We start from the raw sequence: 72089 nt of genomic DNA, 5'->3' as shown, positions 1-72089 counted from the left end.
TTGATTTCTATAAATATAGACCCTTTTGTAAGGCAAATACAGCACTTCAGGCTCTAAAATAGCCAGTTTAATCCCCAGCTGACAACTTTTTTAAAAAAAAAACTAACAATATGTTTGAAAAGCCTAAATCCAGCACAATAAATGTTGCGCTGATTCTCAGCATGAAGAACTGATGCGATGCATACATACTCTCGGGATGTGCCCCAACAGCTGGCCATCAAGGTAGGTGCCAGTACAATGTTCTCTTACACATCATTGGTTCACACAGCAGTGGAAACAAACTGTCTGGCTGCAAGCTTGTCCAAAAGAAAATTAATAGGAATTGGAAGAAGCACTTTACATTGCAAGTACTCCCTCTCTTTTATGCACTCTGCTTTTGAGCCATTGTGGACAAGATTAAGTATTGTCCTGTGATTTTCAGGCTGCGTGAACAGGAAAATGTAAACAAGAAGTTTGGAGCAGTAACTTTTTAGTAATCCCATTGACTTCTGCTAAACACATACCTAGCCCAAGCATAGCTCTGATCCCAGCATAGAATTCCAATGTGGCAAACCACTTTCCGTTCACTCCCATTCCATAAAATCTCCAATCCAAGCATAACAAACTTCAAAAAGTAATTCCCTGATCCAAGCAAAACTGCCATCCAATTACCTGTTTCTAAGCGTTCAGTGTGCTAAATATAGGCAACAACAACCCTGCACTCCCCCATCCTGGTCAAGTCTCACCTAATGACAGTAGCACATTTCAGCAATCTGATCGCATTGGGGTAAAATACTGTATTAATAAGTGTTTTTAGTGGTTTGGGCTTGGATTGAATTGCTGGCTGAATGATTGAATGGGCTGCAGTACAAAGACTTGGAAATTGCCTGTTTCTGCTGCTCACAGAGATCATGCTCCAAGCATAACACTCCTTGCCAAATCAGAGCCTGGCTGTAGTAAACATGCTGGTGACAGGTCAAATCCACTGCAACTTGCACAATAAACATTTGTCTGAGGCTTTGCCAACAGCAGCATAAACAACCAGATTTCATTAAGATCCTACTATTGTATTGCTTAAAAAAAAAACTCCTGACTGAAAAATGCTTGATCCGCTGCCACCAGTCTTCCAGGAATAAAATAGACCACACGGGCACATAACCTAGGCTGATACCCCAGTGCAGAACTGAGGGAGCGGCGGCACTATCAGAGGTGCCATCTTTTAGGTGAGGCATTTAAACCAAGGCCCCAGTCTGCCTTCTCAGGTTGCCATAAAAGATCCTACGGTCGCTATTTCAAAAAAGAGCTGGGGATGTCTCTCCAGTGTCCCGGCCAATGTTTATCTCCCAGCTGACATCGCTAAACAGGTTTTCTGGTCATTTCCACATTGCTGATTGAGAGAGCTTACTTTGTGCAATTGGCTGTCATGCCGCCTACATTACAACAGTGACTAGACATCAAAAAATGAATTAATTTGCTAACAAAAACTCGTTAGATGTCCCAAGGCTGTGAAAGGTGTTATATAAATTCAAACCCTTTCTTTGCTTTGATAGGCTGATGAGAAAGAGAAACAAAAAAGAATACAGTGTAGAAGTGAGATCTGAATTTATTGGCCATCCTTCTTTAATGATTAAAGAAAGAGGGGAATTGTTCGGTGGACACGCTTCATGGGGTATTTGGACAATTAACGAGGGGCATCAGCTCCCGAGTGCCAGCAGCATCCATCTTGGATCTATAAAACCTTTGGTGACTGGTGCTGTCAAATGAAGGAAAAGTAGCAAAGGATGGACGTAGCAATTCATGGGCTGAAAGTGAACTAAAAAATGAGCACACTTTTAATACTGCAGGTGATATCATTTGGTAAATGGAGCAGGCAGGAAACCCAATGCTCGCTGAACCAGAGATGCGTCTGATAGCAAATGCAAGTGCTGAGATAGTGCTGGTAAATTTATGACAGGGCAGAACCCTACCCAATCTCACAGGTCAGAGAGCAGCCTTGCGATTAAATAAGATAAGCACTTCAGTGCATTCTTCCAGAATAAGAAAAAGGTAGAGGAGATGGATTTAACAGCATCAACAAACGTTTTAAAGGGGGAACATCATGACTATTCAAGAGTGACCACAATAGATAATATTATTGAGCACATGGGGTAAATTTGACAAGGCTCTTTATTGTCAGCAAGTTTCACATGCAGCCGTCAAATATCAGCAATTTATTGGGACACGACCTTCAACGTTCCAATTTGTACTGCCTTGCCAGCTGTGTAGGACCTTGCTAAGTTCACCCTGTAAACTAAGCGCACACAAACACTGAATAATTTTTCTTTAAAATCTGACATTACCCTCATGCCATGTTGTATCTGTTTTCTGTTGGGTTGCTTGGGTTGTGTGGAGGTATCGTCAGTCTTGGCTGCACTGTTTACACCTATATCACTGAGGAACCGCCCATTTGAAATGTTTCCATCCCCAACACCTTTTTCTCTGTAAGTGGCTTGAGTAATTTCAACTAAGCAAACAGAGGTGTCCTAAAAACTTAAAAACTTTTTTCTCTGCTGTATTTGAGTTTAGCACAGCTCAGGTCTAACAATTAACCCTCATTATAGTATATTGCTTACTTATGAATACCTACAATGTCCACTACACCTCCTGCCAACCTGGATGGTATAAATGGAGTGAAATTCATCCCAGCAGTATTGTAAAATGAGGATAGTGAATTGACATCCTATTTTACATTCCATCTGACCTTTATTCCCATTGAGTGTAAAGTAAGCTGATAATCCACTATCACCCATTTTATTTTTCTGCCAAGATGAATTTCACTTGCAAAACATTTCATGGTTAGGCCACTTATTACAGGCAAATTACCTGATTCATGTAGGTAAGAGCTGGATGGAGAATGAGGGATATATGAGAATACTGGAATCAGTCCACAAGAGGCAGGGCTCATTTTTCTGTAAAGGTTTCACAATTTTCTGGAACACAATGTCCTTTAGGTGAGTCAGCTAAGCCTTCTTTCTCCTCAGTGCACAGCCCACACTCCGCAGTCCTGAAATGTGTCTTTCAGGATGAGATGTTACAATTGGAGCCCTCGGGCTTTCAATATGCAAGGACTCTTGTCTGAGTCCTTGCTGGATTGAAGGCTAACAGCTGGAATTGGGATGTTTGGTGTAAAGATGTATCTTATGAAACAACAAGCAAACAAGACATAAACAGTTTTCACAACTGGAAGGTGGCCTGCGACAGTGCCTTTTTCCCATGCGGACAGAACTTGAAATAAGACAACTGTCTCTCGAAGCTGGATCCATTGACATTTCAAACACACTCCACTGCCATCAAAGCAATTTTTTTTATCTTACCTGATACTTGATCAAAAGAAATTTTCTTCTCTCGCAACCTGGCTTCCCTCGACTTCCTTTCTATGAATAGTGGAGAGCCAGCACCTCACTTAAAATCCTAATTTGTCACACAGCCATCTATCCCCTCTCTCTACTTCAAAAGAACTGAGCCGCATTTGACTTTCTAGAAATGAAAGCATCATGCATACCTCATGGAAACCCAGAAGTATTTTCTGACAGAAGCTTCAAACCACTTGGTGTAACAGTATACAGCCTATGACGTTAAGCAGCTTGAGGATGCCACCAATTTGGAAAAGATTTTAACTACTGCTGTGGTGGGCAGTGTGTGAGGTACATAACTGGGGGCATGCTCAGATATTCCGTTCCCTTGTTAATGGAGCAGGGCACAGAGAAACCACCTGTCCTAAACACTCTGATGTCCACTGTGGAAGGGCCTTGTGGTATAAATATTGATTATTAGTTTCACACCAACACCCAGCCATGAGTGTCACTTTAAAAGGCCAATTGCCCCTAATAACATAAGGCAGGCAGAATTCTTCAGGGGTCCAGGCCAGGAATGGGTCACCCCTCTGCCCTGTGGTAGACCTCACAAGGTAAAGATTGGTATGCCCACTTTCTCCCAACATACCTGCCTCCCACAGGATCCCTGGCTAGGGCAAAGGAAGTGCCTGGATTGGGAGGTCCCTCCCTTCTGTGGTAGGAAGTCCGGTCTGGGGTGCTCAAAGATTACACCACAAATAGATTGGGACTTGGCCTTTCCAGGTCGTGGTGAAGTTTTTGGGCTTTCAACTCCACACTCAGTGGAATGCGCTAGGAAGGACCATTGCAGAGGGAGCTTTCATGTGTCTCTACCTGACTTGGAAGGCTGCTACACTGACAATAGCTGCTACAAACAGGAATGTATCCGCTTCCTTGGCACTGTCATCGTGGATCTTGATAAACACACAGGACCTGAAGATAAATAAGTGTTGGATCCTTGTCACTAGTTTAGTTGGACTAATGGATCCGAGTTGTAGGCTTGTTTCAGGGTGACCGAGTTGGTACCATAGACATAGCAGATCAGCAGACAGTTCTTATGTAGAACACATTCTATTTATTTACAAAGGAACTCAGCAGCTACACTTGTGTACTTACAACTCAAACCCTGTCTCTACATTACAGACTCTTACTCTAGACTACTCACTACTAACTACAGAATACTAAGGTAGCCTGCGCTGCTCTGTCATTGGATATTAAGATCATGTGATCTTCTATTATAACATTCTTCTTAAAGATATATTACACATCAGATTACCACAATAAGTGGGATGCTCCCAACTACAGCCACCAGCACTAACCCTGCTGAAGTTCGAGGGATGGCGGGGGGCCATGAAAAGTCTTTAGTAGGAGGATACACCTGGGGCAGTATTTTACATTCTCCTGTTGGCAGACTTGTAGGTGGGGGTGGGAAGGCGGAGGGTGGGGGGGGGGTGGCGGGAGTGGGGGGGGTGGGAGGTGGCTGTAAAATTCTTCAGATGACCTTCTTAAATTGGGCCCTCACCCACCTTGACCTCTCTGCAATTTTACACTGGGGCGGGCGAGGCCTAGGCCAGCTCCCACTGCCCCTCACCTCCTGCTCTTGCTCCAATTGAGGCTCTTAAGTGACCAATTAATGACCACTTAAGGGCCGTTTCCCAGCCAGCCTCAATTTTCAGGCTGGCGGGAGGGGTTCAGGGGTAGGGGAAGCACAGAAAATGACATACGACCATATGAATTAGGAGCAGGAGTAAGCCACTTGGCCCCTCGAGCTTTCTCCACCATTCAATAAGATCATGGCTGGTCTGAACGTAGCCACAACTCCACATTCCCGCCTACCCCTGATAACCTTTCACCCCCTTGCTTATTAAGAATCTATTTAACTCTACCTTAAAAATATTCAAAGACTCTGCTTCCACCACTCTGCTTTTGAGGAAGAGAGTTCCAAAGACTCACAACCCTCTGAGAGAAAAAATTTCTCCTCATCTCTGTCTAAAATGAGCGACCCCTTATTTTTAAACTATGACCCCTAGTTCTGGATTCTCCCACAAGAGGAAACATCGTCTCTACATCCACCCTGTCAAGACCCCTCAGGATCTTATATGTTTAAATCAAGTCGCCTCTTACTCCTCTAAACTCCAGGTGACACAAGCCAAGCCTGTCCAACCTTTCCTCATAAGAGAACCCGCCATTCCTGGTATTAGTCTAGTAAACCTCCTCTGAACTGCTTCCAACGCATTTACATCCTTCCTTAAATAAGGAGACCAATACTGCACACAGTATTCCAGATGTGGTCTCATCTGTGTAACCTTGTTAGCCTTGTGTAATTGAAGCATAACCTCCCTACTTTTGTATTCAATTCCCCTCGCAATAAATGATAACATTCTATTAGCTTTCCTAATTACTTGCTGTACCTGCATACTAGCCTTTTGTGATTCATACACCAGGACACCCAGATCCCTCTGCATCTCAGAGCTCTGCAACCTCGCTCAGGCCTCGGGTGGGAAGGGGTGGCACGTCCATCAGCAGCCTCCTTTCAACTTCACCGCTGCACCCCCCGCATCCCCCAAAAGGTCTGGCCCCTATGAGTGCTTCGTGCTTCCTCCCCGACCAGCCTCTCCCCCAACACTCTCCCACCTTTGACCACTATTCCCCCCACCCCCCCGCCAGGCCTTTAATTCTCCTCCCGACCCTGAGACTCCCTAAATTTACCTGGTCTTGGACTCCCGGGACATGGACAGTCCTGTTCACTGCAGTTCTTGGCACTGCTGGGACTGGGGCAGCCAGTATCAGTGGCAATGTGTTCACTGTGGACTCCTCAGATGGTGGGAAGAGAAACTCAGCTGTCCAAAAAATCCTGTTTGCCATGAGCAGTTGTGCAGTCCATGTATGGCCAACCTGAGAAAAGGGGAGTGGTGCTAGACCCCCAACACAAAACACAAGACACTACAGAGTCTTCTGTAGCCCCCTTTCTAAGGGGCTTCTTACCTCTTGCAGGCCCAGGACCCCAATCTCTGTGCGGACCCCCTCCCCACAACTCAAGTCCCCACCCCACTCCTTTATCGTCGGTGGGATGAGGCTGCACTGCCTCTTTTCTCTTTGCATACCTCCTTCTGATAATGGAAATTCCCTCCTGCCCCCCAAAATGTGTGCACAAGTAAGCCATGAATAATGGTTCCACCTTTCACTAGACCCTATAGGATTCCAGTGATGGAAATTCAGTGTAACTGACTTTTGGCTATTTTATTGAGTGAGGGTACGAGTTATTCCAGGAGACCAGCAGAACTCCTAAGGAACTCTGAGTGAGGCTCAATAAAAAAACTTACCAAACATATAAACTGAAGGAACAACTGTTGTATAATCTGGAGAAGCGTTTATTCCATCATTAACATTTTGTTCTCTGTTGCCTTCGGATTGTAGATGTGTTAGAATGGAACTTTCAACGATCCTAGCAAAGATGCTAAAGTTGCTAGAAAAGCATGTTGGGTTTTTTTATTTCCTACGATAGTGAGACGGTCTCTGACATTGTTAAGGAGCATCTTAACACACCAACTGCGCTGTAAATGAGATATACAGCACGTACAAAATTATTGAATATTAAGGTCTAGTTTTACTCTGGCGATGTCAAAAGCATAATGGAGCTCTTCTTACCTACAATATCCAATAAAAAGGTAATGCCAAAAACGAATCCCCCAAATGTACACTATGATGGTCCTCAACCCAAGGGCCAGATCCTATCTACACTGTCAGGTCTTCTCACTTGCATTATAATTAAAAGTCTAATACTGAACTGATGCAGCGTGTAATTGTTGTGGTCACTTTGACAAAGGGACCACAGGAGTCTCAGGTACAGGTCACGATCGTTTATTCAAGCAATTGCAAGGAGAGAACCATCTCAAGCTGCATGAGATGGTGCTCTCCTTGCAATTGCTCGAATAAACGATCGTGACCTTTACCTGAGACTCCTGTGGTCCCTTTGTCAAAGTGACCACAACAGTAAGCGTGTCAGTTTATGGGCTGAATCTATGTCGGGCGGACTGGACGGGAGGGGACGGCTGCAGAGCTGATCACCACCCTTTAATGCGGGTGGGCCAATTACGACGTGATACGCATTCCATAGCGCTCAGCGCTACCTGTGCGGGCGGGGGGAGGAGGGAGAGTCAGGGCCTGTGCTCATTCGTGCATGCGCGCAAAAGAATGCAGCGATCTCCCTGAGGCAGCTCCGTGCCTCAGGGAGATTAAGTTCATAATAAAACTTTTTAATAAAGGAAGTGAAAAATTATTTAAACTTGTCCTATCATGTGACAATATTCTGCCCAATGCAAAGGAAATAAGGGATTATTTCATCGCTTTGAGAGGCATAATTTCCAATCTTAGTTCCTTTGTTTTTCTTATGATGGCAAAGACTTGTTAAAGAAGGTATAGGTAGGCAGTTGGTCAAAAGCAAAATGCTGCAGAATTTTTGATGAAAGACCATCAACCTGAAATGCCAGCTTCTCTCTCTCCCTCAGCAGATGCTGCCTTGCCTGCTGAGTGTTCTTCCAACATTTTCTGTTTTTATTTTATCTACTTGGTCTTAGGGGTAAGGAAGGAAGGAAGGATGTGACACTTTAGACCTTGGCATAAAGTTAGTTGGCAGCCATGATGGATGGAAGGCTGCTGGTCTTCCCACAGAGCAACCTGATAGAGGACCTGGCAGTAAAAGCAAAATACTGCGGATGCTGGAAATCTGAAACAAAAACAGAAAATGCTGGAAAATCTCAGCAGGTCTGACAGCGTCTGTGGAGAGAAAAAAAAACAAAGTTAACGTTTCGAGTCCATATGACCCTTCTTCAGACTTGGTAGTCTGTTTCTAAACACTTAGGACTTCAGAAATTGTACAAATGTATTGAAGAAAGAAAACAAAATAAAATGGGAGTGATAAACATTTTAAATCCTTTTGCCCTTTTATAGAAGTTATGGCCTTCAATAAAATGGTGGACAGAAGAATTCCATCCTAACTCAATAAAGCGAACATTATTAATATTGTACAGCACAGCATCATTTCTTATGTGCCCAATGGTTTCACTTGTGTTTTTTTTTTGAATTTCAGCCCATGAGGTTGCCTTTTTTGGCTCATTCACAATTCGGTTGCTCAGGAATTTTGCAAGTCAACTTCACATCTTGTAGAATAAGAACGTTATAAGACTTTTGGACATGAAGCAGCCTTTATGTTGTCAATAAAAAAATTCAGTCTCTCTAAGTAGAGGGTTCATTTCTCACTAACCACTTGATAGTTAACAGCAAGCCACAGTTCTCATGTTTTCTTCCAACCCCTCCCTGCACGATTCCCCCCACCCCCCCTCCCCCCCTTGCATTTTGGACAATTTTGAACAAGATCTGTTGCCTAATGCACTAACTCTTTCGAAAGGAAGTAGATAACCTCTGCTTCTCTTCGCATTGCTTGGGGCTGAGTCATTGCATCATGATGTCTAAAAATAACAATTTAATAAATGTTTATGTACTGCCACTCCCGCAAGGCTAGGGCTGATGAGTGATTTTTGCTGCAAAGTGATTAAATCACAGCTCCAGGTTGCTCTCTGCTGGTGCCCTCCTAGTGCCTGAGTGTGACTGGGGAGCTCAAACCGACACACCCTCCCCCACCCCCCTCCCACAACCCGTGAAAAAGAAAGGAACTTCAAGGGTTGGTGTTTTGGCTCCATCTCCTGTAAGTCAAAAGAATTGTTGCAGATCCGTGCTTGGGAAAAACGGGACTTTTTTTTGAAAGGTTCTTTAACCTCCTGAAGGTGCACCATTAGTTAGTAAGTTGTCTCACGAGACTGTTTACCAGGTGATTGGTGATGCAGCGACATTGTCACTTCACCTCTTACTATCTTCATAATTTACATAAAGGTTTTAAGCTAAGCTAATGGAAAGGCCTTTGCGAAAGGTCACACTGCAGCAGATGTAGTGTCCAATAGGCTGCCTGACAGTTCCTTACTGCAGTGGCAGATCTCCTCAAAATGCTGGGCACGGTATTTGCTTTGTTAACTTCCCCATCTGTTTAAAGGCAAAGGAGGAATGTTAATACCATTATATCAGCTCTGAGTTTTAAACAATACTTCACACTGAAAATAAATGCAACCAAAAAGTAGAGTGGCAAAAGCTGAAACGCTTTTCAGAATGTTTTTATTTTCTAGTTATAATAACATTTATTTAGGCCCTACCTAGAGAATGTTAAAGATCGTTTGTTTATCATTTCTTTTGCCTTGGAAGAATAATTATCAATTTTGAGTTAAAAATTGCAGCCCGTAAGAAACAGAGCAATCTTGGATGCTACTGAATTATGTTCATTTCACTGGAGTGCTGCGATTGGCAGTGCTGCTGATGCCTGCTCAATATGAATGATGGGTCATCCCATCAGCTGACTGCCCCCAACATCGCTTCAAGAGGCTCCTTTCTATCCAGACATGGTGTGGGTTAGAGTGAAGCAGGGGAGTGGTGCTTAATGGGCAGTTTCAGTTGGGAAAAAAAATCAGATGGTTCGCTATCGACCATTTCGTGCTACTGCCGATTTTGCGCCCAAGACCAATTTTGCCAATGACATGTCTTCAGCAAGCTGCCTTTCTGTGATGAAATGTCCTTGCAGACAGGAGACATATAAACATATATTTTTACAGCTTTTACTAGGAGACACATTAGACTCTGACTACTGCCCTAAAGCAGTCTCAAATGGTAACAGGCTTAATTAAATTCCAGCAAAGAATCTTCCTCAGCTTCTCGTACATAAACTGCACATCGCTGGGTGTTAGCTCTTGCATGGGGTTTGTGTTGTTCTGGGTCCAACTGTGAAACAAAGGTAATCCTCTGTGTAATTATTTCTGACATCCCCTGCTTTTAGTACATATCAGAAGGGTAACTTGTTACTTATTTTCTTCCTCAGGACCTAGCTTATTAGAAATGTAATTTCCCTCCATGATATAAGCGAGTGTGGGTGGGGGGGGTGGGGGGGTGGGGGGGGAGAGAGGGTTGCGGTGTTGGGGACTGGGGGTGGTGGGGGGGTGTTGCTGGGGAGGGGTAGGACTCTAAGAAATGAGAGCACTTCACATGTAGGAGTTTTAGCACTGTGAAGAATAATGCGTGTAGACATGGAATAATTATGCATTAGCTCTTGATCCATTGTCATACACTGCCAACCTTTTCTCTCATCAAATAAAATTTAAAAAGCCTTGAAAAAAACTTTGCTCAAAATAATATGTAAATGATTAATTCTGCTGCCTCATGAGAGATAGCTGAGGTTTCTCGTCATTTCGTTCTATAGAAGGGCTTGTCAAAGGTTTGATAATCCGTTCGCCTCACCGTCCCGTTGTCAAAAGCACTGAACAAAAATAAGAATCCATGGTCCTGATCGGAAAGTAATTAATGTGATTGAATTGACTTTCAGCAGCAGTGACTGTCCCTCGATTCAAAGATGATATCTATACCCAAGGTCGCGGGTTTCTCTCATGGGTCGACTGAACAGGCCCCAATTCTCGCTCCACAGGTCTTTGGGCACATGGGGGCAAGGTTTCCCACGAGGTAGTGAGATCCAGACTACAAGAGTTGCTTCCTTTTCTTTACTTGGCTGCCGGTGCTCCGCCCCGACATGAAAACGTTGTGACTCAAAGTGTGATGCAGCTTGATGGACAGGTTATCGCCATTTTGAGTGATTGGTAGGTCCCAGTCAATAATGCAAATGCAGCCGCGCTTCAAGGAGAGCTTCAGAATTTTTCGGTCGGCGTGCGGGCGCCCGACCAGCTTGAGCGTGAAATAGCGCGTGATGACACTAGACGAGTGTCCCGCCGTCAGCGTGCACTCGCGCGATATTTCAGTCGGCAGGCACTCGCGAGAGTCGGAAGTGCGCCTGTCGACAATTAAGAGGCCTATTAAGGCCATTAAAGTCATAATTAATAGAGATTTTTCCATTGCCGGTCTATGTTACGGTCGGCGGGCAAGCGAATCGGCCAGGCGATCTTTGCATTTTTCAGGAAGCCTCATCCACGGGCGGGATGAGGTTTCCGTTATTAAATTTAAAAAAAACATATGGACAGAATTTTCATCTTGTATATGTTCAGGTGACTGATTCTGATCCACGGGCATTTTTTCCAGATTTTAAAATCTGTTTTCATTGCATTTAAATTTTTCAGCTCCCTGAGGCAGCTCTCTGCCTTCAGGGATCTTTCATTCCGTGCTCCCCTGTGACTGTGCTGACTTCAGCGCTCACCCTCCTCCCACCCCCACCCCGGCAGCACTGAGCATTTGAGCGCGCGATTCAAGCTGCCTGGTCGTTAATTGGCCGGCCAGTGTGAAACCACAGTCGGGGGCCATTCGCAGTTGGGGGTCTGTTCCCCGGCTCACCGATTGTGCACGCCGACTGAATTAACAATCCTGCCCAATGTCTTTGAAGCATTTTCTTTGTCCTTTCCTGGAACATTGGCTATTTGAAAGTTGAGAAAATAGAACCTGACGAAGGCAACGCTTTTCAACCACTGTTGATGAAGTTGATTTTCTTCAGGAGATTTGCCTGGATACTTTTTGAGCTGGCTTCAAGAAGGTCTCGAGCATTTGTCCAATGAGATTGCAGCAGGTGCATTGCTGATTGAATTTCTCTAGTGCTCTTAAGTGTCGCTGATACACAGTCCAGGTCTTAATGCAACATAGGGGTGTGGTGATGGCAACTGCTCTGTCGACTAGGACTTTTGTTGACTTGCAGATGCCTTTGTTGTCAAACGATCACTGCTGTACTTAGTAGAAGGCTGAGCTGGCACAGCTGATCTGGTGTTGGATCTCCTCGTCAATGGTGGCCATTTGAGAGAGGTGGCTGCCACCTCTGGGATATGGGAAGTGCTCAACATATTCTAGAGTCTCTCATTCAACATATATGGGCTGCTTTGTCCTAGATGGTGTCGAGCTTCTTGAGTGTTGTGGGAGCTGCACTCATCCAGACAAGTGGGATGTATTCCATCACACTCCTGACTTGTGCCTTGTAGATGGTGGACAGGCTTTGGGGAGTCAGGAGGTGGGTTACTTATCACAGGATTCCTAGCCTCTGACCTGCTATTGTAGCCACAGTATTTATATGGCTAGTCTAGTTCAGTCTCTAGTCAATGGTAACCCCCAGGATGTTGATAGTGGGGGATTCAGTGATGGTAATGACATTGAATGAAGAGTTTAACTGGTCCCTTGACAGGAGGACAACATAAAAAATTACGTTGGCCCAAATCTTCTGATCAGGATCAAAGCCTCTATTTCCAACCCTGCTCAGACAAAAAAATATCCACTTGCCTTCCTCCCGATTTTTCTGGGCAATTTTCTGATCCTTCCAAACTGACTCAGCACCAGAAATCTCGGAGACATCAGCAAAGGGAATCAGCACAGAAGCCACTCCCCCTTTTTACAGCATCAGCTGCCATATTCTGGCAAGCAAAGAGTCTAAATTTCCCAAGCTTCTTTGAAAAGCTATGGAGAAAAGGTAAGTGGGTAAGGGGGTAGGATGTGTGAGGGGGTAAAGGGGTAGGGTGGGTAAGGTAAGTGGGTAAGGGGGTAGGGTGGGTGAGGGGGTAAAGGGGTAATGTGGGTAAGGTAAGTGGGTAAGGGGGTATGGTGGGTGAGGGAGTGCGGCGGCAGCTGGGTAGGCTGGTGAGGTCAGTTCAGTTTGCATGGGGGTGAGTCTGATGGCGGGGCCAGGCGAGAATCAAAGGGTTGGGGGGTAGTTGGGTGGTGAAGGCAGGCCAGGTCGGGTCAGGGGTGGGCAGAGTATCTGGTGGAGCTGCTATTACATGCTACCTGGTCCAGACGCTCTACAAAGTAGTTCAGATAATAGTATGTGTATCTTTCAATTAAAAAATAAACTAGTTCACTAAAGCATGGTTCCCCATAGCATTATTGAAGACAGGTTGGCAATGATCCTTTTAACCTGGATGGCATCATTAGCCTTCACTCTGCAGGACTGTCGAAAATGTAGCTATTAAGGCAACCCTAGCTTCAAATTTCCACTGAGGCTGAGTGGGCCTTGCTGGAATCTATCTTCATGATTGTAGCAACTCTTTATTGAGATTGACCTGGCAAATGTATTTCAGGAATAGCCAGAGCCTGTAAAATTATTCACCGTTTTGTGACATCTTACATAAAAGATCACAAACTGTGTTGTATCTGGTGTGTTTGGATCTAGCATGCACCAACGTGTCCCATGGTAAGCTGCCTTATTACATGGTAGACAAATCATTGTTCTGTTCCTGCACAACACCCAAAAGTCCCAACCAAAGTCGGAAATGTCCTCTCCATCTGTGTCTGTGGTGCATTCTCTCTCCTTGTCCTCCTCAACTCCTCTAACAGACTTTTTTTCCCAGACAACCACACCATCCTTCTCCTATGACTTGCCTCAGTTTTTCAGCTCATTAGCTCTGCCTTCACTTGGTCCCACCATCTTCTAAACAATCCTAGCCAAAGTATCTCCAGCAATAGCTTCATTACAGTCTCAAAATCCCTTAATACCCTCTCTCCACCCAATCACAGTAATGCCCACCAGATGCCCACCATTGGTGGTTGCCCCTTCAGCTGACTGTGGCCCATGGTTTCTAATTTCTCCCTATGCCCCATCACTTCTCTTCCTATCTTCCCTCCTTTGAAAATCACCATTAAATGTACCAATTTGACCATGTATTGGATCACCCTTCCTAACAACCCCTTCTTTGACTTGACAACATTTAATTATCCTTCAGTGAGCCTCTTTGGGACATTTCTGTTATAGTAGTGGTGGTGCCTCTAGTAACATTTTTCATAGTAATTGCATGCAGCAGAAAGGTCCCTCTAATTTGTTGCTGTGGTGAGCTGCTTCCTTATGTGGAGAGAAACAATTTCCATTTTTGCTGATAACAGCAAATCCATTACAGTAAACATTATACTAGATCCATCAAATTACCATTTGCAAAAATTTAGTGGATTTTCATTGAATGTACAATGATGTCTCGCTAATCCAATATGCAAGAAGCAAATGCAACCATACAGGTTGCCAGGCTGGAATAACAGACTTTCTCTTTTTCCTGTGTAATTTCAACATGTCAAAGTTACAACCATCATGGTAAACAATATTCCACCATCTCATTCTTGTATAGCAAACTGCTCCCAGGAGTCCACATTGGGACCATAGTTCTTTAAGTGCCTTTTGGACATGCCTTTCCATGTGAATGTTTGCCTTATTTCAATTGAGAAAAGATATTGAGCAGCCTGCCACCAGATATCCTCAAGAGCTGCCCAAGTTATCCCAGCAGAACCTTAATCAATGTAACTTTGGTCCCCGACGAGCCAGAAGAACCAAGGCCTCAGTGTTTGGACACGTGCAAAGGACAAGCTAGGACTTAACCAAAATGCACATCCTCTCCCACATAAAGTCCCACCACCCCACCCTTACCAAGACCCACTGGCTATACACATTTCCATATAAGATCACTCTTTTGTTTAAATTTCTCCATGACCTCACACCGTCCTAGCTCTGTAATCAGTTCCAGACTTAGCTCTGCATAAATACTAACCACTCCTCAGATTCTTAGTCCCCCTGCCTCAGCTCCACCATCAGTAGCAATTCCTTCAGACAAAATGCTTCCATCCTCAAAAACCTGCTCGCAAAAGGCCTCTTTCTAACTACCTATTCTCTGTTTTCAAAAGGCTTCTTAAAATTCCCCTCCCTTTACCATGCTTAAGTAAACTTCCCCTTCACTCTACTGTTTAATGACTGCCTTTTAGTAAAATGCTCTGAGTCATGCTATAGAAATTCAAGGATATATGTATGTGTGTGTATAACATATATATATGTGTGTGTTTGTATATATATTTATGTATCTATATATATATGTGTGTGCTTCTGTATATATATATGTGTGTGTGTGTATATATCTTTAAGATATATTATATATATTGCACCCTATAACATAGAAACAATTAAAATCTGTTGCTAGATGATAAAGATCTAATGAGAGATGTTAATGAGGAATTCAGGGGCACAAAGGGTTATACAGCCCTCATCAGTGCTTAGAGGCTGAATGCAAAAGAGTTTTCCTTCCAATCATCATTTCATAGTTCTTAATCAAGTCTATGTATACTCATCAAATCACAGGCTATAAAACACAGATTGTGCAAGGATACCTCAAATAGTGAGGTAATGCACAAATCAAAATGGTGGAGATTTAATGAGGACCTGATACAAAGGTAAAATTCCAAGAGAAGAGAGTAAGGGGTTCAAGGTAGACAAAATTGTGGAAGTAATGTGAAGTTTGCTCAGGATTTGGCTGGGACCATTTCAACTCATTCCAAGGCGTGTGAAACAACCTCAACTGTCTGAAGTTCAAATCAGATTAAAAGATGCACTCACGGTACACCGTAGAGCAGGGAGTCTCAACCTTTTTGTTTCTGAGCCCCCCTCCCCTGTTATAGAAAGTCCACGTGCTTTCATAGGTGGGCCAGATCTTCTGGTATCGGGAGGGGTGATGCACTGAACTTAAGTTGCTGGAGCGCATTGGGACCTTGAAGCCGTCCTGGCTCATATACATGCACTGTAATTGCCCCGAAAGTTTAAACTTCAGATGAGATTTGTGCTGCCTGGCACCCTCCTCAAATGTCTTTTACACTGATCTCAGTGATAGAGACTTGGGCTAGATACAAGCTACTTACCCGGACGCTTATCCTAGAATTATTATATTGTTCAATCTCTGGTGTAACTCAGTGATTAACAGTGTAACCCTACCCTCCACACCCCCAATCACGCCCCCTGACCTGACTAGCCGCCCCCCGCAACCTCCCAAACTCGACTTCAAACATTCCATTAGACAGTACTTGTGGGGCTGAGATGTATCTCCTCTTCCAGTGCAAATAAGGCCAACTTTCAAATAGCTGTATTCATGCTTCCTTAATTTCACGGGGTTAATAGTTGGCTTTACGTTTTTTTTCACACGCATTTCCACCTCCTCAATGTTCTTCATCCCTTCAAGTTGAACTTGAGTAAGGAATCTCTGTGTCATCGCTCTGAGCATTTTTGCTGTTTTGAAGCTGATGATCAGCTTAAACATTTATCCTTATCATGTACTCATCCTGGTGCATTTACAATTATTTTTCCTGCTCTTTGTAATTTATCTTGCTCTCACTGACAAAGCTTCATTACGTGTTACATAAGGAGGGAAAATATTACATAACCTGAGAACATGTTCATTTCTGAGCTTTCAACATGTAATAAACGCGGACCGACTGAGACAGACATAAATGTCAGCTCTGCCCACGTGTATTGAAAATATCCCAGCCCTCACACAAATGGTGAAGCATGATACCCCAACCTCAAATGGGCAAACATAGGAACAGAGATGAGCAAAGCATAACCTACCTCAGGATGGTGAACAAAGGATCAGATGCCCCAATTCTTTCCAAAGAACACTGTCCATTTGCCTGGATGAGTGCAGCTCCAACAACACTCAAGAAGCTCAACACCATCCAGGACAAAGCAGTCCATTTAATTGGCACCCCATCCACCACCTTAAACATTCACTCCCTCTACCACTTTGAGCAGTGGCAGCAGTGTGTACCATATATATATAGGTTGCACTCCAGCAACTCACCAAGGCTTCTTTGACAGCACCTTGCAAACTCCAATCTCTACCACCTAGAAGGACAAGCGCGGCAGATGCATGGGAACACCACCAACTGCAAGTTCTCCACCAAGTCACACACCATCCTGACAATATCACTGTTCCTTCACTGTCGCTGAGTCAAAATCTTAGAACGCCCTTCCTAACAGCACTGTGGGTGTACCTGTACCTACACCAGATGGACTGCAGTGTTTCAAGAAGGCGGCTGACAACCACCTCCTCAAGGGCAATTAGGGATGGGCAACAAATGCTGGCTTAGCCAGCGATGCTCACATAACATGGAAGAATTTTTTTAAATGTTGCCTGTTGTTCCTCCTGTAGATGTTAATTGACTTGCTATGTGTGCTGTTGCAGTAATTTGCTTTATACCTCCCGATAAGGGTGGGTGCTTTGATATGTGTCGTTGTGAACCTTCATCACATTAATTCCCAGTTCTGGGCCTCTGCCTCCTGCCTCGGGTTAGTGGAGTGGCCAACTACAGATGACTAAATAACGATGCCAGCACATCTGGATTCTGGACAGGAGAAGGCAGAGCCTGTGGCCAATGCCAAACCTGCAGGGCGGGGAGGGGAAAGGCGCAACTCATCCAGTTAAACACCTGCATCAAACATCAACCCAAAGGGAAACTGGGACTTGCCTAGAAGGCGTGGCCTATCTCCAGGTGGGTTGTTAGGACTATGCCCATGTGCCAGTGTCTGTCTTCACTGTGTGTCCTTCACTTCCTTGCACAGCTTTAAACCTCTGTCAAGCAACATGCTGTTGCTGAAGCTTCCATTCACTACCCCACTATCCGTTTTTCAGGAACCTGACTATGCTACATGCACACTGTCTGGGTGTCTGGATTTAAGAATTGGTGTCGGAGGAAGTTGTGAGCAGGAGGGTCAGGGAAGGAGACAGTGAATGGGAGGGTCATTAGAATCAGCATGTGGAAGGGAAGTGCGTGCGGGAGAGTCGGGGGAATCAGCAAACTGGAGGGAAGCAGCAAAAAATAGTATTACCTTTACCTACAAATTGAAACCCTCTCCCACACCCGCAGAAGGTCACAGATTCCCGGTTGAGAATCCCTGCTGTAGCATGACACCGTCCCCACCCCCCCCCCCCCAACCCACCCCACCCCCTCACTCCCACCACCAACCCCCCAACCCCAACAGCAAACTCCAGTTCTTAAACATTGTGCATTGACATGTTGTTAAAAATCCGTTAAGAAGCTTCACATTGGCTGCCTCTTTATCCAACGTTAGTCAGTCTTGTATAGTTTCTGTGCAAAACCAGAACAGCAGTGTTTAAACCCCCCACCTGCCTTTGTCACATTGCCAAGACTCCAATACAAAATTATACGAAAAGGCAAAGAATAAAAAGAGCCTGGTGACTGTGTAAATTGCTTGAACCTTGTTGTTATAGTTTACAGCACCCTTCGAACCAGGCCATGTGTATTACACCTTGTGGCACACTTACATCCAGCATTCTTTCTCTGTCTTCTAACCTTCTACTAATAGGCTGATGCCATTTGGCTGTAGTGAAGACATTGCTGTAGTTTCTCGCTGTCTTAATGTAATTTTAATGATCCTTTGTCCTACCTTCATTTTATTAATGCGTAATGTGAGAAAGTATAGATAGTAGAGAGCTGTGCTGAGACTGTAATTCAGCAGATGCCCATAAAGCACTCAGGCATCACTTTCACAGTTTATGAAGCCCTCTGAGCCTCTCAATTAGATTCCAGGCTATTAACTCGCTCCCTAATTCTACATGTGATTTTTTTTTTTTTAGCGTTAAAAAGAATTAAGCAGTTTTAATTATTTCCAGCATTTTTACAAATCATAGTGGAATTTTATTCAGACCATAAAGAAAAATGAAAAGCTATTTCCCCCCAAAACTGTTGCAATTGTAGTAGATGATTTCCATATCGTTCCAGTTGTGCAACTAGGCAGATTTCCTGCAAATACTGACATTGTAGAATCAAGAAGCACAGCCACCATGGCAGTGTTGACTAGCGGAAACAGCCACTTAGTCCCATGTCCTTTCCCATGAATTCTTTCCTTCTGTGTCTTAACATCTGGCTGCTAACAAGAAAAGCCTCTTAAACTCTTTCTTTGTCCTTTTGTCCTTAAATTTGTGGGCCCCAAAAATCTGCGTTAGGTGGGAGTTGGGGGTTGGTGGACGCAACACTTGGCCTCAGTGCGAGGATAGACCCACCCATGGCCTCCGCTGCTGGCCCCAGCACAGTTCGACTCGCATATGGCAAAGACGGGGTGGTGCAAGTGTGGGTTTCTGTGCAGGACGTGGATAGTGGCATTCTGCACTCACATGCTTAGGGAAGGGGCCAGTAGGAGTAGCATTTTGGCAGAGTGGGAGTGAGGGGGGAACGTGTGGGGAACTGGGGAGGGTGGGGGGGGTAGCGATGCACCTGCAGTGCCGAAGAGGCAGGTAACACTGAGAGAAACTTGCCGAGCAGATCAAGTGCTCGGTTCCTCCTGACATACTTGAAGAAGTTTTCCGCAGTGTCAAGGAGATGTTCTCTACCGTTCATTTATCACCTGGTCCATCGGTCTTTGTAAAGCCCCTCCCCAACTCCCAATATCTTCAATATGCTGCTTGATTATTTTTGTATAATTTGCTCGCGTTGGTATAGCGATAATTTACTGCTTTATTTTTCAAACCCCCCCCAGAACAGTGTTCACAAAGGTAGAGGTACAGCGGATGTCCCTCGGGAGTACTTAAACTGTGTAATGATGAATTTTGTTTTAATACAGGTATCCCTTGTTTCTAATGTGTTCTAATAGCAAGTTTTTGTTTTAGCGCAGTTTGTAAGTTAGGGACGTTCCTCGAATAGCGCAGCCTCCATTTTGTTTTAACGCAGTTACTGCGAATGCTCAGTGTTTTTAAAAACAGCTGCCGCTTCGCCTCTTCCCTCCTCGACCCTCACACTCGCCTCTTCCCTCCTCGACCCTCACACTCGCCTCTTCCCTCCTCGACCCTCACACTCGCCTCTTCCCTCCTCGACCCTCACTCGCTGCTTCTCTCCTGCTCATCACCTCCTCGACCCTCCCACTCGCTGCTTCCCTCCTGTTCACCTCCTCGACCCTCACTCGCTGCTTCCCTCCTGTTCACCTCCTCGACCCTCACTCGCTGCTTCCCTCCTGTTCACCTCCTCGACCCTCACTCGCTGCTTCCCTCCTGTTCATCACCTCCTCGACCCTCACTCGCTGCTTCCCTCCTGTTCATCACCTCCTCGGCCCTCACTCGCTGCTTCCCTCCTGTTCATCACCTCCTCGACCCTCACTCGCTGCTTCCCTCCTGTTCATCACCTCTTCGACCCTCACTCGCTGCTTCCCTCCTGTTCATCACCTCCTCGACCCTCACTCGCTGCTTCCCTCCCGCTCATCACCTCCTCGACCCTCCCACTAGCTGCTTCCCTCCTCGACCCTCACTCGCTGCTTCCCTCCTGTTCACCACCTCCTCGACCCTCCCACTAGCTGCTTCCCTCCTCGACCCTCACTCGCTGCTTCCCTCCTGCTCATCACCTCCCCGACCCTCACTCGCTGCTTCCCTCCTCGACCCTCCCACTCGCTGCTTTCCTCCTCGACCCTCACTCGCTGCTTCCCTCCTCGACCCTCACTCGCTGCTTCCCTCCTGCTCATCACCTCCCTGACCCTCACTCACTGCTTCCCTCCTCGACCCTCACTCGCTGCTTCCCTCCTCGACCCTCACACTCGCTGCTTCCCTCCTCGACCCTCACTCGCTGCTTCCCTCCTGTTCACCACCTCCTCGACCCTCACTCGCTGCTTCCCTCCTGTTCATCACCTCCTCGACCCTCACTCGCTGCTTCCCTCCTCAACCCTCACTCGCTGCTTCCCTCCTGTTGACCACCTCCTCGACCCTCACTCGCTGCTTCCCTCCTCGACCCTCACTCGCTGCTTCCCTCCTCGACCCTCACTCGCTGCTTCCCTCCTGTTCATCACCTCCTCAACCCTCACTCACTGCTTCCCTCCTGTTCACCACCTCCTCGACCCTCACTCGCTGCTTTTCCCTCCTCGACCCTCACTCGCTGCTTCCCTCCTGTTGACCACCTCCTCGACCCTCACTCGCTGCTTCCCTCCTGTTCACCACCTCCTCGACCCTCACTCGCTGCTTCCCTCCTCGACCCTCACTCGCTGCTTCCCTCCTGTTCATCACCTCCTCGACCCTCACTCACTGCTTCCCTCCTGTTCACCACCTCCTCGACCCTCACTCGCTGCTTTTCCCTCCTCGACCCTCACTCGCTGCTTCCCTCCTGTTGACCACCTCCTCGACCCTCACTCGCTGCTTCCCTCCTGTTCACCACCTCCTTGACCCTCACTTGCTGCTTCCCTCCTCGACCCTCACTCGCTGCTTCCCTCCTCGAACCTCACTTGCTGCTTCCCTCCTGCTCACCTCCTCGACCCTCACTTGCTGCTTCCCTCCTGCTCACCTCCTCGACCCTCACTCGCTGCTTCCCTCCTGTTCACCTCCTCGACCCTCACTCGCTGCTTCCCTCCTGTTCACCTCCTCGACCCTCACTCGCTGCTTCCCTCCTGTTCACCACCTCCTCGACCCTCACTCGCTGCTTCCCTCCTGCTCACCACCTCCTCAACCCTCACTCGCTGCTTCCCTCCTGCTCACCTCCTCGACCCTCACTCGCTGCTTCCCTCCTGTTCACCACCTCCTCGACCCTCACTCGCTGCTTCCCTCCTGCTCATCACCTCCTCGACCCTCACTCGCTGCTTCCCTCCTGTTCATCACCTCCTCGACCCTCACTCGCTGCTTCCCTCCTCGACCCTCACTCGCTGCTTCCCTCCTCGACCCTCACTCGCTGCTTCCCTCCTGTTCACCTCCTCGACCCTCACTCGCTGCTTCCCTACTGCTCACCACCTCCTCAACCCTCACTCGCTGCTTCCCTCCTGCTCACCTCCTCGACCCTCACTCGCTGCTTCCCTCCTGTTCACCACCTCCTCGACCCTCACTCGCTGCTTCCCTCCTGTTCACCACCTCCTCGACCCTCACTCGCTGCTTCCCTCCTGTTCATCACCTCCTCGACCCTCACTCGCTACTTCCCTCCTCGACCCTCACTCGCTGCTTCCCTCCTCGACCCTCACTCGCTGCTTCCCTCCTGTTCACCTCCTCGACCCTCACTCGCTGCTTCCCTCCTGTTCATCACCTCCTCGACCCTCACTCGCTGCTTCCCTCCTGCTCATCACCTCCTCGACCCTCACTCGCTGATTCCCTCCCTGACCCTCACTCGCTGCTTCCCTCCTGTTCACCACCTCCTCGACCCTCACTCGCTGCTTCCCTCCTCGACCCTCCCAGTCGCTGCTTCCCTCCTGTTCACCTCCTCGACCCTCACTCGCTGCTTCCCTCCTGTTCACCTCCTCAACCCTCACACTCGCTGCTTCCCTCCTCGACCCTCACACTCGCTGCTTCCCTCCTCGACCCTCACACTCGCTGCTTCCCTCCTCGACCCTCACACTCGTTGCTTCCCTCCTGCTCATCACCTCCTCAACCCTCACATTCGCTGCTTCCCTCCTCGACCCTCACACTCGCTGCTTCCCTCCCTCCTGCTCATCACCTCCTCAACGCTCCCACTTGCTGCTTCCCTCCTCAACCCTTACACTCGCTGCTTCCCTCCTCGACCCTCACACTCCCTGCTTCCCTCCTGATCATCACCTCCTCAACCCTCACACTCGCTGCTTCCCTCCTGCTCACCATCTCTCTGACTCTCTAACTCGCTCCTTCCCTTTCACTTTCCATCCCATCCTGACCCTCCCACTCCCTTCCACTCGCCGCCCTTATCCCAACACTTCCACTCTTTTTCACTCAGCGCTTCCCTCTCTTGAAGCCTCACTGCTTCCCACTCGCTGCATCTCTTCCGAGCCCTCATCGTGAGGGAGGCAACAAGAAGGATTGCAAGAGAGAGGGAGCGAGCGAGGGAGGGGCGAGACAGGCTGTGAGTGGGAAGGAGGGATCAGGGAGGGAGACAGCAAGCGGGAGAGACAGGGAAGGGAAGTAGTGAGTGGGAGGGTTGGGAGGTGGCAAGCAGGAGGGTCAAGGGAGTCGGTGACGCAAGTGTCGGGGAAAGTTGCGAGCAGGAGGGCTAAGGGAGGAACGTGCCGAGCAGGGGGGTCAGGGAGGGAGACGGTGAGTGGGAGGGTCATTAGAAGCGGCATGCGGAAGGGAAGTGTGAGCGGGAGAGTCAGGGGAACCGCTGAGCTGGAGGGAAGCGGCAAGCGGGAGGATTGGAAAAGCGGTGAGCGGCGGGTCAGGGAGGGGGGCGGTGACTGGGAGACAGGCAGCAGCAAGCAGGAGGTAAGTAGAGTTAATAAGTTACTAAGAGTTCTAAGGTTAGTCAGTGTTAGTAAGAGGATTTTCGGCACTCACTGGAATGAAATCATAGTGTCATGACTGTCTGAGTGTTGAGAACAGTTTGAGATTGAAACTGTCACCCATTCCTCCCAACTTTACAAGCCTATGCTCCAACAAACAAGCTCATCCATCACATTGACGGTTAGTAAAAAAAATTATTATTATTATTATTCTTGTTATAGACATATGTCGATCTGTAATGTGTAATTTCAATGATTTACAAATAAAATGTGTGGTCATTAAAGAGGAAGCTAAAAAAGAAACTTCCTGTAGGTGTACACAAAAGTTAGTAAATCGGAAAAAGGGTATGCGACAAAACAAGTTTGGGAGCCACTGCTTTAGAAGATTCCATCAAAAAAATAACAAACAAAAGCGATAGAAGAGATATTGTTACAAAATCCTTATTGTCATCAGGGTGCCATCTAGTGCTTGGTTAACAGTTTGCAAGTACCATACCTGTCAGGCAGAATCTTAGCAAAAACAGAATTACCTGGAAAAACTCAGCAGGTCTGGCAGCATCGGCGGAGAACAAAAGAGTTGACGTTTCGAGTCCTCATGACCCTTCAACAGAACTGAGTAATATTAGGAGAGGGGTGAAATATAGCAGAGCAGTACTTCTTCAAGGTAGACATTTCTTGAAGGGTCATGAGGACTCGAAACGTCAACTCTTTTCTTCTCCGCCGATGCTGCCAGACCTGCTGAGTTTTTCCAGGTAATTCTGTTTTTGTTTTGGATTTCCAGCATCCGCAGTAGAATCTTATCAGCCGCGTGGAGGCAGCTTTGGAGGTGGGAGGGTGTGGATTTTCAGAAAACCTTGTGTAGAGGCAGCTCCTCGACACATTGCTGCCTCTGAAGGAAGCAGGGTCTGAACAATGCCGGCTATCCACCGGCAGTGGTAACTAACTATCAGCAATTAATTGGCTGCTTAAGGGTAAATGGGCGATACGGCCGGTATCTTACCAATGGTGGGAGGTCTCCAAGCTGAGGCCAAAACCGACAGGCTCCTGAAGCTGGCCGCCTGGCATTAGGCCTGGGGACCAGCGAGGCCTTCTTTAATTTCTCCCCACCCCCCACCCCTCACCAGGACTGCGGGTGCCAGAGGGCCATAGCTGAGGTCACAGGACATCCTATGGAGCGATTCCCTTTCCACACCGATGGTCTGGCTGCCGTAGCTACATATATTTATGCTGATTTTTGAAGCGTTCATCTTCCTTTCTACATCGGTAGCATCTACCTCTTTGGGCTGCCAACCATCCACAGCCTCAGGCAGTGTAGCCCACCCGCCGTCCCTAATTGGACAAGGCTCCCAGAGGTTCATTTGCCACCCCTGGGAAGATCACAGAGGAGAGTGGACCTCAGAAATCACCACGGTCGAGACTCAGTAATAGCCCTGGCCAACATTTAAAAACTAAGGTGGTAAGATTGTGCCCATCATGTCCAGTCACTACCATAAAAATCATTACTTGTTTGAAAGTTTTACATTGTTTATAAGCTATTTTATTTGACACTTTTGTGACTTGCTTTTTTAGCTGAAATCTGCTTTCTTTTTGATCAAATATATTTATCTTTAATTGTTCCCTCTCTTTTCAGTTTTTAGATCAAACCTAATTATGTTATGGTTGCTGTTTCCTAGATGTTCGCCTATTAAATCATACTTCACTATAGCAACTTGCACCATATTTTTATCAATGTTATTCAGAACACATTATACTCACAGCTCAAATCCATTGTCTATTTGTTAATCTTTCTGTTTTTGTATTCTCACCTCCTGGCCTGTTCTTTTCTTGCTTTTCTTTAATCTTTCCAACATTACTTATCCCTTTTGATTTTCTTTTTGTTTCCTGTGTTTTATCCCTCTCTGCCGTAATAGTTTAAAGCCTCACCAAACAGCACTAATTCGCGAGGACATTCACCTGGTTTAGGTGAACTCCATCTGTCTTGAACAAACCATTTCTGTCCCAGATTTGGTTCCAATTTGCCTGGAATCTGAATCCTCCAAAAACAATCATTTTTCTTTGATCGTGCTGACATACAAACATTCGCGTTAGGAGCAGGAGTAGACCACTTGGCCTACTTCGGCTTATCCCAAGTTCATTCCAGACACATAAATCTTCAGGATCTTCCACAAAAAAATGTGACCATTGCCAGACATTGCAGGCTTCAGTACATCTCAGGCCCAGAAAGTTTAGTGGAAAAGTGCTGGGGTGAGTGACAAATCGCTCTGCAGAAGAAACTTCTGGATGTCTCTTGGCCCCTTTCAGAAGGGCTGGAAGAAGAATTGCCCCTATGTACCCAACATTGAACTATGAGCTAGCATTTCCTTGCGCTGCTCGGAAAATTGTTATTTATGTGCATAATTTGTTGGGCATGCAAGAAACGATATCCTTAATGATCCCCTTGAAACTTTTGCCAAGGCTTTAGAATGGCAACAAGCCATAGTCCACAGGAGACCATAGGCATCTCTCTCTGTTAGAGAGAGACAAGCGGTTCTATAGCTTGAGGGGCACAACTCCACATCAAATGTAGGGCAAGTCAAGAAAACATCCATCCATGAACTACCACAGCCAGTACAAGGGTTGAACCTACACTACTGGCATCAATCTGCAGCACATTCTAGCCAACTGAGCTAACCAGCCCCCACAGAAATTGAAATGGTGACATGCTTATGTCTCTAATGCCCTGTAATCTGCAAATAATATGACTTTTGTCGAATTATCTCTGCTTCTCAATTTTCTGTTGCACCCCTACGCTAATTTAATGTAATCACAACATATTGAAACAAAACATGCATAGCCTCTTTAATGCAGCAGTAAAGCATAAAGCACCAAATGCAGCATTGGATTGCAGCTGGTGTAACCATTGCTACTGGTAATGGATGGCTGATGTTGCTTAGCTGCACGTGATGTCCAACAGATGATGTACTCCTCGAATGACATCTCTGGTGGTGTAGCCTCCTTAGACTGTATTCCTTGGCGAGGGTGAGGCAGGCTTACCTCCTCCCCTGTGGAAGACACATCGCTTTGGGTAGTGGAGAATGCAGGTGGTCCTCTAACTTGCCTGGCTGTCTGCTACTGCACTTTCTCCTCCAACATGTGATACTTTCTATTGCACTACAGCTGCTGTGTGCTTTTTAACAGTTCATTAACCAATAACTATGTATAACAATGACTTCTACCCTGCTCCTCCTGGACCTCTGCCAGCTCCATTGGTAGCTTAAATGCCACATTTTATTGGGTCTCAATAATATGATGTGCAAATGAAACGAAATCTAAATAATTTTCAATATACCCCATAAATTCCTAGCTAAGGACCCCTTAACAGGCAAGTGAGCCAGCTGTGTTGCATCCAGATAGCAGGCTCAAGATTAAATTCCATTTTGCTTGTTGATGTACCGGTTTACTGTTACACTGTCAGCTCCGACACAAGCTAACTTATCCTGCACTGGGGATTAGACTAAACATGCCACCTGGAATTCTAAGGTAATATGTGCGCCAACTTCATTGTAATTTGGCCAGTTGACCTCGAGGTCATTTATGAGGAGGTGGTCTCCTCACCTGGAAAGAAACACACGGCTATCTGCACGGGCTAGGGCAGTGGGAGCTGAAGCACTCTCTGAAGCTAGTTGTTCTCCATAAAATATCATATCAAGATACCGAGGCAATATCAAGTAACGCTCAATTTGTTCCAACAAAGGTAACCTGCATCTGACAGCACTGACATAGCGGACTCAGCTTCATGTATTTGGCATGTCAAAAACTTATATTTCTACCATGCAAAGAAAAAGAAAGAAATCACATATTTACATCGCGCCTTTCATCGCCTCAGGTCACCCAAAGCATTTTGCAGCCAATGAAGAGCATTTTTCTGAAGTGTAATCACTGTTGTAACATACACAGCTGTCAATTTGCACACAGAAAACTCCTTTAAACAGCAAAGAGATAAATGACCAGATAATCTGTTTTGGTAATGCCGGTTGAGGGATAAATGTTGGCCAAAACATTGGGATAACTCCCCTGCACTTCTTCAATAACTGTTGTGGGATCTTTTGCATCTACTCGAGAGGGCAGATGGAGCGTGTGTTTAACCTCTTAGCCAAATGTTGGCACCTCCAACTGTGCAGACCCAGCTCACTGGAGTGTCAGCAATGATCTTATGCTCAAGTCTCTGGGGTGGAACTGTGGCCCATAACTTTCCGACTCAGTGGCAAAGACACCGCCACTGAGCCACAGCTGACACCTGGGAAAATGCCCCAAGGTGCTTCACAGGATCATTATCAGACAAAAATGGACATCATGTCAGAGGAGATTAGAGGAGGACCCAAAAGTTTGATCAAAGACATGGGCTTTAAGCAGGGTCTTAAGGAGGTAAAGGGAGGTGGAGAGGTTTAGATAGGAAATTCCAGAGTGTGGGCTCTGAACAGCTGAAGTCACGTGTTTCCAATGGTGGGGAAAACTAAGGGAGAATGTACAAGAGACTAGAGCCAGAGCAACAGAGATCTTGAGGGGCTGTTGGGCTGGTAGAGATTACAGAGATAGGGAAGGACAAGGCCCTAAAGGGATTTAAACACAAGGATAGAATTTTGAAGTAGAGAATATTTGGCTATGCTTGTAAAGCAGCTTTTACTGTGCTATGTACATTATAAGATATCTATATATTTGTAAACTGTTGTTGTTAACCATGTCTACAACTGTTTCTATCCTACTTCTTCCTGATCCATTTAAACTAGATTTGCTTGATGCTGCTATATTACAATTGCCAGGTTGGCTCTGTTGGTAGCACTCACTCTGTGGGGATGGAAAGTAGTAGGTTCAAATCTTATTCAAACTTGAGCATTAAATTCAGGCTGATTCTTCAGTGCAGTAGATGGGGTGTTATATGTGGTAAGTGCTCCAATCTTGAGGAGAGCTTTAGGAACCTTTATTTAAATTCAGATTTTTGTTGTATTATCATATATTTTGGAATTCCTACCAATCCCCAGCCATCCCTTTTTTTAAAAAAAGTATACATTTTTTGCAAAAGCGATATGAGGAAAAACTACGAAAATACAAGCCTACGAATTAGGAGCAGGAGTAGGCCACTCGGCCCCTCGAGCCTGCTCCGCCATTCAATAAGATCATGACTGATCTGAATGTAACTTCAACCCCACATTCCTGCCTACCCCCAATAACCTTTCACCCTTTTGTTAATCAAGAATCTATCTAAATCTGCCTTAAAAGTATTCAAAGACTCTGCTCCCACCGCCTTTTGAGGAAGAGAGTTCCAAAGACTCACAACCCTCTGAGGGAAAAAAATTCTCCTCATCTCTGTCTTAAATGAGTGACTTCTTATTTTTAAACAGTGACCCCCTAGTTCTGGGTTCTCCCACAAGAGGAAACACCCTCTCCACATCCGCCCTGTCAAGACCGCTCAGGATCTTAAAGGTTTCAAATAAGTCGCCTCTTACTCTTCTAAATTCCAATGGATACAAGCCTAACCTGTCCAGCCTTTCCTCATAAGACAACCCGCCCATTCCTGGTATTAGTTTAGTAAACCTTCTCTGAAGTGTTTCTAACGCATTTACGTCTTTCTTTAAATATGGAGACCAGTACTGTACATAATACTCCAGATGTGGTCTCACCAATGTCCCGTACAACTAAAGCAAAACCTCCCTACTTTTGTAATCAATTCGTCTCACAATAAATGATATCATTCTATTAGCTTTCCTAATTACCTGCTGTACCTGCATACTAACCTTCTGTGATTCATGAACTAGGAAACCCAGACCCCTCTGAATCTCAGGGCTCCTCAATCTCTCACCATTCAGATAATAAGCTTCTTGTTTATTCTTCCTTCCAAAACGAGCGATTTCACATTTGCCCACATTATACTCCATTTGCCAGATCTTTACCCACTCACTTAACCTATCCATGTCACTTTGTAGCCTCCTTATGTCCTCTTCACAATTTAGTTTCCTACCCATCTATGTCAGCAAATTTAGCAACTATTCCTTCGGTCCCTTCATCAAAGTAATTTTTCGCACAGCAAGTGGTTAAGGTCTGGAATGCACTGCCTGAGAGTGTAATGGAGATAGGTTCAATCGGAGAAGGAATTAGATGATTATTTGAAAAACAACAAACTGCAGGGTTACGGGGAGAAGGCAGGAGTGGCACCAGGTGAAATGCTCACTCAGTGCAGATACAATGGGCCGAATGGCTTCCTTCTGCACTATAACAATTCTGAAGTGCAACCTCTCACATATGTTAAATTGAGGCCAAACTGCTAGCTCCGTTGGGTGCTAAAGTTCCTCAACCACCATTCAGAGCAGAGCAGGGCGTCCTCTCTATGTGTCCTGATAACATTGTTTTTCAAACCAAAACTCCACACATGGAACTTTTACTCCATTTCCTGTTTGTAGGATCACACTGTGTGTGATTTGACTGTCACACTTATTCACATAATAACAGTGAGTGCATGTCACAAGCTATCCAATGGCTGTGGCAGCTCTTCCTCGAAATAGTGCCATGGGATCTTTTACACTCACTAGAGAGGGTAAATGGAGCCACACAGCTTAACGTGTCATCCAAAAGATGGCATTTTCAACAGTGCGGCACTCTCTTAGTGCTGCACTGGAGTGTTAGCCTAGCTTGTTGTGCTCAAGTCCTAGATCGGAACTTGAACCCACAACCTTCTACAGAAACAAGAATGCTACCAATTGACCTGCAGCTAACACGCTATAATTACTTGAAGAAAGAAGTGCTGGAGGCAGGAAATTTAGAATTGGGTACAATTCTTGTATGTGTCCCAACTACATTCTTGTCCCCAACTCGCAGTGACTGCTGGTGGATTTTGGTTAGCTGTGTGAAAACTAACCTTCGCCTCCTGCAGGAGAAGTGCAAAAATGGCAACTCAGGCGAGCCAAGCTTCACACACAGAGGGACCTATAATCTGGGAGAAGGAGATAGATCACTCCTGCCCTTTAGATTTGAAGCTGAATCATTTTTCTACAAGGCAATATTCTTCTGTGTTTTGTGCTGCAGTTCCTACTTGAGAAATCAATGCCTCTGCCCACTAAACCATCAAGGAGTCAGCATAGACCAGGGGTCACAGGCTTCACCCATGAAAATTACAAGGGGATAGTCATTCATTAAAAAAGAGGGCTTCCGTTGAATTTATGAACCTTGCTTTGTAGAGTTGTCGAGCGATGGTGGAGAGTGATTGAGTAAAGCTTTGCTTTTGTGCCTGACACTTGGCTGATTAGATAGGTTGCCTTTGGTGACACCACAGTGGTGGAAATAAAGGGAAAATTATTCTCACCACTCGGAAATGGGAGGGCAATACTCATCCAACATTTTGCCTGAAAGGTCCAGTGTGCTTTTAACTCATCAAGTTCACTACAATGCATAATTTGATCCAGTCACTGTCAAGCAGGCTATAGAGTTCTGAGAAAAATACTGCTAACACTACTGATTTCATTGAAGGAGAAGAAGGAACACTCTGGGGTCAGACAATGCACAGCTCTAACACTATCGATTATATATAATAATGCACAATGCCGACACCTCAGACTTCAGACACGGCAGTGCTAACACTATTGATTTCAGACCACGCACAGTGCTGACCCTCTGGAGTTGGCGCAAAAGGAAGGAGCAAGAAAAATCCTGCAAAAGCTGGACCTTGAGCTTTTTGTGATTTCTTGTGCGATTGGTCAATCCCAGATCAGAAGTACTCCCTCTCAGGTATCCTAACATTAAATGCCATCATCTTCTCGTTTCATGGGGCAGGCTTTTTCCGTCGGCATGCGGGGGTGGGCCCATGTCGGGCGTGTCGCCAACACGCAAAACGACGCGCGATGGTGTCACGATATTTCGTTCGGCAGGCGCACACCGGAGTCGGCTGCGCGCCCGCCGAAATGTAAACGGCCTATTATGGCCATTAAGAAATTAATTGAAGCGCCTGTGAACACTGACCGTCCAACCTGAAGGTTGGCAGGGGGCAGGCGAAAAGCGGCCTTGGCATTTTTCAGGAAACATCATCCGCAAGCGGGATGAGGTTTCCTGAAGCTTTTATTAAATAAATAAATAAATAAATTTTCGTAAATATGAAAACATGTCCCAACTCATGTGACACAGTCACATGAGGGGACAAGTTTAAACAAATTTTTTAATCATTTATTTAATTGTTTTAATATCCATTCAATCTCCCTAAGGCAGCTCCGTGTCTCAGGGAGATTGCTGTGCTCTTTCACGCGCACGCGCGACAGAGCGCTGGCCCCGACTCTCCCTCCCCCCCGCCACCCACACTGGTAGCATGCTTCCAGTCGCATATCACGCTGGACAAGCCTTAATTGGCCCGCCCGTGTAAAATGGTGGCGCGGAGCTGATCCCGGGCAGCGATTGGCTCCAGGCCCGCCCCCGGCCGCTCCCGCCCAGCCCGCCCACTATAGGAAAAATCCCGCCCTTGGGTTTATGGAACTGAAACACTATGCAGTCATTTTTCTCCCCCTCCTTTTCCAGCTGACGTCCGATCACCAATGCCCTCAGAATTAAGCATCTGTTGGCCGTCCCCCAATTCAAGGATGAGGTCTACTCCGGGTCGCGAGTTTCTGTCATATGCAACTTTGGGATCGAATAGGTCAATCCTCAACCTGCAGATCTCTGAACACATGGGGCAGGACACCCCATGAGGCAGTGAGATCTGGAGTGCAGAATTTGCTTCCTTTTCGTTCCATCTCTGCCGCCGTTCTAACTCATCGTTCAGGCTTTTGGACTCAAAGCATTTTTTTTAATCGTTCATGGGATGTGGGCATTGCTGGATAGGCCAGCATTTATTACCCATCCCTAATTGCCCTTGAGAAGGTGGTGATGAGCTGCCTTCTCAAACTGCTGCAGTCCATGTGGTGTAGGTACACCCACAGTGCTGTTAGGGATGGTGTTCCAGGATTTTAACCCAGCGACAGTGAGGGAACGGCGATATATTTCCAAGTTCGGAAGGCAAGTGACTTGGAGGGGAACTTCCAGGTGGTGGTGTCCCCATGCATCTGCTGCCCTTATCCTTCTAGGTGGTAGAGGTCATGGGTTTGGAAGGTGCTGTCTAAGGAGGCTTGGCGCATTCCTGCAGTGCATCTTGTAGATGGTACACACTGCTGCCGATGTGCATCAGTGGTGGAGGGAGCGAATGTTTGTGGATGTGGTGCCAATCAAGCGAGCTGCTTTGTCCTGGATGATGTAAAGCGTCATGAGTGTTGGTTGGAGCTGTACTCAGCCAGGCAAGTGGAGACTATTCCATCATGCTCCTGACTTTTGACTTGTAGATGGTGGACTGGCTTTGGGGAATCAGAAGGTGAGTTACTCACCGCAAGATTCCTTTTCTCTGACCTGCTCTTGTAGCCATAGTATTTATATGGCTCGCCCCCACTTCAATTTCTGGTCAATGTTAACCCCCAGGACGTTGATAGTGGGGGACTCAGCAATAGTAAGTAGGTCAGATTCTATCTTGTTGGAGATGGTCATTACCTGGCATTTGTGTGGCGCGAATGTTATTTGCCACTTGTCAGCCCAAGCCTGGATATTGTCCAGGTCTTGCTGCATTTGGACATGGACTGTTTCAGTATCTGAGGAGTTGCGAATGGTGTTGAACATTGTGCAGTCATCAGCAAAAGTCCCCAATTCTGAACCTATGATGGAAGGTAGGTCATTGATGAAGCAGATGATGGTTGGGCCTAGGACACTACCCTGAGGAATTCCTGCAGTGATGTCCAGGAACTGATCTGATTGACTTCCAACAACCACAACAATCTTCCTTTATGACTCCAACCAGAGAGAGTTTTCCCCTGATTCCTACTGACTCCAGTTTTGCTAGGGCTCCTTGATGCCCTACTCAGTCAAATGCTGCCTTGATGTCAAGGGCAGTCATTCTCACCTCACCTCTGGGGATCAGCTCTTTTGTACAGGTTTGAACCAAGGCTGTAATGAGGTCAGGAGCCTGCTCCTCCAACAAGTTGTTTAACTGTCCACCACCATTCACGACTGGATGTGGCAGGACTGCAGACCTTAGATCTGATCCGTTGGTTGTTGGATCGCTTAGCTCTGTCGGTCACATACTGATTACAACTTGTTTGGCACGCAAGTTGTAGCTTCACCAGTTTACACCTCACTTTTAGGTATGTCTACTGCTGCTCCGGGTATGCCCTCCTGCACTCTTCATTGAACCAGAGTTGATCCCCTGGCTTGATGGTAATGGTAAAGTGGAGGATATGGCAGAATAATGAGGTTACAGATTGTGGTTGAGCACAATTCTGCTGCTGCTGATGGCCCACAGTGCATAATGGATGCCCAGCCTTGAGTTGCTAGACCTGTTCTAAATCTATCCCATTTAGCACAGTGATAGTACCACGCAACACGATTTAGGGTATCCTCAATGTGAAGGCGGGACTTCCTCTCCACAACGACTGTGTGGTGGTCACTCCTACCGATACTGTCATGGACAGACGCATCTGTGGTAGGTACATTGGTGAGAATGAGGTCAAGTATGTTTTTCCCTCTTGTTGGTTCCCTCACCACCTGCTGTGGACCCAGTCTAGCAGCTATGTCCTTTAGGACTCGGCCAGCTCGGTCAGTAGTGGTGCTACTGAGCCACTCTTGGTGATGGACATTGAAGTCCCGCACCTAGAGTACATTCTGCGCCTTTACCACCCTCAGTGCTTCCTCCAAGTGGTGTTCAACATGGAGGAGTACTGATTCATCAGTTGAGGGAGGATGGTACATGGTAATCAGCAGGAGGTTTCCTTGCCCATGTTTGACCTGATGCCATGAGACTCCATGGGGTCCAGAGTCGATGTTGAGGACTCCCAGGGCACTTCCCTCCCGACTGTATACCGCTGTGCTGCCACCTCTGCTGGGTCTGTTCTGCCGGTGGGACAGGACATACTCAGGGATGGTGATGCTGGTGTCTGAGACATTATCTGTAAGGTATGATTCCATGAGGATGACTATGTCAGGCTGTTGCTTGACTAATCTGTGAGACAACTCTCCCAACCTTGGCACTAGCCCCCAGATGTTAGTAAGGGGGACTTTGCAGGGTCAACAGGGCTGAGATTTCTGTTGTCGTTTCCGGTGCCTTGGTGGTCCATCTGGTTTCATTCCTTTTTTGTGACTTTGTAGCGGTTTGTTACAACTGAGTGGTTTGCTAGGCCATTTCCAGGTCATGTAAGAGTCAACCACATTTCTGTGGGTCTCTAGATTAATAGTCCAGTGACAATACCACTACGCCACCGCCTCCCCCCGATGCAGCTTGATGGACAAGTTGTCGCCATTTTGAACGATTGGTATCAAGCTCCTCCCAATCATTAATGTCAAAGCTGCCCCACTTCAAGGAGAGCTTCAGATTGCCTTTGTAGCGTTTTCTTTGGTCTCCCCTGGAACCTTGACTTTTGGAGAGTTGAGAAAACAGGACTTGGTGGGGATGCGCTTTTTGGCCATCCAGACACAGGGCGGAACCATCGCAGAATTGCACCAAGTGCAGTCACGGGAAGGGAAAAGGACATTTTACCCGCCGGCCGCAATGGCGACCTTTCACACCGTACCGTCCCATTCCTGGTGCATCCCGCTTCGTTAACAATGCATTCACGGGAAACACTCCAGGTGGGTTCAGGTTTGTCCATCCCACCGTAACCTCAGCGCTTTCTTGCTCCGGATGCCATATTTAAAGTGCATCAGAGCTCATGTCTACAGACCAGGATTGCTCCAGGAGACAGATGGCCTTAAAAGCAAAGAAGACGGCAGCCCCCAGATTTAGTGACGCCTCTCTGGGGCACCTGCTGGATGCAGTGGAAGGCCGCTGTCAATGTTCTCTACCCCCGCTCTGGCTGCAGGAGGTCCACCAGAGTCACCAATCTGGCCTGGCTCCTTGGAAAGCTGAGGTTCTCTCTCTCTCTCTCCGGCATATGCTTGAAATAAAGACTTTATTTGAAAGCTCACAGATTCAGAGTGGTTGTTTTTACCACAATAATATCCTTGTCTAACAGGACTGTCACAATGGCACCTGCATCTAATTTAAAGTTTGTTAGATGATCATTTACCAGGATGTAATAGTGGTATTGTCACTGGGCTGGTATTGCAGAGACCCAGAGTAATGCTCTGGGGACCCAGGTTTGAATCCCACCATGACAGAAATTTGAATTCAATAAAAATCTGGAATTAGCAGTCTGATGATGACCATGGAACCATTGCCGATTGTTGTAAAAACCCAACTGGTTCACTAATGCCCTTTAGGGAAGGAAATCTGCCGTCCTTACCTGGTCTGGCCTACACGTGACTCCAGACCCACATCAACATGGTTGACTCTTAACTGCCCTCTGAACAAGGGCAATTAGGGATGGGCAATAAATGCTGGTCTAGCCAGGGACGCCCACCTCTCATGTACGGATAAAAAAAATGTCAGCATTCAAAAATGAGGAGCTGCGTTCTCTGATGTTCCCCAAGTAGTGTGGTTGTATGTCTTCAGGGTTTTTGGTCTCGACCTCATGGATTACCTTTGGGATGTCTGTGCGGTGTTGGGTTTTGACTGCACACTTTACCAAAGCGGCCCTGTCAGTTGCAGTGGAAGCATTGGGCCGTGCTCACAGGACCCCGATCTTTCCTTGTGAGGGCGCTCCGCACCGCAGCGCTGGCAAGGTCCCTCTGCTGGGTGGTTCAGGAATTGCTTTCCCTGACTTGGATCATCCCTGCGTCTTTGTGACCTGATAGGCTAGACTGAGGCTTGGTTTCCACCCCATGTTGCATTCCCTCCCCTTAGGATGGCCCTGTATGGCTCACGTAGCTCCGACAGTCTAACTAGCTGGAACGCCTTGTCCAGGGTAAGATAGCCTCTAGCTTGAAGGTCTGCAGAAATTTTACTGAAGCGTGGAGCAACGCTGTCCCATAAAAATATTTCCCTCGTGGGACTCCAATTCTCAGACTGGTCTGGGCCATGGGTGAATCCCAGTGGAGCTGGAAATGTGGAATTGTGATCCATTTTGAAGATTTTCTAAAGTGTGGGTACAGCTTTAAGAGATTACAGGCTTCCAAGATGGCGTCGCTGTTCATTGCCGAACTGTGAATCTTTCCGCGCTTGCCAGCTTTTGGCGGGCTTTCCACTGTGGTGGTGGAGCGCTTCTGCCTGGAGAAGGAGGGTCCGCAATGGCTGAGTGGGTCGGCTAACTGCCGACATAATTTGATCAGTGGTATACTGTTGCCAGTCGGGGTGCTTCAAAAAGAATTGCAGGCTTGCTGTTTAGGAAACTGGACAGTCGCAATGTACCTGAAGTAGACAAAATTAATTATTAATTTAACTTTTTTTTCCGAACTCAGGAGCCACATGTTGAGACTCGGAGTTAGGGATCAGGATTAGCGATGGGCTTCTTCCAGACGGCGCTTCTGACCGAATGAACAAAAAGGGGTTCCTCAGGACTGGCTGACCTGGAATTTGAAGAAAAGGATCTCACCCTTGCAGGCTGTGAACACTGTTTGCTGAAGCTGGACTTCCAAGGGATAGTCAATGGAGTCTTATGCTCGGAGTAAAACTTCCACCTTTTTGCTTCCAGGCTCTTCTCTCTCTCTGGAGCTCTCTCTCTTTCTGGTGAATTTTCTCCATGTCTGTAGCTTCAGTTGGGGAGTTTGTGAATAAAAGACAGAAATTGTCATTTTAGTTACCTCTTAATAAAAGAGGTCAGAGTTCAAATTTAGAAAGTAAAACTTATTTGGGACTGGCAGGAAAATGTAGTTGAAAATCTTCTCTCCAGAGATGAACTATTCGAAAACTTGTTTACCTGAAGATTAACTGAGGTCTATTATATGGACAGGAGATTTCTCTAATACGAAAAGGTTCTTAAGCTATCATCACAAAATATAGAACCAAATCCTCTAGCTACTATTGAATCAATAAAGATAGATGAAGTATAACTGATACTGACAAAAGCATGACAGATTCTCATGGGAAAGAGTATCTGTCAATGGTACAACTTATATTATAAGACCCTGAGGGGATTTGACAGGGTGGATGCTGAGAGAATGTTTCCCCTTATCAGAGAGTCTAGAACCAGGGGAAACAAATTAAAAAATAGACTGAGATAAAGAGAATTTTTTTCTCTCAGGGAGTTGTTAATCTGTGGAATTCTCTTTGTCAGAGAGCAGTGGAGGCTGGTCCAGGCAGCGGGTGACCGAAGGGATCGTCCGGCCTGACTGTCTGCCCCTCTTCCGTGGCTAGGTTCGCGGCCAGGTGTCCCTGGAGAAGGAGCACACGGTGTCTGCCGGCACAATAGAGGCCTTCCGTGCTCGGTGGGCACCGCAGGGACTGGGGTGTTTTGTAGGCCCTTTTAATCACATTTTGGTTTAATGTTTATAAGGTTCCTTTGACTTTTGACTTTTTGTTTGCAGTGTCTCTTTAAGGGGCTCGTTTATCCTAGTTTAGTTTAATTGGTTTCATTAAAAGATAAGTAGTGGAAGACGGGTCATTGAATATGTGCAAGACTGAGTTAGATAGATTTCTGATCAGCAAGGGAGTCAAGGGTTATTGGGGGCTGCAGGCAGGAAAGTGGAGTTGAGGCTACAATTAGATCAGTCGTGGGCTGGAATTTTCTGCTCCCTTTGGCAGCAGGCGTGTTTGGTAGCGTGAACGGACAATATGGCAAGAAGGCCAAAAATTGGTTTTACGCCATTATGAAACCAGTTTGAGATTGTCCGCTCCGCCTGTCAATTGCAGGCCGCGTTTCCCATCATCCAACATTGGGGCCTTAATTTTAAAAAGGGTGTGAGGGATAGGCCAGAAAAGTATAGGCCGGTCAGTCTGACTTCAGTGATGGACAAATTATTGGAAACAATTCTGAGAGACAGGATAAACTGTCACTTAGAAAGGCTCGGATTGATCAGGGTGTTATGGCACAGCAGAGGGTAAATACAGAGGTGCTCAAATCCCAGAAGGAAACTTGAAACAGCTGCCACAGCTCTTTTTGCAATTTGTATTTTATTTTGAGAGATGTGCCTTGAATTCAGTAGTAATGAGTCCACCAAGACTTAGAGGTTTTTTACAAAACTAAATTAAACATTTATTAATAAAAGATGTTAAACACATAAAAGGTCTACAAATTACCACTAGAATAACTCTTAAATCCCCTAATTAATCTGACTCCCAGTTACACTTCTGTTAAGGCAACAGTAAAAACAAATATATTTAAACAGACCCAGGCAAAGCACATAATACCCTGGACAGGGATATTCACAACGAGTTTTCTTAGCTTTGGTTTCTGTAGACAACAGCTTGGTGCATATAAGCTGGAGTCTTTTCACACTTGTGTTAGATCTTAGAATGCCTTCTGCTTACACATAACCTCATCTCCTTTATACAGGTTTCTCCCTTTTTAATATAAATTCCATTGTTCCAATATGCCTTTGCAACTTTACCTTTTCCATAAAATAAATCTTTCATAGTACTCATATTATCAGTAATCTTTGGGAAAAATAAACATATTGTTTGGCTTAACTTCTAATGGCTAGGTGTAACATGTTATTCACAATAAGAGGTTGTGGTGGAAGAATTAATCCAGGCTGGTCTTTTGGTTTAAGCTGGTTTATTTTCAAGACAGCTCCTCAGTGCCACTGACTTCCAAGTAGTTTCCGCACAAAGTGTTCCAGCTATAACTTATTATTCTGTTTAGATGGGATAATCAATGCCCATCGCCTGTTTAACTAGCAATTGGTTTTAACAAGTTGATTGCCATATTAACATAACATCCCATCATCTCTTTGAAATTCAAACTACCTTGGTTTGTCTAAAAATGCAAATGTTCCTCACACCTCACATCCTGAAACTTCAACCATATTTATGTATTTAGGGACAGAATCCTCTGGTCGGCGTGAGGGGGTGGGCCCCGCTCGCCGAAGCATAAAATGATGCACGGTGATGTCGGGCGTGCATCTCAACATCACTGCGTGTCATTCAGATCCTCAGCTCAGTGGGCATGCAGCGGAGTCAGCTGCACACCTGCCGAACTGTCAAAGGCCTATTAAGGCCATTTAGATTCCAATTAAGGTTGGCGGGTGGGGCAGGCGAAGAGCCCAGGCGGCCTTCGCATTTATCATGAAACCTCATCCACGGGCGGGATGAGGTTTCATGAAGGCTTTATAAATCAAATAAATTTTTTCATTAAAATTCATCGACATGTCCCAGCTCATGAGATACCGTCACATAAGGCTTAAAATTTTTATTTTCTTCATTACAATTTTTAGAAACCAAACTAATCTCCCTGAGGCAGCTCTGTGCCTCAGGGAGATTTCTGTGCTCTTTCTCCCCCGACTCAGCCTACTCCCCCCGCCCGCACAGGGAGTGCTCAGTGCTTCTGGGTGTGCTGGGTGGACCTTAATTGGCCTGCCCACACAAAATGGCGGAGCCCAGCCAATCACAGGTGGCGATCGGCTACGTGTCCGCCCATGCCCACTCCTGCCCAACCCCCCAACAGGGACAAAATTCTCCCCTAGCATTTCAAACCTAGCTTCTCTTTTGATAACTCAAAAGCTCCAGACTAGCTGTCTGCAATTCAATTAAAACCCCCAGACTCACATCCACACAGAGAAACTAATCCAAACCCCACTCTTAACCTACCTTTACAATAAATCACAATAATATTTTGAAATTTATTACATTTTCATGACACCCCCCTCCTTACTGGAAAATGAACCGTCATAATTTAAAAAGACAGCTCTATTTTCTTAACCTATCTTACATTACCTCCTATGCTTATCTATATACTCACACTATTACATTACCAGATGCATGCATTAACATAGCAATATATACACGGCTCATTCGTATCAACAGAAATCATTCCAGTCCAGTGTCCAGGTTTTCAAATGTCCAACTTTCCCTTCCAGCTTCAAACTCTTAACAATGCATCTGCAATTAGATTTTCTCGTCCATCCACATGTATAATCTGTAGATTAAATGGTTGCAGTAATAAACTCCAACTGAATAGCCTTGCACTTCTGTCTCAAAATTTGTCCAGAAACTTTAAAGGATTGTGATCTGTATAAACAATTGTTTCTGATGAATTGTTTGCAACATAAATCTCAAAATGCTGCAATGCTAATGCCAGACCCAAAGTCTCCTTTTCGATAAATTTTTTCAATAAATCACAGTAATATTATGAAAATTATTACATTTTCATGACACAGGGATAATCAGCATGGTTTTGGCAGGGGAAGATCATGCCCTACTAACTTAATAGAATTTTTTGAGGAAGTAACAAGGAGGTTTGATGAGGGTAGTGTGGTGGATGTTGTCCACATGGATTTCAGTAAGGCATTTGACAAGGTCCCACATGGCAGACTGGTCAGGAAAATGAGATCTCATGGGATACAGGGAAAGGTTGCAGGTTGGATCCAAAATAGGCTCAGTGACAGGAAACAAAGGGTAATGGTCGATGGATATTTTTGCGAATGGAAAACGGTTTCCAGTGGTGTTCCACAGGGCTCAGTGTTGGGGCCCTTGCTGTCTGTCGTATATATTAATGGTTTAGACTTAAATGTGAGAGGCATGATTGGGAAATTTGAAGATAGTGAAGAAGATATCTGTCGACTCCAGAATAATATCAATGGTTTGGTGGAATGGATGGAGAAGTGGCAAATGGAATTCAATCCAGAAAATTGTGAGATAATGCATTTGGGGAGGGAAAACAAAGCAAGGGAATACTCAATAAATGGGAAGTTATTGAGAGAGGTTGAGGAAGTGAGAGACCTTGGAGTGCATGTCCACAGACCTTTGAAGGTAGCAAGACAAGTGGAAAAGGTGGTCAAGAAGGCAAATGGAATGCTTTCCTTTATTGGGTGAAGTATTGAATACAAAGCCGGGATGTAATGATGGAACTGTATAAAATGCTGATTAAACCACAGCTGGAATTTTGTGTACAGTTCTGGTCACCACATTACAGGAAGGACATACTTGCTTCGAGAGAGTGCAGAGGAGATTTACAAGAATGTTGCCAGGGCTTGAAAATTGCAGCTGTGAGGAGAGATTGGATGGGCTAGAGTCGTTTTCCTTAGAACAGAGGAGGCTAAGGGGTGATCTAATTGAGGTGTACAAAATTATGAGGGGCCTAGATAGGATAGACAGGAAAGACTCAATTATCAGGGGCATAGATTTAAGGTGATTAGTAGAAGGATTAGAGGGGACATGAGGAAAAACCTTTTCACCCAGAGGGTAGTGGGCATCTGGAATTCACTGCCTAAGTTGGTGGTTGAGGCTGAAACACTCAACTCATTTAAGAGGTATCTGTATCTGTATCTGAAGTGCTATAACCTGCAAGGCTACGGGCCAGGTGCTGGAAAGTGGGATTAAACGGCTAGTTTCTTTTTTTTCTCCTTTTGGCCAGCGCAGACACGATGGGCTGAATGGCCTCTTTCTGCACTGTAACTTTTCTATGGTTCTATGGTTCTAACGTATTTGCATCTCATCATTGTGCCCGCACACCAGAATCATCCCCCCTGCTGTGCACACCAGATTGTGATCCCAAGGTTGCTCTACAACTAGGTCCAAATGTAGAGTGTGTCGCTGTGCTGGTGGAGGGTGTGGGTGAGCGCCGTACTGGGCCTTCAACGGTGCTGCCCTCAGGGTCCTCATCTGAGGTGCTCTCGGCGCTGGTGTCGGGGCCAAGGTTGCCTGAGGGAGATGCATCAGATGTGTCTAGGAGAGAAAGTGGAGATTATTAGTGTTTGGCAGCCGTGTTACAGAACAGTGGACTCAGAGTAGCGTTGACAGTGGGATGATCTGGTGCAGGATCCTCACGTGGATGCTTGCCGCTGACTTCACCGTCACCACTGGAACAGTCCTCGTCCTCTCCGGCCAGCTCCATCACAGGACTCTCAAACGGAGTGACGACCTGGATGCCCGGCACTCCACCTCCCACGTCAGGGACCTCTCCTGTTGACTGTGCGCAATCTTGTCCTGCATCAAGACAAATGGAGAGAGTGTGAGCAAGGCGCATGCCAGGCCAAATGAGAAGGATGCCAGGCATGCGTGTGTGCAGAGTGGAGCTATGGGCAGGATGAGGAGGCAATCTCCAGAGGAGATGAGGCCAGATGGAGATGTGAGACCGTGTGTGAGAGTGAGTGGTAATGCCCCTTGCGTTGTCAGTGAGTGAGATGCCAGTGAATATATGATGGGCTTCTGAGTGGGTGGTTGACTTACCCTGGCGGCACGGATGAAATCATTCATTTTTTCTCTGCACTGGATGACTGACCTCTTGTATGCAGTGTTGGCACTGACCACCGCTGCCACCGCCTCCCAAACCAGAGTGGTGAGATTGATGGGCATCCTGCCGTCAGAACGGGGATAGAGGACATGGCGGCAGGCCTCCATGGTGTCCAAAAAGCATTCCAGGGATGCGTCTCTGAATCGGGGGGTTGCACTCTTCTTGTCTTTTGGGACCATGTCTTCACTGGGGCAGTCCTGGGCTGCAGGCATTGAGAACTGTGCACGCAGCTGCAGTTTAAATATGGTGCCCAGAGTGAGTACGTGGCGAGGTAACAGCATGGCAGGCAAATCAGAAGCCGCCTGGCAGCAAGACGGCGTGTTACCCATGACTGCATAATTTATGAGGGAGGGAGGAAATGATATGGTGCGAAAATCCGCCATTGCAGCCGGTGGGTAAGACATCGTTTTTCACACCTGCTATCGCACTTAGTGCAATTCTGAGACGATTCCACCCATGACCTTATCAAATGGTGGAGCAGGCTTGAGGGGCCAAATGGCCTCTTCCTGCTCCTAATTTTTGTATTAATGGGTTGTAGATGCTTTCAGTGCTGATTGACATAGCAGGAAGAAAAGCTCCCATAAATTTAACAATGGAAACCAGAGTATCAGTACAAGCTGATACAAGTGTTCTCTCCTGTCAGCTCCAATGAAAACACAGTTCTGAAACAATGTGCTGATGCTAAGAATGCCAGGCAATCAGCTTATTTGGAGCTGAAATAGTGGGGCCAATTTTACTGACTTTTACCCCTGGAGTACATTCATTCCCTTGTTGCAAAGATCAGAAGTAAGAGTGTAAGCCTGTTTTGTCAGATCTCCATCTCTTTATCTTGGGAGTGGAGCTAGGCTTGTGTCAACTGTAGGCCTAGTCCTGTCACAGAGATGTTATTGAGATGGAGCTGCCCTGGCCTTCTACCTCATTTTCCTACATGTCATCCCATAGGACATATTTTCAGCACCTGCTCTTTGAGGATGCAACAGAAATATTTTTACTCAGTGGTTTGAATATGGAACTCGCCACCACAAGGAGCAGTTGAGGCGTATAACATCTACACGATGCAGCAACTCGTCAAGCCTCCTTAAAAAGTGCATTCCAAAGCCCGCGTCCTCTACCACCGAGATGGACAAGCTATAGGCAGCAAACGCATGGGAATACCATCACCACCATGCTGATTTGGAACTATCGCCGTTCCTTCACTGTCACTGAGCCAAAGTCCTGGAACTCCCTCCCTAACTGCGCTGTGAGTGTACCTACACCACACGGACTGCAGCGGTTCAAGAAGGCAGCTCAACACCACCTTCTCAAGGGCAACTAGGGATGGGCAACAAATGCTGCAAGTGACACTCACGTTCCATGAAAAATAAAAGCATAGATATATTTACGAGCAAGCTAGATAAACATATATGTGGGAGAAAGGAATAGAAGGAAGTGTTGATGGGGTTAGATGAAGAGGGGCGGGAGGAGGCTCATGTGGAGCATCAACACTGGCGGGAACATGTTGGCGCAATGGCTGGCTTCTGTGCTGTAAATTCGATGTAAAGGTATTCTATTAGCAGTATATGGCCTGGTTCCTCTCTCAAACCTGCAAGTTGGAAGGTTCTCTATAAGCATTAGTTGTGGCTTGACCCATGGCATTGGTTTTCAAATTGGATGCAAGGGGGGGGTGCAGCCAGATAGGGAGGGAGAGAGACATCTTTGTGTGTGAGTGTCAAAATAGGCTTCATTTTTAAGAGAATAAAGGCGCAAAAACAAAACTAAACCAAATGAATAAGTTAATAAGTCTGATGGGGGTGGGGGTGGGGATATACTAATGTAAAAAAAAGCCGCTAGAACATACCCTCAGAGAAAGTTTGAATAATCACCATGGCAACAGCAGCAACGGTCAGGGGGCCTTCGTGTCCAATCGCCCGCCTGAATGAACATCAGACCTTTTCTTCACCATTATTTGTTTTTAATTAACCATACAGGTAGGTTTTGGTTTCGGAGAGGGTTGCTCTCATTCTTTTTTAAACGTCCGCTCCTGTCAGAAGCCGCTCGTCAGGCGGGGCTGCCCGGTGTGGAGCGAGGCCCCGGACATGCCAACCGGGCAGACGCCGCGCAGCGGCGGCAGCGAGAGGAGGGGAGGCCGCTGAGTGCGGGCGGCGGAGCCGGGGGGGGGAACTGGGACAGGGGAGGTCGCTGAGTGCGGGCGGGTGGCGGAGGAGGAGCAGCCGTAGCCGTGCAGCAGCCGCCGGGGTGGGGGAAGGCCGCTGAGTGCGGGAGGCGGAGGAGCCGGGAGTTGCGGCGGGGGAGGCCGCTGAGTGCGGACGGTGGAGCTGGGGGAGGGGCTGAGTGCGGGCGGCGGGGCGAAGGGGAGGCCGTTCACCGCCAAGAGGCACATCACCCCGGGCCGCACCATGGAGAACGACATCCTCGACTCGCTGGAGGATCTGGGGTAGGTGGCGGGCGGGGCGGAACGGCCCCATTTTAATTTATCCGGTGGTTTCCCTGCCCGGCCGGGCCCCCCACCCCCCTCCCCCCTGTGTATTAACGAGGGCCGGAGGTGCTGACGCCCCCCGACATGTGGTAGTGAATTGACCCTGTGCTGGTTATAAATAACCTGCTGAGCTGGGCCTGGCTCTGTCAGTCCTACTGGGCCTGGCTCCAGAGGCAGAGCGTTTCCCTCCCCAGCGCTGCCGGCACATGTTTGACTCCCTTGTCAAAGAGCAGCTGTAATTTATCTGCCCCTCTCCCCCTCCATTTTACTTCACCCTCGATCGTTTGCACCACATTGTCCGTAACTGGTTTTGCTATCGTCAGGACACCCCGATGCAGTATTGCAGAGGGTGGGTGGACACGGCCATGTGGACTGACCCAGTTACATAAGCCTGTGCTCCCAATGGCCCGAGCCAATATATAAATGGATTGTAACTCAACGTTTTCTTGAACAACTTTCGAAGTATGAATGACAAAAGCAGTTTGCAGTGCCAGCCTTCACCTAATATTGCATGCAAACACCTCTAGGTTTCTAAATATTGTTAAAAAGAGCAGAAATTACTTTAGTAATTCGTCTAAATAGATCTTCTGGCATAGAAGGACAAATTGGCAAAGGTCTTTTTAAGAGTTTTATACATAGGAGCATGGCGTACAAAAGTCAGAGGTAGTCTACGCTGAATCTCTCCAAATCATTGATTGAAATGTAATTAGACAATTGTGACAAATTTTAATGCCCTCCTCTAAGAAGGGCATCAAGGCTCTGGAGAAGGTCCAGGGGAGGTTTACGAACACAATACCATGGGCGAGGGGAGAGCAGAGAAATTAGGTGACAGTAGAATGGAGTAGCTTAACAGGAGTTACAATAGAGATGTTTAAAACTGGTGAATTTTATTGAGGTAAATGGAGAAAAAAATTCTGTGTAATCTGAGGTAAACATTTACGATCGAAAGGGTAAAGGAAGGGATTAAGAGAGAGACCTTTTCATGCAGCAGGTGTTTAGGACATGGCGGAGTGCTTGAGCAGAACAGAAGTGGGAGCTTTTATCAGGGAAGTGGGGTCCACTTTGTAAGGAGGCAAATACCACATTGTCAGACTACAGCATTCAGGCTAAAATTGACTGTTGAAGTTTATTTGCAAGCAACTTAACTATGCACAGCGATGGACTAGCAGTATAATATTTGACATACTATATAAACTGTTAAGCTCTTAATTTTTAGGAAGTCCATTCCAGTAACTTTTGAATCATGCCTCAGCTGAAACATGATGAGGTTGATTGACATAATGGAACTCCTTTTGCCACCTCAGTAAAGAACCAGGCTGTCAAAGGAGGAAATGGAGTGATAGGGAAAACCAATGTCTCTTGCACAGCTCTTCTGTGCTTCAAATGTGTAGATTTGAAGGTCTGATGTCACCTCAGTAGTTTTGCAATCTAGATTACTTTAATTAATTTACACCATTCAAATGGGCAAAGTGCGAATCATCTTAGGCAGTCCGTTGGGATCAGGGATGACTTGCTTCCACTCCAGTTTGATTCTGAAATGGCTGACAAGTCCAATGTGTGATCTGCAGACTCTGCCACATCTGGGTGGTGCTTAGAGGGACGGATAGATGAGTTGTTGAGAGGTCTTGTGTGCTGTCTACACCTCAACTTCACCGCTGCGTGTTTCTGACGAAGTCTCTGTGTGTTCTGTACCTTCCTGAATGAACTTGGTCACAAACCAGGAACTCCCAGGAGTCACTGGGGATGTTTGACCTCTTCAGGGATGCTTTGGGGACAATTCTAAAGAGGTTTTCATTGTCCTTCTAGTAGTATCCTGTTGCAGCTGAGTTCCATGTAGAGCTGTTGCTTTGGGAGACTGGTGTCAGGCATGCAAACGACATGTCCTGCCCAGCGGAGCTGGCTTTGAATGATTAGCACCTCAATGTTAGGCATGTTGCCTTGGGAGAGGACACTGCTGTTGGACGGCCTTTCTGGCTATCGTATTTGGAGGATCTTGTGAAAGCATCGCTGGTGGTACTTTTCCAGTGCTTTAAGGTGCCAGCTGTAGGTTGTCCAAGTCACTGAAGCATATAGGAGTGTGGGGAGATGTGAATAGTTGTCTCTTCATTTCTATAAGTTTCACGTCATTAATACCTGGCCACAAGAAGAAGCCATTCAGAATGTCTGCAGATTCACTCCTTTTAACATTCCAAAGATGTGGGAATGTCACAGACTTGACCTGATTTGAATTCTAATCACGACAGCACACAAATAGTTAGCTATCTCCCCTGAAACAAATTGTTACTTCTAGATTCTTGCATGTGTCTCGTCGTCAAAATAGACAGCTCGAGAGAATATTCTGCCAAGATAAGTGAACTTATCCATTCAGGTCCTGGTCATGAGCTGAAATCTTGAGCTCATGCTAGGGCTTTCCTGGAGTGGGCTGGTACCAGCTTATATTTCACCCCTCTCCTATTTTTACTTAGTTCTGTTGAAGGGTCATGAGGACTCGAAGCGTCAACTGTACTCTTCTCCGCCGATGCTGCCAGACCTGCTGAGTTTTTCCAGGTATTCCTGTTTCTGTTTTTGTACGCATCCGATACTTGGACTGTGTACCAGTGCCATGCCAAGAAGCTTAACCACTTTCGCTTGAGCTGCTTTCGGATGCCTGACACTCACTTACCAAAGCAAACTTTCTATGGAGAGCTTGAGTCTGGGGTGCAATCTGATGGCAGTCAAAAGGAAGCGCTACATGGATACTCTGAAGGCTTTACTTAAGAGTTTTGATACCGACTTCGAGTCCTGGGAGAAGCTCGCCCAGGATTGCTGTACCTGGCACAACCAAATAAACAATGGTGTGACCTCCTTTGATAGCACGTGCATGTCAGAGGCAGTGAGAAAATGCAAGCAGAGGAAATCAAGTCAGCAATTCGTCCAAACAAATCGTCTGCAGTATCCAGCCTACTGCATTCGCTGCTCCCAATGCGGTCTCTACATTGGAGAGACCAGACGCAGATTGGGTGACTGCTTTGCGGAATACCTTCAGTCCGTCCGCAAGCATGACCCAGACCCGCCTGTCGCTTGCCATTTCAACATATCATCCTGCTCTCATGCCCACATGTCCACCTTTGGCCTGCTGCATTGTTCCAGTGAAGCTCAACGCAAACTGGAGGAACAGCAGCTCATCTTCCAATGTTCATGTTGAACATTGAGTGCAACAACTTCAGATCATGAACTCCCTCCTCCATCCTCACCCCTTTTTTGATCCCCTTTTTTAAAATATTTATTCTTTTAACTTTTATACGTATATATTTTTTCTCCCACATTTCTATTATTTTTAAAATTTATTTCCATTCATTATTTTATCCCCACCTTTTAGCCTATTTTGATCTTTTTCCCACACCATCCGCTCCCCCCACCCCACCCCCACTAGGGCCATCTGTTACTTGCTCATCCTGCTTTCTACTCTTAATGTCACCATTAGCACCTCCTTTAGCCAGTATCATGGCCATCAACACCCCTTTGACCTTTTGTTTATGACATCTTTTGCAATCTCTCCTTTGCTTCCACGTATCACTGGCCTTCTATCCAGCTTCACCTGTCCCACCCCCTTTAACAGTATATATTGCACCACATTTTTACTTCTCTAGTTCTGAAGAAGAGTCATATGGACTTGAAATGTTAATTCTGTCTTTCTCTCCATAGATGCTGTCGGACCTGCTGAGTTTTTCCAGCAGTTTTTGTTTCAGATTTCCAGCATCCGCAGTATTTTGCTTTTGTCTGCAGTATTCTGTCCCATTTTCATCCAAACCTTCCGGGTGCAGATTGGCTTTAGCAGTCACCTGCGTACCCACTGGATTCCTACCAAACAGCTCGGATGATGTGCATGGTCATTTTTGCCTCGAAGGGTGAACAGTATTTCTAGATAATTTTGTGTACTGTTACTCCCTTCAAAGAAAAAACAACTGTTAGGAAAGCAACCACCAGTGTTTAAATAACATTGGCTTGTCTATTTAAAAAAAACAAGATCTCCCACATGAGACATGATTCTGTCAGACTGCAGTCAATTAATAAATTCCCACCTCTGGAATTGACATTTAGAGCTGAAACATTTTCACAGATTGTTATTTCTGTTGACGAGTGTAACATGAAGCTTCAGTTCAAAAGCCAGGAATATTGGTACGTTGTGGAATTTGGGGCTCCTTTTGGATATAGAAATTAAGATACAATAGAGGGATTCAAAGACTTTCTAGAATGTTCATACAATCTCATTCATTTTGTAGATACAAGGGTCCAATACTAGACGATGGTGCTCTGGAGTTGGCAGCTGGTGATGGGGCGGCTTCTCCAGAATATACTAAATTATGTGCCTGGCTTGTATCGGAACTGAAAGCTTTCTACAAACTGGTAGAAAATGTCAATGCAACAACTAGTAAGTATGGTGTGTTATTAAACAATGTCCAATTGCATTACCCAAGTTGATAGAATGATTTAAATCCAGCCTACACATAAAATAGTCAGTATTTGGAAATAATTACACGCAATTTCAACCCACACAATAAAAATATGTATTTTGGCACCGTGAAAAGGAACTGCTCTTACTTATGGCTCACTTGAGCTTTTAGTTAGCATGACTGTCTGTTTCGTTCAAACTGCCAAATCAATCTTAAGTGCTTAACCAGTTTAACATCTCATATTTGCATTATTGAAAATGGTGGCATTGATAAGGGGGAGATGGTGGCGCAGTAGTAATGTCACTGGACTAGTAATCCATTGACCCAGGCTTCAAATCCCACCATGACAGCTGTTGGAATTTGAATTCAATTAATAAATCTGGAATTATAAGGCTAATCTCAATGCTGGTGACCAAGAAACTATCATTGACCCACCTGGTTCACTAATGTCCTTTAGGAAATGCCCTCTGAAATGGGCTAGCAGGGGCAATTAGGAATGGGCAACAAATGCTGGCCACCGATGCCTGCAACCCATGAAAGAATAAAGAAAAAAATAAATAGATGGTGCCAGAAAACCACATCTATGCTATCCCATTGTCTAAGAGATATTGCATCCATAAAGCTTTTACTTAGCTGTAAACTGTTGGTAATGTCTGCATGTCTTGACTGGAAGGAAAGGAGGGAATTCATATGGTAAATGGCTTAGTTGGATAAAATATTTTCCATTCAAATGCAAATGTATCTCAATAATCTTGACTATTATCTGGATGTAAGATTTTAGGTCCTGTGATCTTATTTTTCCTCCTTTAATTTTTTTTTTTTAAACGCACTTTTTATAGGCCCCACGGAAGCTGAAGAGTTTCAGCTGGAGATGAGCGGTTTGCTGGCTGAGATGAATTGTCCCTATTCTGTTCTAACCACTGGAGATGTCACTAAACGCCTTCTCAACAAAAATAATTGTCTTTTGCTGCTCAGTAAGTTGCAGGAGAATTTGAGCCATTTTCTGATTAATTGTTGGACTTGAAACTTAATCACTGTTGCAATGCTTGGCAGTGTTCAGTGTTAAAGATACACTCTCTCCCAAAATTTATACGTGTGTGCAGGTACATGAGTATGCTAGCCTAATGGTTATCCACTGGCAATCCAGAGGTTGTGACTTTAGGTGCCTACCATGGCAAGTTGGGAAGTTGAATTGATTAAATCTTTGATTTGTTGCTGGCCCTAGATTACGGCGCAATACAACTCCACAGAGACCTGGCATTGACTTGATGGGCTGAAAGGCCTTCTTTTATGCCAAAATGACTGAAAGCTGCAGATTGTTATATGAACCCAGCTGGTTCCCTAGCATCCTTCAGGAAAGGAAACCTGCCTTTAGCCACCATATGACTGCAGTCTCACACTGGTTGACTTCTAATGACTTCAGGGGTAGAAAATAAATGTGACCTTTCCAGTGTTGGCTGCAACCATGCTATTCAGAAGACTGGGGGATAAGTGTCCGGAGCTGTGTGCGATGTTTAAATACATTAAAATGCACTGCAGAATCTTGTGCACTGGTTGCTTTGTACAAGTTTCATTTGTAAAATATTGGTGCAGATGCATATGTCAAATGGGGTGTGAGCTGTATATTCTTGCATTGGGTTTTACAGAAGTGTCTTACTGATGTCAAATGATCAGCAAGACAGGTTAGAGTGGCTTGCTTTATTTCCAGATGATCATCATTCTTGTCCCATTCCAATTTTTAAATATTGTCGCAGTAGTTTGCCACCATCTCTGTCATACAGAAGATAATAGCCTCAGTTTTGCATCGCCTCCTGGGCCAAATTGTCAAGGTGCAAACCAAAGAAATGATACCTCTAACTGCACAGAAGGGGGCCAGTTTGGCCCAATCTATCTGTTCCAGCTAATTACTAGGCTGACCTCTACTGCAGAGTGCGACTAATTGTTGCTCAAGCATGTGGATCCTCTGTTGCGATTCAATTTTCTGATGCTTAATGCAAATATTTTTCCCCTTGATATACTTGAGGATTCACGATGGTTCACATATGGCACTCCACATCTGCCTTCATTTCACATAAGGACTATGGCTGGCAATTACTACTGCCAGTATTTGATTTTAGTGTCGAAATCAAATAAAGCCATCATTGATGAGCATGTGGGGATTAAAAAAAAGCAAGCGAGCAACTACAGACACACCCCCCCTCTAAACACCCACCCCCCACCACACACACACACACATAAAAACAATAATTTCCGCTCCTCCCCAGAAGACACCATAACGTGTTGTGCTCAGTATCCTCCAGTACCTTCATAGGATGAGTATAGGCAGTGAATCACAACAGCAACTTTTTTTATGCAGTGCCTTTAGCATAGTAAAATGTCCCTAGGTGCTTCACAGGTGTATTATCAAACAAAATTTGACAATGCACCACCTGAGGAGATATTAGGGCAGATGCCCTAAAGGCTTGGTCAAAGAGGTAGATTTTAAGGAATGTCTTAAAGCAGGAGAGAGGTTTAGGGAGGGAATTCTGGAGCTTACTGCTTTGGCAGCTGAAGGCATGGCTGGTAGTGTGGTTAAAACCTGGATAGTCAAGCAACCATTACTGAGGAAGCACAGATACCATGTAAAGGGTTGTAGGCTTGAAGGAGATTACAGAAATATGGAGGGGTGAGGCCGTGAAAGAATTTGAAAACCTAGGATGAGAACTTGAAAATTGAGGAGTTGCTTAACCAGGAGTCAGTGTAGGGTAGTGAACACAGGTGATGGGTAAATAGGGCTTCGGGCGAGTTGGGACAGAGTTTTGGGTGACCTCCAGTTTACAAAGGGTAGAACATGAGAGGCCAGCAAGGAGTGCATTGGAATAGTAAAGTCGGGAGTTAACAAAAGGATGGTAAAGGATTCTGCAGCAGCTGAGTTGAGACAGGCATGGAGTTGGATATTAGAGAGGTGGAAATTGTCAGTCTTGGTGCAAGTATGTGGTCTAAAGCTCATCTCAAATATGACCCCAAGGTTGCAAGTAGCCTGGTTCAGTCTCAGACAGTTGTCAGGCAGACAGATCAGCCCAGTGCCTATGGAACAGGGTGTGTGGCAGGAACCGAAGGCAATGACTGGTCCTCCCAGTACTTGGAGGAAATTTCTGCTCATCCAGTACTGGATGTCGAAGCAGTGTGATAAATTAGAGATGGTGGGGAGGTCGTGAGAGGTGGTGGTTAGGTAGAGCTGGGTGTTGGCAGAGCACGTGTGAAAACTGACACTGTTTTTGGATGTTGTTGCTGAGGGCCAGCTTGTAGCCTCCGACTAGGGTGGAGGTCAGAGAAGAGATGACAATTGAGACTGATTCTGACCATTGCTGTCCATGCATGGGCTTTCCAGCAAGAGTTACTAGATAGCTCTCTAGTTGAGGAATATTGAGGCAACTTTTTCAGTTTACATATTGCTGCCCTGGTTGAGATCAGCTACAGAACACAAACTGGGAATCACTTATGCGCTCCTTGCTGAAGTTGTTTGCATCCCCTAATACTGTTGGCAGAGTTGTATACCCACCAGAAACTCAAGATGGGAATGTAGTGCCAAAAGGAGCTTAGCCAACAGTTGATCAGGTTGGAAAACTAGATGACAAAATTGTTTAATTTGATTATGGTGTTCTTTCCTGTTTAAACCTATATTACTTCTGTGTTCATTCATGGTATATGAGGTCAGTTGGAAATTTTAAAACTGAGAATGATCAGATTTTGATTGTTAGGTTAGGAATTAAGTTATATGGAACCAAAACAGAAAATTGGAGTAGTGATTCAGATCAGCTATAATTTAATTGAATGGCAAAACAGACTCGAGGGGCTGAATGGTTTCCTATGTGATCATTGCTGGCTAAACTGTGCTAATCCCAAGTTGCCCTGGGATGGTGGCGTGCAGCCATCTTGAACTACTGGTAGCGGATTGATAGTTTAGTGACTTGCTACGCTATTTGAGGGTAGTTAGTCAACCATGTTGCTGTGGGACTGGAATCGCATATAGGCTAGGCTGGCTTAAAGACTGCAGATTTTCTTCCAGAAAGAAAGTTAGATTTTTATGACAATCTGGAAGTTTGATGGTCACTTCTCCAGCTTTTTGTTTCCACGTTTTTATGTCTGAATTTAAATTCTCAAACTTCCATGGTGGAATTTTAACTCATTTCCCAAATACCAGTCTGGTAACATAGCCAGTACCCCACTGTACCCACATCATTATAAGTTTGAGAGAGAGAACAAACATATACAATGTGAATGTTCAGGTTGTTGTAAAATATATCAATTTGAAATGTTCATGATTTCTTCACTCAAGGTTGTGACTAAACAGGAATGCAAGTATGGATTTTGTGTTTACACTTTCTGGAGGCAGTGTTTTGATCTTTGCCCATTTGTAGTCTGTGGATGGGAAATCTAGCTCGAACTCTGCTGTCAATTTTACATTTGAGATCATGAAAGAGCTGTGCTGACGTGGAGATTTGTGACCTCAATGCAGCACACGTCACTGTTTACCTTCCTTGTCACCACTCCGGAGTGAGGCTGGTTGATAAGCAAAATGAATTTAATCTGGAATAGATAACTCGATTACAGCCCTGAACCTCGTGCTAGTGAGTCTCTGAGTTCCCGTTTTCTGTTAGTGTGCTGTGTAGATGCACTGCTTCAGTTCTAAAGAACAACTTGTAACCAGTAGCCATAAAATGCCTTAGAAAACAAGTCAATCTTTGGTGTTGGCAGTTTGAAGTAATGAAATTAAAATCTTGTGCAAAAGCATATAAACATTAAACTTAATGCGTATAGGTTTTTTGCAAAGCCATGTTGATGCCAATGTTCTAAAGCAGCCAGATGGCAACTCTTGAATAATAGGAAATGGCTGGATATGTGGCCCTAAAACTCTTCTCTTCTTATTGAAATGAAAAAATATTCAAATTCTTTACAACTTCTCCTGAGGTGGCTTAATGCTGTTCCTAATGATTCCGTTTACTGTTTGGTGTGGTACAGCACTGAATTATATCGATCAGTAAAATCCTGTGTTTAGTCCCTAGTGACTATAACCGATCCTGGCATCTCTGCATTCCAGATATGGAGAAAAGGCATGTCGGCAGCCAGATGTGCACCTGTTGGTTGGGGTTGACAAGTATGATCCCCTCTTTTTCCATGTCGAATAACCTTTTGACAGCTGCCTTACAGGCTCATGTAGAAAGGAGACTAGTTGATACGATTTGATATAGTTTAATATACCATTGATATAGTAGGGCTATACCTGAGCAATTCAATACCTTGGGCAAGGAAATGAATTGTGTGCAGTAATGTGCAGAAAGTTTTGTAGTTCATATACCTCTTGTGTTTACATTCCGCTGATTTTTGTTCCTGTAGCTTACCTGATTTCTGAGCTTGAATCTTCACGGATGCTTGGTGTGAACAACCCACCAAAGAAGCAACCAGATAAAACCAGCCAGTCCTTCATGGAGCTGAAATCCATATGCATCACCCTGGGTATGTCCAAGCCCCCAGATAACATCACCATGTTCCAGTTCTTCAGTGGGATTGAGAAAAAGGTACATGCACAAGAACAAAACTGTCCTAATCTGCAGCATTTAAAACTTAAATCACTCAACCAAACTGGTCCGGTATAAATAATTATTTTTAAACATCTATTGATGGAGTTTCTGCTTCAGGAAATACATAAATTTTTAAAAGAAACAGGAGTACAGATCAGTTGGGCAGAAGTTTCTTTTGGTCGTGCCTTTTGACTTGAAGTTTTAACTACTGCTGTAAAATCTAGCAAGAGTTGCACCTTAATTCAAGTTTCTTTCCTCCATGTATAAAGGAGCAATTTTAATACTATATTTTATAGTGAATCAGGACTGAGGGACTTCCACAATTTCACCTTAAAACAGTCTGTTTATTTCAGAAGAGGAAGTGCAAAGAGGTATTTACTTGGGGATTTGAGATGATTTTAAAAGCCCCAGTGATCAAGTTACCTATTGAAATTGGAAAACTGCATTTCCAGCATCTCTCAGATTATTGACTGGCACTGTTTCACCCTATTGTACCTTATTCTCAGGTGTCCACCACACAATTGGGTATCAAACTTCTCCATCCCAATACTCATTTGTGTGTGGAAGACTTTCCAATCAACAAATGAGAAATTGTTTTAAAGCATGAATTTTCAAATGCAAAAGCATTGATTAAACTTTGCTTTGTGTTAGAATTACTTAAGTGCTGAGCACTTTTGTTAACATGACCAACAGTAAAGATTTGTTGCATTTTCAGCTGCTATGTGGTTGAAGTTTTTAACTAATTAACCCATGGTAAATCCTGGAATTTTTAAAGTGGATACTGTGCACAAAGTCCCAATGTGGGAAAAGTCAGCCTGTGTGTTCCCACCTCTCGACCTGCGAAACTCAAGGGAATACAGGTCATGTCAATGTAACCTTTACTTAAATTTAATCCGCAGCCCAACCATCCTCAGCTGCTTTATCAATGGCCTTCCCTCTGTTATAGAGTCAAAAATGATTATTGGACTCTGAGCTCTATTCACAAATATTCTAATCATGAAGCAACCTATGCCAATTTGCAGCAGGATCTGGACAGCACTGTTATGAGTGGATTACTACCTAATCCCTCAGTGCCACTCCATAGTTTACACAGGTGAAGTCAGCAGTGCAATGGAATACTGACTGCAGACATATTTTTGTGCACTCTTGGCATCAGCACCATCTAGGACGGAGAAATTTGCTTGATTTATGTCCCGCCTTGCCATTTTGCTCAACATCCAACCTCTTTATACAGGAGTGCTGTGGATGCAATATATCCTTTGTACAAGGTGCACTACAGCAACTCGCCAAACTTACTTCAGCTTTGATGTCTACCAACAAGGAAGGCAAGAGCACCTGTGGTACAGGAACATCATCACCTTCAAGTCCTATGCCATCTTGGCTTTGACAGGTGTTGATCCTTCATTGCTGGCTCAATATCTTGGAATTCCCTACTTATCACCATAGTGTGACTGTAACCACTTGAGAGCCCGTCACCACCACCTTGGAGCATCTGAGATTTGGTAAATGCAGCCTTGCCAGCCTTCTCCACATCCCAGGAAATAAGAGAACAATCATGAAGGAGAGAAAAGCACTCTGGCGAGGTGGTTGGTATGTTCTTTCAGGTTATGCATGAGCAATGTGGCAGCGGTCATCGCATGCAAGACTTGTATGCAAGAGCGATCTAAAAACCCTGCTTCCAGCACTCGAGAAAGAGGATAGAGCATTTGACTTGAACAGCAGGTGTTATTTTAGTAGGTGGAGGAATTTGGAACCAGGCTTCCAAATAGAATAGTTCTGGTAGAGCTGAAAAGAAACAATAAACAGCAAAATTCTGACATTACTAAGCAGCCCAGCAGCTGAGAGAACCTTCATCAAGGAATATGTTTTATATCGATTGTAATTAAGATTTTCATTCCCCTATTTGAAGAGATTGTCTTACAAGGAGACTTGAAGGATATTTGCATTTATAAAACCACTTTATAATGTTACTTAGAAAAGTCCCAGTTACAATTATTTTAAACTATAGTTACTGTCCACACTGGTTCTACTGATAATAGTGGATGAATGATCAGTTAAGCTGTTTCTGGTGGTGTGAATTGAAGGAGAAATGTCAGGCAGAAAGCGGGAAGAACTGCCTGCTCTTTCTCTTCTAATAGAGTCATGAATTCTTACTGACATCCATCTCAACAGACCAAAAGAGCTTTTATTTAATATTTCATCCAATGAACTGCACCTACTTTAGTGCTCCAATAGAGTCATGAACTGGCTTCGGAAATTCAGGACCTGAGGAAAGGGCAGCACGCTTCACATGTTGAGGGAAGTCTGGGAAATCTGCCTTCATGGTTTCTCTGCTTGGGTGAAAATGTTTCCGATGAGAAGTGGTCACCTGAATTTTCATATGGGTCAACACATTTTACATGATCCTTTCTCGATGGTCTTTCTCCGGTACATCCAAAACCGGTTAAATTGTCCTCGTTCAAAAACCTGGCGCTGTTGCCTCTTGCTTCAAATTCTGTGTCGAGGACAAGATGTTTCTGGAATTATGGCCAGGAGTACTTTAAAGATGAGCTTATATCTTCAGAAGTGAATTCAACCTGATAAAACTGTTTTCCTGGTAAAATAAGTTGCACAAAGCAGTTTGGAAGATTTGGAGATGTAGACATGTAGCAGCATGCCCTGTACTGCTATTGCAAAATTAGAGCAGCTGCTACAGATTGGATAACAAAGACTCATTGATGTTAATAATTTGAAAACAATTGTTTTTAGATTATCCACATTTCTGTAGTCAAAAAGGAGAATTGGATTCTTGAGTGCCTGTACTGTAGTTGATTTCACCCACCATCAGCTCCTTTCCTAACCCATTTGCAGTCCCTTTTTTGAGTAAATTTAATTATGCTATTATAAAATATCTCCAACAAGAGAGAGCCTAACCACCTCCCTTTGCCATTCAGTGGCATTACCGCCATTTAATTCTCCACCATCAATATCCTGGGGATCACTATGGACCCAGAAATTCAACTGGACCACCCATATAAATGTGGCAACTCGAGCAGGTAAGAGGCTGGGTATCTGTGGCAAGTGGCTCACCTCCTGACTGCTCTGAGTCTCTCCATTACCTGCAAGGCTCATGTTAGGAGTATGATGGGAGTATGCTCTAATTGCTTAGATGGGTGCACTGCAGTAACAATCAAGAAGCTTGACCCCATCCAGGACAAAGCAACCCACTTGATTGGCACTGCTTAAACATGCAGTTCCTCCACCTCTGGCATACAATTGCTGAATAGTGTCATATATATATATATAGGATGCACTGCCGCAATTCCCCATGTTTCTTCATCAACACTTCCCAAATCCACATCTTCTGCTACCTGGAAGGACAAGGGCAGCAGGTGCACAGGAACATCATCACCTCCGAGTCACACAGCATCCTAACTTTGACACATAATGCTGTTCCTTCAGTGTTGCTGAGCCAAAATTCTGGGACTCCTTCTGGGAGCACTGTCACCCCATGTGCTGCAGTCACTGAATAAGCCCATCACTGCCTTTTCAAACGCAACTAGGCTGTGCACCATGGGGCCATCTAGACTGAAAACTGGCTTGGGGTATCACAAATGTAAGTAGGCATTAACACTACTTATATTAGAAACTTAAGGCAAGTGAAATTGATATAAGTGTGACCGAGAGAGCCTAATGCAAGTGTGTCTGACAAATAGTGATGTTTTACAAGTTTAGGCATTGCACAATGTTCAAGGACTTAATACCCTAATTGCTGGTCACATATGATGTTGAACAGGGTCAGTCGAGAGAGTGTGCCAGGTTAAGTACGATAAGAATAAATATCAAATTTGCAGGAAGTAATGAACAAGAATACCGCATTCATCTACAGTACACTGTGTAAGAACATAGTGTACAAATACATCAGTTCTGCACGTAACCTTGGATTACGTGGTCAGAAAATATTATGTACTCTTTGAAGAAAAGTAAGCAGTTCGCCAGGTATCCACACCGGCACCTATCCTTAAACCAATAGCAGCAATAATGGAGCAAATCATTGTGAAACATAATTCTAAAATTAATTAAATAAAAATAGCAGCCAGCCAATAGAGTGGCCTCTCCCCAAAATGTATTGTATTAAACCCCAATTAAAAGCTGAAATCACTTTAGTTTTAATCCAGAGGGTTTTCTTATGAAACAATATTAGTGAAACGATAAAGCTGCCTTTGGCTTCAGAATAAATATAAAATGCTGTCAGGAACAGATCATGCTCCCTGACCGTTCGCTTTTTACACTTGATCAAAGTTTGTTCAATTTATTGGACCTGGTGGTATTCCCTGTGGATCAGTAAAGGGGTCAGAATATAAAAAATCAATTGGAGTGGCAAATTTATTAAATAAAAGTAGAAGTATGAAAAGCTATTAGGATCGCAGAATCATGCCACGCATCCTGAAAACGAATTAAATAAAAGCTCCCCTTTCATTTGCTGTGGGTCAGCACTCAATAAACATAAGTGGAGAAGGAACTAAAATTTGGATTAATATCAGAATTGTTAGATTATGTTTAAAAAAAATGGCATTGCATGTAGTGCATACAAATTAATTAGTTGAGTCTACACGCTGGCCTGGAGCAGGTAAATGCACAGCTATTAGCCAACCATGCCATAACCTTTAATCCATCTCTGTCCAGAAACACTAATTGTCTCTTGAAACCACTTGGATGGCTTTAATTTCCTTCTATAGTAACATTGTCAAGACTATTAGACATTCTTGTGGAAAACTGCAATGTCTGGCATTCATTCTTTTTAACTTCCTAATTTTCACCTTATTTCCTATTACTTAAACCCTTCACTGCAGTGACTGTTGTCATTTCCACTCCGAAAATTATTAGGGCATCCATTCAGTGTCTGAAGGTTATTTGAGAAATTGTAGCTCTGTGGTGGATGATTTCACAGTTTTTAGATTGCTTTTTCGTCTTTAGCTTGATGGTCCTCAAATGGCTGTTTAATTATGATTTGACCTTAAATAGGGAAAAAAACACCTGTTCAGTTAGATTGCGCTAATTATTTTCACCTTTACTTGATTTTGATTTAAATATATTTTTCTTCTTTAGCTTAAAGAATCTCTGTCCAAGGTGCCCCGAAATCATGTGGGAAAGCCTCTGATGAAAAAAGCACTTGGGCCACTTCACTGGGTGAGTAGTAAAACCATTAACTATTTGTGAAGCACACGATAGAATGAATTGTGACCATTTCCATATGGATTAAATGATCAATCCTTTTGTCTTGGGTAGTATTAAATAGATATTACTTAACCGTTTAAGGTGTTGAACAATGCCATTCTTTCGACTTCCAAAGAAACTAGAAGACCACTTTCTGATGTTGAATCCTGTTTTCAGCCATCTTATTTGAAAATACTATCAAATCACAAATTGTATTGTTGCAAGTTAACTATTAATTGGTTAAGAAAGCACATGGAATGCTTGTCTTTGTAAATCGGGACATTGAAAACAAAAACACTGAAGTCATGCTAAACCTTTACAAATCTCTGGTTAGGCTTCAGCCGAAGTATTGTATACAACTCTGGGCACCACACTTTAGGAAGGATGTCAAGACTTTGCAGCAGGTACAGGGAAGTTTCCCATGATGATATGGGGCTAAGGAACTTCAATCATGTTGAGAGGTTGTAGAAGCTAGAATATATCTCCTTAGAAAGCTAAGGAGGGAGCTGGTGGAGGTATTCACAATTCTATTTTAAATAGAGCAAGTAGGAAGAAACTGTGTTTCTTCCGCAAGTGGGTCAGTAACCAGAAGTCATAGATTTAAAATAAACAAATGAACCAGAGGATTAATGGGGAGAAGATTTCTTCACACAGTGAGTTGTTAATATCTGGAACACACTACCTGAGAGTGGTGTAATCAGAATCTAGAGGAATTTTCAAAGGGAACTGGACATGTACTTGAAGAGGACTAATTTGCAAGTTTATGGTTAAGAAACTGGAGTGTAGGACTAAATTGGACAGCTCTTTCAAAGAGCAGACACAAGGACAGTAGGCTGAATGCCCTTCTCCTGTGCTGTAAGATAACTGTTTTTCCAAACTGAGTGTTGATTGTCTCTGAAAATTAGTGTGCACAAATGAAATACTTTTATTTGTTGGTGAATGGAAATAATATTTCCAAATCCAACCCTGAAAAAGCAACAAAAATTACACCACCAACCAATGCAGCAACTAGCTATCTTAACTGGGAGCCATGTTGCACAATGGATTAGCATTTTCTTCTTGGAACTTGGATTCAAATCCTGGCCACACTGACTGCCTTCTTTGCTGGCTGCAAGAACCCAATGTGTTGTGGGTTTGGGAAGATTGAACCCAATCACAATCAAGCATGGACCTACAACATAAAACTGATTCAATAATTGGTAGTAACTTGGCACTGCAGCTGGCTGCCCCGGCATCAGGTTTTGAAGTGGGAGCGTGTTTGAGTGTTACCAGATCTAAGCTACATATTTTTTAAATCCAGTATTGGAATTCTAGCCCTTTGCAATAGGGTAATAGTTCAGTCTGCTGATCATTTGGATCCTGATCTGGCCTTTCATAGAATCACAGAATCTCACATGCAGAAGAGGCCCTTCGGCCCATCGAGTCTGCACTGACACGTGAGAAACATCTGACCTACCTACCTAACCCCATTTACCAGCACTTGGCCCATAGCCTTGAATGTTATGACCTGCCAAGTGCTCATCCAGGTACTTTTTAAAGGATGTGAGGCAACCCGCCTCCACCACCCTCCCAGGCAATGCATTCCAGACCTTCACCACCCTCTGGATAAAAAAGTTTTTCCTCCCATCCCCGCTAAACATCCTGTCCCTCACCTTGAACTTATGTCCCCTTGTGACTGACCCTTCAACTAAGGGGAATGGTTGCTCCCTATCCACCCTGTCCATGCCCCTCATAATCTTGTACACCGTGACCAGGTCGCCCCTCAGCCTTCTCTGCTCCAGCGAAAACAACACAAGTCTATCCAACCTCTCTTCATAACTTAAATGTTTCATCCCAGGCAACATCCTGGTGAATCTCCTCTGCACCCCCTCCAGTGCAATCACATCCTTCCTATAATGTGGCGACCAGAACTGCACACAGTACCCCAGCTGTGGCCTCACCAAGGTTCTATACAACTCCAACATGACCTCCCTACTTTTGTAATCTATGCTTCGATTGATAACGGCAAGTGTCCCATATGTCTTTTTCACCACCCCACTAACATACCCCTCCGCCTTCAGGGATCTATGGACACACATGCCAAGGTCCCTTTGTTCCTCAGAACTTCCTAGTGTCATACCGTTCATTGAATACTTCCTTGTCAAATTACTCCTTCCAAAGTGTATCACCTCACTTTTCAGGGTTAAATTCCATCTGCCACTTATCTGCCCATTTGATCATCCCGTCTATATCTTCCTGTAGCCCAAGACGCTCAACCTCACTGGTAACCAGCCAGCCAATCTTTGTATCATCCGCAAACTTACTAATCCTACCCCCCACATAGTCATCTATGTCGTTTATATAAATGACAAATAATAGGGGACCGAGCACAGATCCCTGTGGTACGCCCACTGGACAGTGGCTTCCAGTCACTAAAGCATCCTTCTGTCATCACAAAAACAGAATTACCTGGAAAAACTCAGCAGGTCTGGCAGCATCGGTGGAGAAGAAATCAGTTAACGTTTCGAGCCTTCACGACCCTTCGGCAGAACTGAAGCATAGTTAGGAGAAAGGAGAAATATAAGCTGGTTTAAGGTTGGGGGGCGGGGGGAGAGAGAAGTTGAGGGTGTGGTGATTGTGGAGATAAGCAGGCAGTGATAGGAGCAGATAATCAAAAGATGTCACAGACAAAAGGATCAAAGAGGTGTTGAAGGTGGTGATATTTGTCTTAAGAAAAGTGCTAATTAAGAATGGAAGACAGGACACTCAAAGTACGGCTCTAGTGGGGGTGGGGTGGAAAGACTAACAAGGTTTTAGTTTTAGATTTAAAAATAATGGAAATAGGTGGGGAAAGAAGAATCTATATAAATTATTGAAAAAAAAGGGGAGGTGGGAGAAACGGGATGGGGGGAGGGGGAGTTTAAGATCTAAAGTTGTTGAACTCAATATTCAGCCCGGAAGGCTGTAAAGTGCCTAGTCGGAAGATGAGGTGCTGTTCCTCCAGTTTGCGTTGGGCTTCACTGGAACAATGCAGCAAGCCAAGGACAGACATGTGGGCAAGAGAACAGAGTGGAGTGTTAAAATGGCAAGCGACAGGGAGGTTTGGGTCTTTCTTGCGGACAGACCGCAGGTGTTCTGCAAAACGGTCGCCCAGTTTGCGTTTGGTCTCTCCAATGTAGAGGAGACCGCATTGGGAGCAACGAATGCAGTAGACTAAGTTAGGGGAAATGCAAGTGAAATGCTGCTGCACTTGAAAGGAGTGTTTGGGCCCTTGGACGGTGAGGAGAGAGGAAGTGAAGGGGCAGGTGTTGCATCTTCTGCGTGGGCATGGGGAGGTGCCATAGGTGGGGGTTGAGGAGTAGGGGGTGATGGAGGAGTGGACCAGGGTGTCCCGGAGGGAACGATCCCTTTGTCTCCTACAACTAAGCCAATTTTGAATCCACCTTATCAAATTACCCTGTGTCCCATGTGCATTTGCCTTCTTTATAAGTCTCCCATATGGGACCTTGTCAAAGGCTTTGCTGAAATCCATATAAACTACATCAACTGCACTACTTTCATCTACACACCTGGTCACCTCCTCAAAAAATTCAATCAAATTTGTTAGGCATGACCTCCCTCTGACAAAGCCATGCTGACTATCCCTGATCAAACCTTGCCTCTCTCAAGTGGAGATAGATTCTCTCCTTCAGAATTTTCTCCAATAGTTTCCCTACCACTGATGTGAGACTCACTGGCCTGTAGTTCCCTGGCTTATTTCTACAACTCTTCTTAAATAGCGGAACCACATTAGCTGTTCTCCAGTCCTCTGGCACCTCCCCCGTGGCCTCTTGTTGCTGTGGAAGGTAGTAAGTGATGGCTGCCTTGTTAATAGTTGTCCCATGCCAATGTCTCTCTCCCCTTAGTGGTTAATTTGAGAACTTTATGGAGGCTCAAGTAAAAAGTTGTCATGTTAGCTACAAAAGGACAGTCCAGTACAGAATAATTTAAGACTAAATGCCATTGGGTTTTTAAAAAATAAATTGAACTCCACCCCTATTCCAATGTACAAATGAATGTCATGATACCTCATGGTGGGGTAGGCAGAGAACATATTTGTTGGCCAACATCTGCTTCCCTATACCTCTTGTGCATAAGAGCTTATTCTGATGTCCACCTGTATTTGTTTATCTTGTTCTTGGCGCTTGAACGATGCTGCTGAATCTTTGCATACAAAATCTTCAATTTTACTTGACATTTGACTTTTTTGAGTAGAACAAGTTGGATTTCCAAAATTATTTGAAAAACAAGTGTTTGTGCTGCTGCTAAGCTTCTTCTTTGTAGCTGCAATAGTATTTCGAAGGAAAAAATTCATCTTCTGTTTACTTGCAGGAGAAATTAGAAGCCATCAATCAAGTCCTGGTTAATGAATATGAAATTCGACGAAAGATGTTGCTGAAGCGAATGGATGTAACCATTCAGTCATTTGGCTGGTCTGACCGAGCTAAGGTAATCCTGTTTCCTCTTATTCCAAAGCGAGTTGCTCTTGCTAAGAAAATAATTTCCCAAGAAGATTGTAATTACAGAAAAAAACTGTCCTTCTGCAATTTTGAATTATCATCAACTGCTTGATAATGTATGGGTTCAGAGACTTCATTGCAGGAAAACATCCCATTAATCTAATACTAAGTATTTTTACTCAATTTTGACAAAGATCCTGGATACCATTGAAAGCTCAAGTTGCTTCCATTTTTAAAAGAAGAAACTTGTAAACAGTACAAAAATGAATGTAGTTGTGATGGTTGGAAATATTTGCATGGACTGTCCATGCATATCTAGAGTAGAAAAATCAATGATTGAGAACGAAAATGTCCCCACTTCTGGCATACGTTGTTGAACTTTAATCAGTAAATTAGAAACTTCACTTTCTGATAAAGATAGCTGGTGTGGGAATCGGCAGATTACAGGCAGTCTGCTAACAGGAACAGGTTTGGAGCCCCCCCAAACTCTCTCCATTTAGCAATGTGGCAACTGGAAAGGAAAATTTCATGCTACTAGTTTGAGTTAATTCTGTGTTTGAGTCTGAAAGGTGGAAGAGCAGCCAGCAGTAATATGTTGACACCTTGAAATCATTTTAACTGCTACAGGATCTTTGCAAGCGATCAGATTTCTTTTTTTTTAAACTCCATTTCAATCCAATTTTGCTGGTGCTACCACAGCATCAGCTTTCTCTAATGTTGGCCTTTCTTAAATTTAGCTTGTTGTCTTAAACTGGCTTTGCTTTGGCAAATGAAGAAAAACTGAACCCTTATTTAATGTTGTAAAATCCACAGAAGCTTTTTGGGAGCTCCTCAAAGAATTGTCGTTGTCATTTATCCCCTCTTCCTCCCAATAGTGAAGAGATTGTCATCTTAGTGCATTGGTACAGTTGATGCAGGAACTGATTATACATTGTGACTAATGAACATGGACCTACTAGTTACTATTTGTGGCGCAGCATGTTGGAGATACAGTGTGCTAAGAAATGATGTTGCCACTTGAATATGCAGGGAATTTTGAGTTAATTTCTAAGTAGCATATTTACAAATTGTGATCCAGCCATTTTTACATTTAATACTGATTTTGTTTGTTTGTGTTTCACTTTGCACAGAGCCAAACTGAAAAATTGGCCAAAGTCTACCAGCCCAAGCGTGCAACTCTGAATTCGAGAAGCACCGTTTGTGTTGCACACCTGCTGGCTGCTCGAGAGGACCTGTCCAAGATTATGCGAACCAGTAGTGGCTCAATCCGGGAGAAGACTGCATGTGCCGTTAATAAGGTAAAATAAAGTTTGACTTATTTAACATTGTTCCACCAAATGCACACCATAACAAAGGTGAGTCATGTCTCCAAAGCATTGACCTGCTAATTGTGATGCCTCTGAACTATGCGTGTGGTTATCAATTTGAACTTCAGATTCAATTATTTGACTCTCAGGTAGGTAATAGAGCAATGTTTAATGTTAGAGCTTCTGGTTGAGTTTGTATTTATATAACAACTTATGAAAATGATCCTGAACACTTCCTGTAGTGAAATACTTTGCAGTAACTTAGACAGGCAAATGTGGCTCTCCCCGATCCCACAAACAACAATGAGATAAATAGCCTGGTTTATCTGATTGTTTTTTTTTTCTCTAAGTTAAGGTAGGAATGTTGGCCCAGACTTTAGGAGAATTCCTTTCTCTTTTAAAATAACATTAGGAGCTCTTTCAAAATTTACCATAGCTTGACCACAATTTTAGAATGTCTGCCGATGTGGCAAGCCCTTAGTTCGGCAGTGAGCAAGTACAATCAGCAGCTATGTCAATTCAGCAATAAGTAATTGTTTGTCTGCAACTTTCTTTTATTAACAATGGTAGAACATAATAAAACAGTACATGCAGCCGTCTCTTTTGCTCACGTTCCTCAATGGAAATACTATACCTCCTATCTATTTTTGAATGTAATGTAAATTAAATAAAAGCCAGCACAGATTTGTTGTAGGCAAATTATATTGGACTAACTTGATTGAGTTCTTTGTAAAAGGGAGAGTTGATGAGGCAATTCAACTGATGCTCTCTATCTCGAGTTTCAAAATGCATTTAATGAAGTACCACGTAATTGCAAAATTGAAGCCTGAGAGATTAACAGGGCAGTGGCTGCTTGGATTTATAATGGGCCGTAGGACAAAGTGCAGTGGTGTGCCCCAGTGGTCAGTGTAGGGACCACTGCTTTCTTTGATATGTATTAATGGCCTGGATTTGAGTCTACAGGGGATAATTTCAACGCCTGCAGATGACATCACAATATCTTTACAGTGTAGAAGGAGGCCATTTGGCCCATCATGTCTGCACTGCACTGACATGAAACCCGGAAATGTAGTAAACAATGAGGAGGATGGTAACAGATTTCAGTACGGTATAGACAGATTGAAATGAGTAAATACATGGCAGATGAAATTTGACACAGAGAATGTACATTGATTCATTTTGTAAGATAAATGATAAGTGGCATTATAAAGCAAATGGTATAATTTTAAAAAGAATGTAGGAAAAGGTTTGGGTATGCACATACACCGGTCTATGAAGGTGGCAGGACAAGCTGTGACAGCAGTTTAAAAGGCATATTGGATCCTTGGCTTTATAAATAGAGGAATGGAATATAAAAGTTAGCAAATAGTTGCTTGGTAGTACAAAATTTGTGTTGCTGAAAAAGACATGTTGTTGAAGCTTTCCATCTTGCACTCATCGGAACAGATTCACGAGTGCCAAATTTCAAAGGGAACAGCAGTTTATACTGCGTGTGAAAATGGGTGCTGTTTGGTTGGCAAGTCAGCTCTGGTCGAGATGTTGCCATAGCAAATGCACAAGGGAGCATCATAATGTAGTGGCAGCACCAGTGGTGTTTTCCACTAACAGGATGCTGCTGTCAAGCCGAAAAGATGTTCTGTCTACCACACAAATGAATAATATAGTATGTGAGTTTCAGTGCCGGTGCGATGCCAGTTACGTAGGCTGTACATCCCAACAACTGGAAATTGTATTAAACAGCACGTCAATGCAATGGACAGAGTGCTGTCCATTCTCAACCAACCCTTGCTTGCAAAGCTCAGAACATAATGTCTAATGTTAGATGTGATTCTGCGATTGGGCAGCATTTGCTGAACAATCCCAAATGTGCTAATAATTATACTAACAATCAATTTATGATTATCAGGCTTGCTAGAAGCTATATATATTCATATGCAGGGACCTGTCCCCTGCAGGCAAAAGGAATATGTCCAGGCAGTGCACCTTTTTTGAATAAACAAAAATATAGGGGACAGTAGCTCCCTGGTGCATTCGCCATGGCAACATCTTGACCAATCAAAGCTGACTTGCCAACCAATCAGCATCCCTTTTCTCGTGTAGTATAAATTGTTGTTTCCTTTGGAATTTAGCATCCTGATGAGTGCAAGATGAAAAGCTTTGACAGCATTTCTCTTTATTTAGCAAGCGCAAGCAAGCTGTGCTAAACCTTTATAAAAGACTAGGTAGTTTCTAGCTGGAGTATTGAGAGCCATTGTGGGCACCGCACATTAGGATGGATGTCAAAGCCTTGGAGAGGAAGCAGAGGTGATGTACTAGAACGATACCATGGATGAAATACTTAAGTTACACAGAGGGACAAGAGAAACTGGTGTTGCTCTCCTTAAAGCAGAGGAGGGGTTCGAAATCCTGAAGGGTTTTGATGGAGTAAATAAAGCGAAACTGTATCCAGTGGCAGAAGGGTTATCAACCAGTGGACACAGGACAAGGTAATTGGCAAAAAGACATGCGAGGAAGACAATTTATACAGTGATTTGGTACGATGTGGAATGCATTGCTGAAAGGGTGGTGAAAGCAACATCAATAATTTTCAATGTTGAATTAGATAAATAATTGAAGAGAGGAAATTTACAGGGCAATGGGAAAAATACAGGGGAATGGGACTAATTTGATAGCTCTTTGGAGCTAGCATAGGCACCTTGGGCCAAATGGCAACATCCTGTTCTGTATTGTTCCACGAACTATCTTGGCTACTTGAACATCTATTTTGTGTGCTGGAAATATGAGCTGTTTTATATAAAAGCTTTAAGTTGTGATGTCTGAAATTGTGAATGACCAGAACTAATATTGTTCAGACACTTCCCCAAAGCTCCAATAACCTTCGGTTCCTTGGTTTGATCATTTTGCAGGTACTTATGGGAAGAGTGCCAGACAGAGGCGGCAGACCAAATGAAATTGAGGCCCCTCCACCAGAGATGCCACCATGGCAGAAGAGACCAGACAATGTCCAGCCCAGTGGTGGACGAGGAAGAGGTGGATATGACCAAGGCTCATATGGAGGTGGAGGAAGAGGCGGATATGACCAAGGCTCGTATGGAGGTGGAGGAAGAGGCGGATATGACCAAGGCGGGCGAGGTGGGGGCCGTGGTGGATATGATAGGACAGAACAAGGAGGACGTGGAGGAGGCAGAGGAAAAGTTCAAGGCGGATGGTCAGATGGAAGTGGCGGTCATCAAGATTCTAGCTATCAAGGGGGGCATGGTGGTTACCATGGTGGCGGTTACCATGGTGGTGGCTACCAAGGTGGCACTGGCAGTTATCAAGGAGGTAGCTACCATGGAGGTGGTGGCAGCTATCAAGGGGGTGGCTATCAAGGAGGTGGTTACCAAGGACATCAAGACAACAGATATCAGGATGGCGGCCATGATCAGGGTGGAGGACGAGGTGCAGGACGAGGAGGTCGTGGTCGTGGGGGTCGTGGAGGGCGTGGGGGGCAGGGTGGTGGGTGGGTCAGCAGAGGTGGACTAAACTACAATCAGGGAGGACAGTTTGAACAATATTTCCAGCAAGGTGGCCAACAGTATAATGCTTCTGGTTTCTATCAAGGTAGGCAGTATTCTAGCTAATAATTTGATAGTCTTGAACATTGGCTTCTTCCTACAAGAGTCACAGACTCCGCCATATAATAGTTACCAACTGTTGAATGCCACTAAAATCCAATACCTTGTATTGAATCAGCAGTGTTGCAGATTGTTTGCAAACAATGGGAAGCAGAAATACCTTGCTTTCAGCAGGAGTGAAGGCTTGTGATTCTAGATCTTTCTCTTTTTACCTCCTACCCCCACTCGTCACAAAATGGGTTTTAGGCTTAAAACTGTACTTGAAGCGCAGCAAAAAAAAAAGGCAGAGTTCTGCTTTTCTGCATGTGTAACTGCCACTGGCACGGTTAAAACTTTTCATTTGTTGACAGTGCACCACAGACCTAACATATGAGCCCAAACTGAGCCTGGAGACCCCTTTCTATTAGCTGGCCCTTCCAACAAAAGCATTTGCAGAGCTAATGTTTCTCTTCAGTTCTAGAGATTAAGCCGCATGGTAACTTCTTGCTGGCTAGTAATTGCACATAACTGTAAACTTCACAAGCAGAGTGAATGATGGCGTGAGAGATGAGCGATAAAGTATCTGTATGCTGTTTTACTGTTTGGAATTGTTGGGTTTTTTGTTGAACTCGGTTACAGGTGATGGGAGGAATTCTTTGAGTATCGAAAGAGGATTTCAACACCATTTATTTAAAAGTGTGTGTATGTGTACGTGTGCATATCTGCATTTTTTACCCAAACACTAAAATGAGAAATTGTGGTTGGGTGACATCCGTGGTTTTTGCATATTTCTAATTTATAATGTTTGAGAAGTTTACTGTATGTCATCGCATTTGCAAAATTGTGTAATCTGAAAGCTGCAAAGGATTTTCAGCACAGAAAGGGCTAATGTGTGGGTTCAGCCTTAAATTATGATGCACAATGCCTATAATTGTACAGACAAGTGAGAGCATTGGCCAAGAACGGCTGACTGTTTGTAAACACTCAATTGTTTTTGTTCCCATTGAAATACTGGCATGGGCCAGATCATATATGGCACACACTTCGTTATTTGGAAGTTGAGGCAGTTGCTGAATATTAACCCCTGGTCAAAGAGCTGGAAATAAAAGCGAATGTGAAACAAGTTATCCTATATACACATTCTTGTGTTGTGATTTTGACGCTGATTTCTCTTCAGTTTGAGCATAAGTGTAAATTGATATGTATCTGTTTTCTGTTGACTCGTTATTGATCCGCAACCATTGCAGCCACAGTGACCTCTTTTGAGTAATATAGACATAGTTGACATTGTATTCTGGATAGGTTACAGAAAGGTCATCTTATACACACAGCTGGCTCGTTTTTGCCTTTTTTTGGCACTTATTGCACACTAGAGGTCACTCTTGTAAGCTGGGAGTAACAGGCTCTTGGTTGACATAACTGACTGCCAATTGGTGCTGTTCTCGATAGGAGGCATTTTTGATTTGCTTTCACTTCAGTTACTGTGTCTCATCTTGAAAAGATCTTTAACACTGGTTTCTATCTTGCTTATTTAAACGGTTATCTTGGCTAAAACTGCTGTTTAAGTCCCACAGGCTTCTCTGTAGGGACCAAAAGCACATGCAAAGTGTTTTGTCAACCATTAGAATCATCTTTTGTCTATGTAATGTAATGTGCTTTTTTTAAAAAAAAGCTTATTATTTAAATCGAGGATTTAACACTATTTTGCCCAAAAGCAGTGGGGAAAATTATACGCTGCTAAGGATATTTAAATCAGCAGTATATATATTGTACATTCTGTTTTTAAAGGGCTTAAAAATCTAAATGACATTTAAGTCTAAAGATCACCTGTTAAGATTGTCTGTTAAGACTTGACCTTGATTTTAGGGATTGACACAATGTTTGACCCAGTGGGCAGTGTGATTCCACTTGGCTGAAAAAAAACGTAACTGCTTCTCTAACGCAGTGGAACCTAATGTAGATCTAATCTAATGTAGTACAGATAATTGAATAAAACTCTTTGTTATTTAACAGATGTTTTTGCATAATTTATTTGTGTGGGAACTAATTTCCTGCTCAGTACACAGAAGCACTTGTAACTTGCTTCAGAAACTTGTTCAATTGCCCCTTTTATGCTGTGAACTGATAGCAGCTGGGTGGCCTGTAGAGATACTACTACTGTAGTGGAAAGGCCTGGGCTGGAGGAACATAAGTCAGCCCAGGTTCCCTCTTCAAATTGCTATCCAGCAATTCTCAGCTAACATGTTCACAGGCACACTCAGTTTGGTGAGGACAGATTCAGGCTAGACTGATGTGCACACAATCAAGTGGCTTCTCTCTACTTGCTGTGTCAGCTAATACATAGTGAATGTTCATTTAACAAAGTATCAATTGGGGCGGGAAACGCAGGGGGCCAACCACTGCCTTTGGAGTTATA

At 44.6% G+C, this 72089-nt stretch overlaps 1 protein-coding gene across 1 annotated transcript; it reads left to right on the top strand.

Moving 5' to 3' along the window:
- Positions 1-44926: 44926 nt before the first annotated feature.
- On the top strand, positions 44927-70807 carry fam98a (family with sequence similarity 98 member A). Its single transcript, XM_078557342.1, has 8 exons — positions 44927-45060; positions 49365-49513; positions 50375-50509; positions 54912-55093; positions 60185-60265; positions 64643-64759; positions 65901-66068; positions 68984-70807. Exons 1-8 carry the CDS (start codon positions 45023-45025, stop codon positions 69698-69700), a joined length of 1587 nt encoding a protein of 528 aa, XP_078413468.1. The 5' UTR covers positions 44927-45022; the 3' UTR covers positions 69701-70807.
- Positions 70808-72089: the final 1282 nt, after the last annotated feature.

The sequence above is a fragment of the Cetorhinus maximus genome, chromosome 14 (assembly GCF_964194155.1).
Source record: "Cetorhinus maximus chromosome 14, sCetMax3.hap1.1, whole genome shotgun sequence".
Classification (NCBI taxonomy): domain Eukaryota; kingdom Metazoa; phylum Chordata; class Chondrichthyes; order Lamniformes; family Cetorhinidae; genus Cetorhinus; species Cetorhinus maximus.
Note: the sequence above shows the minus strand (reverse complement) of the source record. Positions and strands in the feature narration are given on the sequence as shown.

What these genes read in the sequence shown, in the direction of transcription:
- fam98a (XM_078557342.1), top strand. Translation starts at nt 45,023, where the DNA reads ATGGAGAACGACATCCTCGACTCGCTGGAGGATCTGGG. An exon ending in GACTCGCTGGAGGATCTGGG is followed by an intron (nt 45,061 to 49,364) that starts GTAGGTGGCGGG and finishes TTCATTTTGTAG; the next exon opens with ATACAAGGGTCCAATACTAG. An exon ending in GCTGGTCTGACCGAGCTAAG is followed by an intron (nt 64,760 to 65,900) that starts GTAATCCTGTTT and finishes CACTTTGCACAG; the next exon opens with AGCCAAACTGAAAAATTGGC.